Source organism: Arachis hypogaea, chromosome 7 (genome assembly GCF_003086295.3).
Source record: "Arachis hypogaea cultivar Tifrunner chromosome 7, arahy.Tifrunner.gnm2.J5K5, whole genome shotgun sequence".
Taxonomy (NCBI): Eukaryota; Viridiplantae; Streptophyta; class Magnoliopsida; order Fabales; family Fabaceae; genus Arachis; species Arachis hypogaea.
This window is the reverse complement of record NC_092042.1, coordinates 67,489,775-67,556,525: the sequence shown is the minus strand read 5'-3', so window position 1 is coordinate 67,556,525 and position 66,751 is coordinate 67,489,775. Positions and strand designations below refer to the sequence as shown.

Sequence of the window (66,751 nt, the reverse complement as noted above, 5' to 3'; positions counted from 1 at the left end):
CTCAAAAATCGAAAAACAGAGAAATAAGAACAAGGAATGAGTCCACCTTAGTGATGGTGGCATTTTCTTCTTGAAGAACCAATGATGTTCTTGAGCTCTTCTATGTCTCTTCCTTGCCTTTGTTGCTCCTCCCTCGTTGCTCTTTGATCTTCTCTAATTTCATGGAGAATGATGGAGTGTTCTTGATGTTCCACCCTTAATTGATCCATATTGTAACTCAAGTCTTCTAGAGAAGTGTTGAGTTGTTCCCAATAGTTGTTGGGAGGAAAGTGCATCCCTTGAGGCATCTTCGGAATTCCTTGGTGATGAGCTTCCTCATGCATCTCTTGGGATCTATGAGTGGGCTCTCTTGTTTTCTCCATCCTCTTCTTAGTGATGGGCTTGTCCTCTTCAATGAGGATGTCTCCTTCTATGATAACTCCAGCTGAGTAGCATAGATGGAAAATAAGATGAGGAAAAGCTAGCCTTGCCAAGGTAGAGGGCTTTTCGGCTATTTTGTAGAATTCAAGGGAGATGACTTCATGAACTTCTACTTCCTCTCCAATCATGATGCTATAGATCATGATGGCCCGATCCACAGTAACTTCGAATTGGTTGCTAGTGGAGATGATGGAACGTTGGATGAACTCCAACCATCCTCTAGCCATAGGCTTGAGGTCCAGTCTTCTTAATTGAACCGACTTGCCTTTAGAGTCTCTTTTCCATTGAGCTCCTTCAACACATATGTCCATAAGGACTCGGTCCAACCTTTGATCAAAGTTGACCCTTCTAGTGTAGGGGCGTGCATCTCCTTGCATCATGGGCAAGTTGAACGCCAACCTCACATTTTCCGGACTAAAATCTAAGTATTTCCCCCGAACCATTGTAAGATAATTCTTTGGATTCGGGTTCACACTTTGATCATGGTTCCTAGTGATCCATGCATTGGCATAGAACTCTTGAACCATTAAGATTCTGACTTGTTGAATGGGGTTGGTCAGAACTTTCCAACCTCTTCTTTGGATCTCATGTCGGATCTCTGGATACTCATTTTTCTTGAGCTTGAAAGGGACCTCGGGGATCACCTTCTTCTTGGCCACAACTTCATAGAAGTGGTCTTGATGGGCTTTAGAGATGAATCTCTCCATCTCCCATGACTCGGAGGTGGAAGCTTTTGTCTTCCCTTTCCCTTTTCTAGAGGTTTCTTCGGCCTTAGGTGCCATCAATGGTTATGGAAAAACAAAAAAGCTATGCTTTTACCACACCAAACTTAGAATATTGCTCGCCCTCGAGCAAGAGAAGAAAGAAGAAGAAGAAGAAGAAGAAAATATGGAGGAAAGGGAGAAGTGTGTGGTTTCGGCCAAGGTGAAGAAGAGAGGGTTGTGGTTTGTGAAAATAAAGAAGGATAGAGGGGTTTATATAGTGAAGGGAGAGGGAGTAGGTTCGGCTATTTAGGGTGGGTTTGGGTGGGAAAGAGAATTTGAATTTTGAAGGTAGGTGGGGTTTTGGGGGAAGAGTGGGTGGATGTGAGTGGTGAAGAGGTGATAGGGAAGAGAGATTGAGGTGATTGGTGAAGGGTTTTGGGGAAGAGTGTTTATTGGGTTATGTGAAGAGGAGAAAAGGTAAGTTGAGGTAGGTGGGGATCCTGTGAGGTCCACAGACCCTAAGATGATCCTGTGGGGTCCACAAATCCTGAGGTGTCAAGGATTTACATCCCTGTACCAATGAGGCGTGTAAAACGCCCTTTTCATGCAAACCTGGCATTTAACACCAAATTGGTGCTTGTTTCTGGCGTTGAACGCCAACTTCATGCTTGTTTTGGGCGTTCAACGCCCATTTGCAGCATGTTTCTAGCGTTGAACGCCAGTTCCATGCTTGTTTCTGGCGTTCAGTGCCAGCTTTCCTCAGGATGTATTCCTGGTATTTAAACGCCAGGATGTTGCTTGTTTCTGGCGTTCAACGCCAGATCCATGCTCTGTTCTGGCGTTGAACACCAGCCAGATGCTCCTTACTGGCGTTTAAACGCCAGTAAGACCTTCCTCTAGGGTGTGCTTTTTCTTCTGCTATTTTTTTATTCTATTTTTAATTTTAGTATTTATTTTGTGACTCCTCATGATCATGAACCTAATAAAACAAAAAAGAAAAATAAAAATAAAAATCGAATTAGATGAATAAAAATTGGGTTGCCTCCCAATAAGCGCTCCTTTAATGTCACTAGCTTGACAGTGGGCTCTCATGGAGCCTCAAAGGTGATCAGGTCAATGTTGTAGACTCTCAACACCAAACTTAGAGTTTGAATGTGGGGATTCAACACCAAACTTAGAGTTTGGCTATGGCCTCCCAACACCAAACTTAAAGTTTGATTGTAGGGACTCTATTTGACTCTGTACTGAGAGAAGCTTTTCATGCTTCCTCTCTATTATTAAAGAAGAACATCCTTGGGTCTTAAACACAAGGTAGTCCCCATTCAATTGAAGGACTAATTCTCCTCTGTTAACATCTATCACAGCTCCTGCTGTGGCTAGGAAAGGTCTTCCAAGGATGATGCATTTATCCTCCTCCTTCCTAGTGTCTAAGATTATGAAATTAACAGGGATGTAAAGGCCTTCAACCTTTACCAACACGTCCTCTACCAATCCATAAGCTTGTCTTACTGACTTGTCTGCCATTTGCAATGAGAATATGGCAGGTTGTATCTCAATGATCCCTAGCTCTCCATTACAGAGAGTGGCATAAGATTTATGCCTGACCCTAAGTCACACAGAGCCTTTTCAAAGGTCATGGTGCCTATGGTACAGGGTATTAAGAATTTACCAGGATCTTGTTTCTTTTGAGGTAAAGTTTGCTGAACCCATGTATCTAGTTCACCAATGAGCAAGGGAGGTTCACCTTCCCAAATCTCATTACCAAACAACTTGGCATTCAGCTTCATGATAGCTCCTAGTATTGAGCAACTTGCTCTCCAACATCTTCATCCTCTTCAGAGGAAGAATAGTTTTCAGAGCTCATGAATGGCAGAAGGAGGTTTAATGGGATCTCTATGGTCTCTATATGACCTTCAGATTCCTTTAAGTCCTCAACAAGGAACTCCTTCTTGCTTGAGAGACGTCCCCTGAGGTCTTCCTCATTGGAATTCACATCCTCTTCTTCCTCTCTAGGTTTGGCCATGTTGATTATGTCAATGGCCTTGCACTCTCTTTTTAGATTCTCTTCAGTATTGATTGGGAGAGTACTAGGAGGAGTTTCAGTGACTTTCTTACTCAGCTGGCCCACTTGTGCCTCCAAATTTCTGATGGAGGACCTTGTTTCACTCATGAAGCTTAAAGTGGCCTTAGATAGATCAGAGACTATATTTGCTAAGTTAGAGGTGCTCTGCTCAGAATTCTCTATCTGTTGTTGAGAAGATGATGGAAAAAGCTTGCTATTGCTAAACATGTTTCTTCCACCATTATTAAAGCCTTGTTGAGGCTTTTGTTGATCCTTCCATGAGAAATTTGGATGATTTCTCCATGAGGGGTTATAGGTGTTGCCAAAGGCTTCCCCCATGTAATTTACCTCTGCCATTGCAGGGTTTTCAGGATCATAAGCATCTTCTTCAGAAGATGCCTCTTTAGTGCTATTGGATGCATTTTGCCATCCATTCAGACTTTGAGAAATCATGTTGACTTGCTGAGTCAACATTTTGTTCTGAGCCAATATTGCATTCAGGGCATCAATTTCAAGAACTCCCTTCCTCTGAGGCGTCCCATTATTCACGGAATTCCTTTCAGAAGTGTACATGAATTGGTTATTTGCAACTATTTCAATAAGTTTCTAAGCTTCTGAAGGCGTTTTCTTTAGGTGAATGGATCCACCTGCAGAATGGTCCAGTGACATCTTAGAAAACTCGGACAGACCATAATAGAATATATCTATCATGGTCCACTCTGAAAACATGTCAGAAAGACACTTTTTGGCCATCTGCTTGTATCTTTCCCAAGCTTCATAGAGGGATTTACCATCTTTTTGCTTGAAGGTCTGAACATCCACTCTAAGCTTGCTCAGCTTTTGAGGAGGAAAGAATTTAACCAAGAAGGCCATGACCAGCTTATCCCAAGACTCCAGGCTATCCTTAGGTTGTGAGTCCAACCATGTTTTAGCTCTGTCTCTTACAACAAAAGGGAAAAGTATGAGCCTGTAGACTTTAAGATCTACTCCATTAGTCTTAAAAGTCTCACAGATCTGCAAGAACTTAGTTAAAAACTGGTAGGGATCTTCTGATGGAAGTCCATGAAACTTGCAGTTTCGTTGCATTAGAGCAACTAGTTGAGGTTTCAGCTCAAAATTGTTTGCTCCAATGGCAGGAATTGAGATGCTTCTTCCATCAAACTTGGAAGTAGGTGTAGTATAATCACCAAGCATCCTCCTTGCATTATTGTTGTTGGGTTCGGCTGCCATATCCTTTTCTTGTTTCGAAAATTTCAGTAAGGTTGTCTCTGGATTGTTGTAATTTAGTTTCTCTTAGTTTCCTCTTCAGAGTCCTTTCAGGTTCAGGATCAGTTTCAATAAAAATGCCTTTTTCATTGTTCTTGCTCATATGAGAAAGAAGAGAACAGAAAAAGAAGAGGAATCCTCTATGTCACAGTATAGAGATTCCTTTATGTTAGTAGAAGAAGAAAGGGAATAAGAGTGAAGAAGAATGAATAATCCAAACACAAGGGTGAGGATAGGAGCAGAGATTTGAGATGAAGAGAAGTGTTAGTAAATGAATAAATAAATAGAATAAGATGAGAGAGAGAAGTTTTCGAAAATAATTTTTGAAAAGGAGTTAATGATTTTCGAAAATTAAAGGGGAAATAAAATTAAAATTAAAATTTTAAAACAATTAATTAATTAAAAAGAATTTTTGAAAAAGAGGGAGGTATTTTCGAAAATTAGAGAGAGAAAAGTTGTTAGGTGGTTTTGAAAAAAATAAGAAACAAACAAAAAGTCAATTAGTTAGTTGAAAAAGATTTGAAAATCAATTTTAAAAAGATAAGAAGATAAGACGTTAGAAGGGATATTTTGAAATAAAATTTTTAAAAAAGATATGATTTAAAAAGATATGATTAAAAAGATATAGTTGAAAAAGATTTGAATTTTAAAATTTAAAATTAATTACTTGACTAACAAGAAACTAAAAGATATGATTCTAGAATTTAAAGATTGAACCTTTCTTAACAAGAAAGTAACAAACTTCAAATTTTTGAATTAATCACATTAATTGTTAGTAAAGTTTCGAAAATTTGAAATAAAATTAAGAAAAAGATTTTGAAAAAAAGTTTTAAATTTTCAAAAATCATAAGATAAAAGTAAAAGAGATTTGATTTTTGAGTTGACTTAGTCAAAAATTTTTAAAACCTAGCTATTTCTTATAAGTCAAGTCAAATTTTCAATTTTTAAATCCTATCTTTTTAAAACCTTTTCAAAAATCAAATCTTTTTAATTTTTCTTTTATGACTTTCAAAAATTTTTAAAAAAAATATTTTTCAAAATCTTTTTCTTATCTTTATTTCATAATTTTCGAAAAGTTTACTAACAATTAATGTGATTGATTCAAAAATTTGAAGTTTGTTACTTTCTTGTTAAGAAATGTTCAATCTTTAAATTCTAAAATCATATCTTTTAGTTTCTTGTTAGTCAAGTAATCAATTTTAATTTTAAAAATCAAATCTTTTTCAATCATATCTTTTTAAATCATAGCTTTTTCAAAATCAATTTCAAAATCTTTTCTAACTTCCTATCTTTTCAAAATTGATTTTCAAATCTTTTTCAATTAACTAATTGACTTTCTGTTTGTTTCTTATGTTTTTCAAAACCACCTAACTACTTTTCTCTTTATAATTTTTGAAAATGCCTCCCTCTTTTTCAAAATTCTTTTAATTAACTAATTGTTTCAAATTTTAATTTTAATTTTATTTATTCTCTTAATTTTCGAAAATCACTAACCTGTTTTCAAAAATAATTTTTGAAAACTCTTCTCTCTCATCTTCTTCTATTTATTTATTTATCTACTAACACCTCTCTTCTACTCAAGAATTCGAACCCACTCTTCCCCCTGTGTTTGGATTCTTACCTTTTTCTCCTTTTATTCTCTTATTCTTCTACTCACATAAAGGAATCTCTATACTGTGACATAGAGGATTCCTCTTCTTTCTCTGTTCTCTTCTTTTTCATATGAGCAGGAGCAGGGACAAGAACTTTCTTGTTGAAGCAGATCCAGAACCTGAAAGGACTCTGAAGAAGAAGCTAAGAGAAGCTAAAGCACAACAATCTAGAGAAAACCTTACAGAGAATCTCGAAAAAGAAAGAGACATGGCTGAACCCAATAATAATGGTAGAGGCACAAGGAGGATGCTTGGTGATTATACTACACCTACTTCCGAATTGGATGGAAGAAGCATCTCAATCCCTGCCATTGGAGCAAACCATTTTGAGCTGAAACCTCAACTAGTTGCTGTAATGCAACAAAACTGCAAGTTTCATGGACTTCCATCAGAAGATCCCTATCAATTTTTAACTGAGTTCATGCAAATCTGTGAGAATGTTAAGACTAATGAAGTAGATCCTGAAGTCTATAGGCTCATGCTTTTCCCTTTTGTTGTAAGAAACAGAGCTAGAACATGGTTGGACTCACAACCTAAAGATAGCCCGGACTCTTGGGATAAGCTGGCCACGGCCTTCTTGGCTAAGTTCTTTCCTCCTCAAAAGTTGAGCAAGCTTAGAGTGGATGTTCAGACCTTCAAACAGAAAGATGGTAAATCCCTCTATGAAGCCTGGGAAAGATACAAGCAGATGACCAAAAGGTGTCTTTCTGACATGCTTTCAGAGTGGACCATTTTAGATATATTCTATTATGGTCTATCTGAGTTCTCTAAGATATCACTGGACTATTCTGCAGGTGGATCCATTCACCTAAAGAAAACGCCTGCAGAAGCTCAGGAACTCATTGACATGGTTGCAAATAACCAATTCATGTACACCTCTGAGAGGAATCCTGTGAGTAATGGGATGCCTCAGAAGAGGGGAGTTCTTGAAATTGATGCTCTGAATGCCATATTGGCTTAGAACAAAATGTTGACTCAGCAAGTCAACATGATTTCTCAAAGTCTGAATAGATGGCAAAATGCATCCAACAGTACTAAAGAGGCATCTTCTGAAGAAGAAGCTTATGATCCTGAGAACCCTGCAATGGCAGAGATGAATTACATGGGTGAACCCTATGGGAACACCTATAATTCCTCATGGAGAAACCATCCAAATTTCTCATGGAAGGATCAGCAAAAGCCTCAACAAGGCTTTAATAATGGTGGAAGAAATAGGTTTAGTAATAGCAAGCCTTTTCCATCATCTTCTCAGCAACAGACAGAGAATTCTGAGCAGAGCCCCTCTAGCTTAGTAAATATATTCTCTAATCTATCTAAGGCCACTTTAAGTTCCATGAGTGAAACAAGGTCCTCCATTAGAAATTTAGAGGCACAAGTGGGCCAGCTAAGTAAGAAAATCACTAAAACTCCTCCTAGTACTCTCCCAAGTAATACTGAAGAGAATCCAAAAAGGGAGTGCAAGGCCATTGACATAATCAAAATGGCCGAACCTAGAGAGGAAGGGGAGGACGTGAATCCCAATGAGGAAGACCTCATGGGACGTCTCCCAGACAAGAAGGAGTTTCCTATTGAAGACCTAGAGGAATCTGAGGCTCACATAGAGACCATAGAGATTCCATTAAACCTCCTTCTGCCATTCATGAGCTCTGAAAACTATTCTTCCTCTGAAGATGATGAAGATGTAACTGGAGAGCAAGTTGCTCAATATCTAGGAGCTATCATGAAGCTGAATGCCAAGTTGTTTGGTAATGAGGCTTGGGAAGATGCACATCCCTTGCTCATTAGTGAACTAGATACATGGGTTCAGCAAACTTTACCTCAAAAGAAACAAGATCCTGGTAAATTCTTAATACCCTGTACCATGGGCACCATGACTTTTGAGAAGGCTCTGTGTGACCTGGGGTCAGGTATAAATCTTATGTCCACTCTCTGTAATGGAGAAGCTGGGGATCTTTGAGGTACAAGCTGCAAGAATCTCATTAGAGATGGCAGACAAGTCAATAAAACAATCTTATGGATTGGTAGAGGACGTGGTAGTGAAGGTTAAAGGCCTTTACATCTCTTCTGATTTCATAATCCTAGACACTGGGAAGGAGAAGGATGAATGCATCATCCTTGGAAGACCCTTCCTAGCCACAGCAGAAGCTGTGATTGATGTTGACAGAGGTGAACTAGTCCTTCAATTGAATGGGGACTACCTTGTGTTTAAAGCTCAAGGTTATCCTTCTGTAAACATGGAGAGGAAGCATGAAAAGCTTCTCTCAATACAGAGTCAAACAAATCCCCCACAATCAAACTCTAAGTTTGGTGTTGGAAGGCCACAACCAAACTCTAAGTTTGGTGTTGAACCCCCACATTCAAACTCTAAGTTTGGTGTTGGGAGGTCCCAACAATGCTCTGATGATCTGTGATCTCCATGAGAGCTTACTGTCAAGCTATTGACATTAAAGATGCGCTTATTGGGAGGCAACCCAATTTTTATTTATCTATATTTTTATTGTTCTTTTATGTTTTATTAGGTTCATGATCATGTGGAGTCACAAAACAAATACTAAAATTAAAAACAGAATCAAAAATAGCAAAGGAAACAGCACACCCTGGAGGAAGAGCTTACTGGCGTTTAAACGCCAGTAAGGATGAACGCCAGAAACAAACAGCAGTCTGGCGATTAAACGCCAGGATTACACCCTGAGGAGAGCTGGCGTTAAACACCAGAAACAAGCATGGAAATGGCGTTTAACGCCAGAAACATGTTGCAGATTGGCGTTGAACGCCCAAAACAAGCATTGAGCTGGCGTTTAATGCCAGAAACAAGCATCAACCTGGCGTTAAACGCCAGGATTGTATGCAGAGGGCGTTTTACACGCCTAATTGGTGCAGGAATGATAAATCCTTGACACCTCAGGATCTGTGGACCTCACAGGATCCCCACCAACCTCAACTCACCCTCTCTCTTCTTCACACAATCCAATAACACTCTTCCCCCAAAAAAAACCCTTCACCAATCACCTCAATCTCTCTTCCCCATCACCTCTTCACCACTAGCATCCATCCACTCTTCCCCATAAACCCCACCTACATTCAAATTCAAAATCTCTTTCCCACCCAAACCCACCCTAAATGGCCGAACCAAACCACCCCTATCCCTCCACTATATAAACCCTTCCATCCTTCTTCATTCTCACACAATACCACCCTCTCTTCTCCCCCTTGGCCGAAAACACATCTCTCTCCCTCTCCTCCATATCTTCTTCTTCTTCTTCTATTATTTCTTCTTTTGCTCGAGAGCGAGCAACATTCTAAGTTTGGTGTGGTAAAAGCATAGCTTTTTTGTGTTTTCATAACCACTTATGGCACCTAAGGCCGGAGAAACCTCTAGAAAGAAGAAAGGAAAGACAAAAGCTTCCACCTCCGAGTTATGGAAGATGGAGAGATTCATCTCAAAGGTCTATCAAGACCACTTCTATGAAGTTGTGGCCAAGAAGAAAGTGATCCCTGAGGTCCCTTTCATGCTCAATAAAAATGAGTATCTGGAGATCCGAAATGAGATTCAAAGAAGAGGTTGGGTAGTTCTAACCAACCCCATTCAACAAGTCAGAATCTTAATGGTTCAAGAGTTCTATGCTAATGCATGGATCACTAGGAACCATGATCAAAGTATGAACCCAAATCCAAAGAATTATCTTACAATGGTTCGCGGGAAATGCTTAGATTTCAGTCCGGAAAATGTAAGGTTGACATTCAACTTGCCTATGATGCAAGAAGATGCACGCCCCTACACTAGAAGGGTCAACTTTGATCAAAGGTTGGACCAAGTCCTTATGGACATATGTGTTAAAGGAGCTCAATAGAAAAGAGACTCTAAAGGCAAGCCGGTTCAATTGAGAAGACTGGACCTTAAGCCTGTGGCTAGAGGATGGTTGGAGTTCATCCAACGCTCCATCATCCCCACTAGCAACCGATCCGAAGTTACTATGGATCGGGCCATCATGATCCATAGCATTATGATTGGAGAGGAAGTAGAAGTTCATGAAGTCATCTCTCTAGAACTCTACAAAGTAGCCGAAAAGCCCTCCACCTTGGCAAGGCTAGCTTTTCCTCATCTCATTTTCCATCTATGCTACTCAGCTGGAGTTATCATAGAAGGAGACGTCCTCATTGAAGAGGACAAGCCCATCACTAAGAAGAGGATGGAGCAAACAAGTAAGCCCATTCATGGATCTCAAGAGACACATGAGGAAGCTCATCATCAAGGAATCCCTGAGATGCCTCAAGGGATGTATTTTCCTCCAAACAACTATTGGGAACAACTCAACACTTCTTTAGAAGACTTGAGTTATAACATGGACCAATTAAGGGTGGAGCACCAAGAGCACTCCATCATTCTCCATGAGATTAGAGAAGATCAAAGAGCTATGAGGGAGGAGCAACAAAGGCAAGGAAGAGACATAGAGGAGCTCAAGGACATCATTGGTCCTTCAAGAAGAAGACGCCACCATCACTAAGGTGGACTCATTCCTTAACTTCCTTGTTCCTATTTCTCTATTTTTCGGTTTTAAGCTTCATGTTTGTTTATGTTTTGAGTCTTTATTACATGATCATTAGTGTTTAGTAACTATGTCTTAAGGCTATGAATAATTCCATGAATCCTTCACCTCTCTTAAATGAAAAATATTTTTAATACAAAAGAACAAGAAGTACATGAGTTTCGAATCCATCCTTGAATTTAGTTTAATTATATTGATGTGGTGACAATACTTTTTGTTTCTGAATGAATGCTTGAACAATGCATATTTTTTATCTTGTTGTTTATTAATGTTAAAATTGTTGGCTCTTGAAAGAATGATGAAAAAGAGAAATGTTATTGATAATCTGAAAAATCATAAAACTGATTCTTGAAGCAAGAAAAAGCAGTGAAGAACAAAGCTTGCGAAAAAAGATAAAAAAAAAAGAGAAAGAAAAAGAAAAAACAAGCAGAAAAAGCCAATAGCCCTTAAAACCAAAAGGCAAGGGTAAAAAGGATCCAAGGCTTTGAGCATCAATGGATAGGAGGGCCCAAGAAATAAAATACAGGACTAAGCAGCTAAATCAAGCTGTCCCCTAACCATGTGCTTGTGGCATGCAGGTCCAAGTGAAAAGCTTGAGACTGAGTGGTTAAAGTCGTGATCCAAAGCAAAAAGAGTGTGCTTAAGAGCTCTGGACACCTCTAACTGGGGGCTTTAGCAAAGCTGAGTCATAATCTGAAAAGGTTCACCCAGTCATGTGTCTGTGGCATTTATGTATCCGGTGGTAATACTGGAAAACAAAGTGCTTAGGACCACGGCCAAGACTCATAAAAGTAGCTGTGTTCAAGAATCAACATACTTAACTAGGAAAATTAATAACACTATCTGAACTCTGAATTCCTATAGATGTCAATCATTCTAAACTTCAAAGGATAAAGTGAGATGACAAAACTGTTCAGAAACAAAAAGCTACAAGTCCCGCTCATCTAATTAGAACTAATATTCATTGATATTTTGGGATTTATAGTATATTCTCTTCTTTTTATCCTATTTGATTTTCAGTTGCTTGGGGACAAGCAACAATTTAAGTATGGTGTTGTGATGAGCAGATAATTCGGTTCTCGCGACCTTCGTACAAATATTAAAATATTAAAATTAGGAATAGAAACTGCGAACGAACGTTTGAAAGAAATATTTAGTAGTATATATTTATTTGTTTGCAATATACAAATACATAATGCATTTATTACATGAATTTACATCCTTGCAAATGCAACTTAAAAAGACAAGAAATGCAACGGATTGATCAACTAAAAATAAATTATGTAACATGCTTGCCAGGAAGAAACAACTCAACTCTCTGCACACCATTCTATATATATTCTAAGGCTTCACCATTCACCATTTAAGCTTTGCCGGAAAATACTGCAAAACATGTCATAATAAAAGAATAAGAACCCCAAATTGTTAAACTAAAACACAGAATATTAAATTAAGAAAAAAAAAACTATAAAATTTGGTCTCACCTTCTCAATGAGGGATTGATAGTATGGCTTAACTTTTTCAACGTCAACTAACACTTTACTCTTGCTATACAGATCATATTTGCTACACAAAATTACGAGTGATATATGAGAAATATTATAGCTCAATATTTTGGATCATATTTATGATTTATAATTTAGTATTTATAGTTTAATGTTGGCTAAATGTTAATAAAAAATAATAAATTTTGTTCCCCATATAATATTGCTCGTGATATAATTAACAAGAAGCATAAGAATATGTAAAAAAAAAGATACATTTAAGTTAAACACAAACTTACTTGAAAATATGGAGCCATTTTAGGTTCTCACGATCTTCGTCATTCATGAGATGAGAGTATGCACCTTCCTTATGTAAAGCTGCAATACAAGATTATACATCATTATGATAAATTTTTATAGATGGATATATAGCGCATGATGAAAAAACTTACGATAGAAAGAATGATATCTCATGATGAATAATCCTGCTGAAGGTAGAGTGCAACCATTTTCCTTAGCAACCTAAAGATACAAAAGTGTGCTATTTAGCAAATCCAAAGATCAAATAATACATAAAACAGCAAATATTTTTTATTTTTTGTTAAGATACGATTAGAAGCCTTCAGCAGGTAAATATTTCACAGACGTCTAGAAGAACAGAAGTACCTTCCTTTTTTCACTTGTCATTCTCCTAAGAATCTGCCAGAGTTTTAAACAAAATGTAACATTTCTAACAATTTGAAAAGTATGAAAATGTTGGCAGCATCTCTATGCAAATGCTATATTGCAAGACTTTGTTATCTGAAAACAAAAGGCATATCGAGAATGTTAGGAAAAACATTTGAATCGTTATAGGAAGAAACATCTATTTGTACAAAAAAAAACATCTGAAACCTATAAAAAAACATCCAATAACTCAAAAGAAACATCCCAAAACCTATGAAACAACATTCGATAACTCAAAAACGAAATATCCAAAACTATAAAAAAAATTATTTACAAAGAAATAAACATCCAGAAAGGCAATTAAATCTTTTAATTTTAAGAGCAACTAACATCAAAATCTCATAAAAGTAACAAAAAAGGAGGAAATTGGGGCATTAATTCTCGAGAGAATTTTTCACTCTCAAAAAAATTATATTTAGAAGTGAAAACAAACAAAGTATGGGCAAAGAGAAGAATGAAATACTTTCTTATTTAGTAGTTGATCCTTGAATTCTGACATTCTACGAACCATTTATTGATTAAGATCGGTAGTACTACTTACACTTGCTGAGGCAATAGCCCAATCTATCTTGAATCCACGTTCTTTAGGCTTTGGTTTCATTTGTTTTTGAGAAGCACTTCCCTGAATCATAAGTCAAAACTATAAGAACATCTACTCACATGGTGCAACGAAAGAAGAAAATAGAATGGACAATAGAGGAATAAAGCAAACCTTCATGGCATCTATCTACATTTTACTATAAAAAAAACATCCAAAACCTATGAAAGAAATATCCAGTAACACACAGAGAAACATCCTCAAGCCGATTAAACAACAAATCCGATAATGTGAAAAGAAACATCATCCGAAACCCTGTAAAAGAAACATCCAAAAAATCAATTCATGCTTCTAATTTTAAGAGAACCTAACATCAAAATCTAGTAAAAATAACCAAAACCCTCTATAATGATCATCCAGTTTTAAATGAAAGCAAGAACTGAATTTAAAAAAATGAAAACAACCAAATTCACAGAGGAATGGCGTAGATAATACATGTAGTCACAAGTAAATATATGTAACCCATGCCAATGTAACATCCAAAATTGAGGATAAGTCAATTTAATGTTCCCTCCAAAAAAATTAAAAAAAGAAACGGACACAAGCGGTGTTACCTTGTCTATAGATCCCTTGCAATCAGTGAGGAAGAAATTTTTGTGCACCTTTCAAAGCGTCCGAGGCATGGAGGTGGGGGCCAACGCTAGTGTGGATGGCTTGAGTGTGGATAGAACTGCAAAAGCAGAGGATGTGAGCAATGAATGGGAATGAGAGTTGCGAGTGGCAAGGATGCCACAGGCAAGCATCATGGGTGTGAATGGCACGGATCAAACGGCGGTGCGTCGGGAGAGTGGCAATGATGCGAGAGTGCTACACAAACAATGAGTGATGGGACGCAAGAGGGTATAGCAGAGGTGCGATACTAGCTGTCTTTCTTGCTTGAACGATGAATGAGGCGGCAGAGAAGGATGCAAGGACGACCGACAATGGCCCGCGAGGACGATGCAGCTGCGGCACTACGGCGGCACGATGAAACCACGACAGCGTGGGACATTGGGGAGAGGGAAGCACAACATTGATTATTGGGAGAGAGGGATTATGATTTGTGATTTTGTGTGGTGAATGAGAGTGAAATTGGAATTAGGGTCATTTTTGTGTAAATTTTTTTTGAAAAAATGAAAATTATAAGGGAGTTGGCTGAGTTGGCTTATAATATAGTTGATCCCCTATAGTTTTTCTATGATAAAAAGTCGAGATAATACTCAATTTGGTCCCTAAACTTGCATTGTATGCAAACTTCAATTTGGTTCTTAAAATTTCAATTGCCTCTATTTAGTCTCTAAACTTTGGAAACATGACTAATGTTAGCCCTTAAAATAATTTTTTATGCACAGACGTTAATAGAACGCTGATGTGGACAGTTGAATGGCACGTTGGATTCTATAAAACGATATCATTTTGATTTTAACACTCGAGCAGTTCAAAAATAACATCGTAAGTAGTGTTTATTGAAATTTGTCCTCACAAAGCAAGTGATACGTCATCGTTTTTTGACTATTTAAATGTCAAAATTAAAACTGCATCATTTTACAGGTTTTAACGTAGTATGTGACCGTCCATGTCAATACTTTATTAATATTTGTGTGTCAAAAATTATCCTAATGACTAATGACAATCAGTTTGTAAAGTTTAAGAAATAAATAAAAGCAACTCAAAACTCCAAAAACTAAATTAAAGTTCACGTGTTTTATTATTTTTGGAGATAAATGTTAAAATGATGTATTTCCAACATATCATTAACACAATCATTCAAGACTCATCGTCTTTCCTTACTAAAGTCTCTTACTTTATCCCATTCACCCACATAATGTGTTATCAAATATAATAAGTAGCAATAATAATAAAATAAAGTAGCAGAAGAGAAGAGATAGAAAGAACCAGAGAACTTGCATTATTGATAATTTTATTAATTTTATTGGTATGTTACTGAAAGCATCCAAAAGGCTTATTTATATAAGGATAAAGTACTAAATTAGTCTCCTATGTTTAGGCGTAATTCTGTTTTGATTCTTAATGTTTAAAGTGTCATATTTGAATCCAAAAAAGTTTCATTTAGCTTCAATGTAATCCCATCGTGAGGTCAAAGTTAAATAATTAACGGAATGTCCTACATGACAGTAGTACAAGAACAAGGTCGATAATTTGGAGAACAAGTATAAGTTCCAAAGGTACAAAATTAACCATGGATGTATCAATATATTTATTTATCATTCTCCTTAGTTCTAGAGAGAACATTTCATTTAGATTGTAAGAAAAATGATAAATAAATGTATTAATGCATTGACAGTTGATTTTGTGCCTTTGAAACTTGTACTTGTTCTCCAAATTATCGACTTTGTTCTTGTGTTGCTGTTCTGTAGGACATTTCGCTAATTATTTAACTTTGACCTCACGGTGGGACTACATTAAAGCTAAAATGAAACTTTTTTTTAATTCAAATAGGACACTTTGAACCTTAAAGACTAAAATAGGATTACGCCCAAATGTAAGGCGGTAAGGGATTAATTTAGTACTTTATCCTTTATATAAATATGAATCAAATCAAATAATTAATAGATTTATAAATTATTTTATTTAATAAAATCTTAACTAATTAGTAAATGATAATGACATTCATATTTAAATATTTACAAAAACTATTTTTTCTATAGTAAGCAAATTAAAAATAAAATCAAAACAAAAGAAGAAATAGAAACCTCTTCTTTCCAAAATTGTCCATAGAAAACAATGTAAAAATTTTCAATTTTTTTTAATTTTACTTTATGAAAATGATTTTTGTTTTCATTTACTTTTAATATTGATTCGTTCCTTTCTAAAATGCCATAACGCATAAATACATTGTACAAATCTATGTTTTGAATATTGGACCAGATCGACCGATTCGATCAGGTTAATCAGAAATTGGTCTTCTGGCCGATTCAGTTGATGCCTAAAATTGTCCTAAAAAAATGATAAACAAATTGGACAAACTAACAGTTAACTGGTGAACTGACGGAATTGGTTAGGCTTTTTAGGTTAGCGGTTCTCTCTCTGACTCTCTGAGGACCCAACCCTAACCCCCTTTCTCACTAGTCGTCTTCTCCATCACCAAACTCATGTCCACCACTATCTCACCACTGCTGTTGCATCTGCTCCAGTCGTCATCCCACTTATTGCCGTTCATCTCCTCCATCGGAACATGTCTCGCATTACTGCTCGTCTCCTCTATCTCGGCCTTCAGCTTCTCCTCGACGGTGCTAGAAGTCGTGCTCGAAGTTGTTGGCATCGCAGTCTCCGTCTCGTCAAGCCAGTATTTGTCGTCGTCGTTGTCGCCCCTAAAATCACTATCTCTGTCCTCACGTCAAGCCTCTATCTTCAAACCCCTTCTCTTTCTGTCCGAGGTCACATCCTTCCTCCCTCGCCGTCACTTCCCTTCCTCTCTCGCTGTCGGTAAGCACTACTGCTTCAATTTGTGTTGTTGCTGATTTTCTGAGTGTTGCAATTTTGTTAATTTTGTATTCTGGGGTAGGATTGTTGCTGATATGATTTTGAATTTAGTTTTGATTTTTTTTGTTTATTTTTTGTTTTTGGATTTTCTGGGCTTTGGATACTAAGTTTTTTGTTTTTGGATTCTAAGTTTTTGCTGTTGAATACTTAATTAAAAGTTGTCGTTAAAATTTGTTGTGATCCTAAATTTTGTTGTTGATGATTTGAGTTTTTATATAAGTTTGTATTTGTCATTGTTTTTGATTATTTGATTATTAGAAATTATTATTGAAATTTTTTTATTCTAAATTTTTGTTGCTGATGTGATGTGTATTATTGATTAGTTCATTACTGATTACTTTATTAGAACTTAAAGTTATTTAGAATTTTTTATTTTGTAAATTTTTAATGATAAAATATGAACAAGTTATTAGGTAAAATTATAAAATTTTAAATTTTATTAGTTAACAAATTATTAAATTTAAATATTTAAAATTTGTATATTAAATTTTTAATAAATTTATTTTAAATTAAACCAGTTAAATCCGAGTTAAACTTTTAAATCATTGAACCAGTCACTCTACCAATTTATTGACCGATTCGATTCTCACAACCTTGGTACAAATATTAAATTCCAATTTGCATTGTTTTCATAGTATGAGACAGTAAATTCCCTCTCTTATCCGTAGTGCAAAATATTAAAATTAGAAATAGAAACTGCAAACGAACGCTTGAAAGAAATATTTAGTAGTATATATTTATTTGTTTGCAATATACAAATACATAATGCATTTATTACATGAATTTACATCCTTACAAATGCAACTTAAAAAGACAAGAAATGCAATGGATTGATCAACTAAAAATAAATTATGTAACATGCTTGCCAGGGAGAAACAACTCAACTCTCTGCACACCATTCTATATATATTCTGAGGCTTCACCATTCACCATTTAAGCTTTGCCGGAAAATACTGCAGAACATGTCATAATAAAAGAATAAGAACCCCAAATTGTTAAACTAAAACACAGAATATTAAATTAAGAAAAAAAACTATAAAATTTGGTCTCACCTTCTCAATGAGGGATTGATAATATGGCTTAACTTTTTCAACGTCAACTAACACTTTACTCTTGCTATACAGATCATATTTGCTACACAAAATTACGAGTGATATATGAGAAATATTAGAGCTCAATATTTTGGATCATATTTATGATTTATAATTTAGTATTTATAGTTTAATGTTAGCTAAATGTTAATAAAAATTAATAAATTTTGTTACTCATATGATATTGTTCGTGATATAATTAACAAGAAGCATAAGAATATGTGAAAAAAAAAGATACATTTAAGTTAAACACGAACTTACTTAAAAATATGGAGCCATTTTAGGTTCTCACGATCTTCGTCATTCATGAGATGAGAGTATGCACCTTCCTTATGTAAAGCTGCAATACAAGATTATACATCATTATGCAAAATTTTTATAAATGGATATATAGCGCATGATGAAAAAGCTTACGATAGAAAGAATGATATCTGATGATGAATAATCCTGCTGAAGGTAGAGTGCAACCATTTTCCTTAGCAACCTAAAGATACAAAAGTGTGCTATTTAGCAAATCCAAAGTTCAAATAATACATAAAAGAGCAAATTAAATTATTATCAAAATGACATATAATAATGTTTGGAATTTTTTCAATTTTTTAATTATTTTATTTATTTTAAATTCTAAACCTAAATCATAGATCCTAAAATATAAATCTTAAATCATAAATATTCCGAAAAAGAAGAATTTTTAAAATAAAACTAATATTTTTTTCAATTGAAAATAAATATATATAATCATTGAAAATCATTGTGTTTATGTAAAGAACTGAATATAGACTTACCAAATACATATAGTCATCATGTCCCCATGACATCATTACATTTTCAAGTCCACATCCATTGGTGTAGATTCCATCCTTAGTGTTATAAGCAGGGTTTTTTATATCCGGGTTCTCCTTAAAAAACTACAACGTGAAAGAAACTTTAATTAGTTGCTAATTTAAGATAAGAAACTCATCAAACCATTAAAAGTTATGTATAATAAACAACTTGTTTACCTTGTGGTGAATGTTTGCTTCGTCAAAAGCACAACCAACAGGAAATGTATCTCCTTCAAATATGTATTTGTTATAATCGTTTAGTTGAATGTTGAATTTAAAGTTACACTAATTAATAGGAATGAAAAAATTAATTATATAAATATGGTTGAGTGAAAGTTCTCACCAACAACCGCCCATTGAGGAAGCTCTCCGAATTGAGGAAGAAGAAGAATCTTTCCAAGATCTAAAATAAGTCAACACATACAATCATTTGTTAACTCCTCATCATAATCTAAGATATGTTGTGTCTCTCAATAAATAAAAGACGTTTAGGTTTCATCATATTAAATAAAATAAGAATATTATGATTATGATAAAGTCTTTCTTGTTTTATTTTCCATAGTTTTCACAATTTGGTAGGTCAAGGATTAATTTACTATAGATTAAAGCTTTATTTAAGAGTATGTCACTAGCCAATAAATTATTACATATATAAGATGGAATTTGAACTTCTACTACATTTTTAGGCAGACAAAAAAGTTGATCATTTTACTAATTTAAGTTGGTTTATAATCTATTAAGTAGTTTATTTTCTCTTTTAGACAAGCTTTATGTATACTAAAGGAATATGCATATACCATGAATGAGTGCGGTCAAATGCAACCAATCTTCATTAGGATAGTCTTTTCTAATGGCTTCAGCAGATTGCAACAAATGTTGAATTTGAGGTTCATCCAAATCAGGATCACTATCGTCCACTACTTGATTTAGCAGCTCACAACATTCCCATATGCTCATTTCTGCTCTATTCAATTTTTCATAGTTCTCCCTCATTTTCTTCACCTGTTATAGCATTATATATTCATGAGTCCGATGACATTGCTTAGAAAGCATAGATAGATAAATGATTTTGAATAAAAAAAAGTTTGCTTACAAAGTCATATGTTTGGTTTATGTGCTGCAATCTATAGAATTCTTCTACACCTTTTTGTCTTTCACTTTCAGCATCATAAGCCCTGCCAAACCCCATAAAACATAAGCTCTAAAACATAAACCTTCATTCATGATCATTACACCAAATCTTACATATAAAGGCAGTTTTTTTATGACAATTTTTTAAAACTGTCACTAAATTTTATTCAATGAAGGTTGATGCGACGGATATCTGTGAAAACATTTCAAAACTACCGCAATATTTCAGGTTTGGTGTAGTGGATCAATAATTAAAGATAAATGAGAAAATCTAAAATGAAGTTGATACCGAAAAGAGTGGCCAAATGAATTAATTTCTGGTGCTGTAAATCCATTATGTGACACGCCGTTCAACGTAATCTCATTTGTATCCTTAGTGACATGATTGTGCACATTCTTCTCATCAAATTGTGACCCTAAAAACATGTCACAATGTTACAAACGCTACTTCTGAATGAATAGAAACCGAATAGAAATAATAAAATAAAGGCTATGTTAAGAAGAAAATTTAATCATACCAAGGGCAGATTGGTCAACTAGGGTAGTAGCCATTTTGTTGTAATTAAAGACAAAATGTACTGGAGAAAATTATTAAAAAGCAATAGGTAAAGAAAAAGAAATTTCGAATGAAACTGCTATGCCAAAATCCTTAGACGACAAGGGTTTATATACTTCAACAAAAAGTCCTTGATGGAAAATTTGGAATCTTTAAGTCCTCAACGAAAAAAAAAAAAGATATGGATAACAAATTTAGAATCATACTATTCTAAGTAACTTGTAATCTTGATCCGACTTAAGATTGTTAATGTCAACGTCAGCATTTAGTGTCTATCATCTTAAAATTTATTTATTACCAATTATAAGTTGTACTATATGCTAAAAAGAGTTGAATTTTCAAATTTTTAACAATCTGTATACCGAAATCTTTATCAACACGAGTGACAACTCACATATTAGCCGTAAAATTAACCACACGCACTCAAATCAATATTAAAATATAAAAATACATTAAAATAAATTTATATATATATATATAAATATAATTAATGTATTTTATAAAAATATGAGAATGTATTATATTAACCGAAATTATTAAAATGTGTTTAATAAATAGTATATAAATAATATATTTATTTATTATATTTATATTCATTGTCTTCAATTTAAAATATACCAAATAAATAAATAAATAATTAAATTTCACATAACTATAAACAAATATAACATAACTTAAAAAATCGTATACAAGAAATACCATTTTAAAAATGGAATCATATAATTATTGCATGCCAATTGAGAAACTTAAGATTAAAAGCTAATTATTTTAACATTACTATATTATTATTATTATTTTGTAATATTAAAATTGAGTTTCTTCGATTAACAGCATAATTGATATGGTATATTTTTTTAAGATATTTTTTAATTTATTTAATTTGATTCATTTAAATACGTTAATTAATTATTTATTTATTTAATTTGATTGAGATAAAATATTTAATATTTTGTTTGACCACATTAATTATAACTAATAAATTATATTAATTATTTGATCTAACTGGATTAAATAAATTGATTTTGTTTTAATTTACATTCATTTTTTATATATATATTTCTATTAATGGTTTTTAAGAGTGTCATAATTAATCATTTATTTGATTTGATTGAGATAGATATTAAATTATTTAATATTTTATTTGATTATATTACTATAACTAATCAATTATATTAATTATTTGATTTGACTTAAATAAATAAATAAATTTTATTTTAATTTGTATTAATTTTTTCATCTTATGTATTTTGATTATTAGTTTTTTAAAATATTATAATTTTTACATGGCATATTTGTAAGATGTGTTTTATTTATTTAACTTATTTTATTGAGCCAAAGATTCATACTTAATTTATTATATCAATTATTTAATTTAGTTAATTCAATTTATTGTCACGTTAATCTTTTGTTATTTATAAAAGTTATTCTTTATTTCTTTCCTTGATCCTAAATGTTTTTATTTCAATTTTTAGATTTTTATTCATTTTTTATATTTCTCTTTTATTTTAACATCAAATCTAATATTTTTATTAATATTTTCTTGTAATTTATTGTCTAATAGTTATATGTCCACCATCAATTATATGGTCGCGAATATTTCTTCAATTTATTAAAAAAACACAATTTTATTTCTTTTTTTCTTTACCTATTTCTGTATTTCATAACTTATTCACATAAAAGGTCATATATGCTAGAAGAAAATCTCATTCTTTTACCAATAGTTATTTTATTCGGTAATACTTTTTTTTCCTTCTATGATGCAATATTTCTACCTTTTTTATAAACTATAAAATATTATTATTTGTTATTGTGCTCTATTTTTTTGTTCCTATTTATTTATGTTTTTATAAATTTTTATTGTGAATTTTATCATTTTTATCTCATACAAATTACTTTATCATAACTCTTTATATATGTTGAGTCTTTTCAATATTTAAATTATATTTTTTACGTGTTTAATTTTATTTCTAATTTGGGAGATTTAGTGATAAAATAATATTAATATACTGTTTTGTATTTTCTTCTTTGTCTTTTTTACTTACCTCCCTTTTTATAGAAATTATGAATAATTATATATAATGATATTTATGTATAAAAGATAAATATAAATTATATCTTATATTCTCTTAGTAAAATTTTTATTGTATACTTTGAAATAGAAAAAATATTATAAATTACTTTGGACCAACATCTCTGTCATCATTATTATAAGATATTCAATAATAAAGAAAGAAAGAAAGAAAATAGAATGAGAAAGAAGAGTAGTTGTATTAGGAATCAATGAGAAACTGTATTGAATGATAATAGTGTTTTACACATTATAGTTGCTGCTATATATAGATATGTTAGTTAGCATTCTAACTGCCTTGTTGTACCATACTTCTATATATAGGACTAGCAATGGGTATGGTAGGATCCTAACTTTATTCGCAAATTGAAAACTTTTTTAAAATTTTACCCTACTTTACTTGTGGGTTAAGAATTTATCAACCTTAATCCTATCCGCACCCTAAAATTCTGAACCCTACCTTACCCGCAGAAAAATAAAAAGTTTTTAAACAAATATAAAATTTAATCATTCTAAATTTCATACATATTAATAAAATAGAAAATAAAAAACTAAGTTCAAATTAAAATTAGAAACAATAAAATCTTTAAAGAAATTCAACATAAAATTACAAATAATATAATCATCAACTAGTTTAGTAGTTATTTAAAATTCTTATAAGAAGAAGATTGTGAGTTCAACACTCACTTTCTTCACTACATACATAACTTTTACATATATATTATATAATATATTAGGGGTGTGGATAGGGTAGGATAGGGTATACATGAACCCGTACTCTACCCTACTCACAGGCAAACTCGCACCACACCCTATCCTACCCGCAACGGGGCGGGTAGACCACCCTACCCGAACTGTTCAGGTTAGGTATCCATGGGTAGAATATATATTGCCAGCCCTATATATATAGCCTAAGACCCCCCCTCAAATTCAGGGAGGTTGTATAGACAACTTGCATTTGTCCCTGAACTTGTTAAACAGAAATGCAATCAATGGTTTTGTTAGAATATCTGGAACATACTTAGTGCCTGAAACATGTGCTACAGCAACAATAACTTGCATTACTTGATCCCCTAAAAAAATAAGTTTAGCTCAAAAGTGTTTGGTCCTATCATGAAGAATTAAATTGTAATCTATAAGGATAGTAGACATATTATCACAAAAAATAATAGGGAAAGTGGTGCTTGATTGATGAAATTCTGACAGTAACATTTAAATCCAAATAATTATGAGAACACTATTGTTAGAACTCTAAATTCAGCCTCTGTGGAGCTCCTAGTTACAATGGATTTCTTTGTGCATTTCCATGAAATTAAGTTTGATCCATAGTAAACACATACCCAATGATTGCACGACAATCATCTACATCTGTTGTCCAATCTGATTCTGAAAAGGAAGTTAAACGAAGTTTATTAGTCTTATGAAATTGAAGAGTTAAATTATAAGTATCTGCCAAATATCTAAGAACTCATTTTGTTGTTATTCAGTGATCTTGACTTGGATTTGCCATGAATTTACTCAACTTATTTACTGAGAAGGAGATGTCTGGTCTAGTAATTATTATATACTACAATCCCCCAATGATTGATCTGCAAAGAGAGGGGTCTTCAAATGGAGTTCCTGTATTTGTAGTCAATTTAGATTTACTGACCATATGAGTTATTACTGGTTTTGCTTCTTGCATTCTAGCTCTTGTGAGAAGTTCTTTAATGTATTTATTTTGATTCAATGGGATTAAATAATCAAAGTGAACTATAGCTTCAATACCTAAAAAAAATTAACTCTCTTATATATTTAAGAAAAAAGGTGGAATGCAATCTATTTAAGACGGTAGAAATCTTAGATTCATTACTAACATATCATCTACATAAATTAAAATATACATTACTAAATTTAGAGTGAACCAAGGATCTGACTTGGTGCCATGTATATTATTATGAACAAAAATAGGTGGTTGGATCATGTATATTATTTCGTATAAAGTGCCATTTAAGAAGGCATTATGAAAATCATACTGTTTTACCTTTCATCCATTAGACAAAGCTAGTTAGTATGATCCTAATTGTTACAAGTTTTATAACTGGTGAGAAGACTTGATCAAAGTCTACCCCAGCCATTTGAGTATAACCTCTAGAATGCCTGACTTTTTGACTTGCAACTTTTTCTTGAGCATTCTTTTTTAAAGTAAAATCCATTTTGCAGCTGATGACTTTTTCATTCGGGGAAGTTTCAGTAAGGCCCATGTCTTGTGATGCAAGAAAGCTTGATATTCAACCATCATAGCCTCTTTCTATTTTGGTAGTTTTAAAGAAATTTAAACAGACTTGGAAATTTGATGGGAACGGCCTAAATCTGCATCAGATGAAGTAACATGTAGTGCCTTTAGTTGCAAGGCTCCAGTTTTAGACCTTGTCTTCATTGAATGTAAATTTTGATTTGTGGTAGGATTTAAATTACAAGGTGATGACGTAAAAGGTAAGTTGATCTCAATATTTTGAGATATGTATTAGATTATCAGCATGTGTAGGACAAATTTGTTGTTGCTGTTGAGGTAAAGTATTTCTAAAAGATGTACTGTTATCTAAAGATGAGGAAGCTGGTAGATAATTAGAATTATATGATTCTTTGAATGGTGATTGTTAGAGTAAACAAATGCGTTAATATGATTATGAGGATCTATATGAGAAGGGGAGAACTGGGATAGTAGGTAAGAGTTCAGAAACAATATATATGCTAGAAAAAAAAAGTGATTGTCAGATTTTTTAAATAGTGTCATAAATGAAAATTTATTCTCATGAAATATAACATCCCTAGAAATTATGAGTTTGCCATTTGCACATAAGCATTTGTAACCTTTTTTATTTGTAGAGTAACGAAGAAACAAATAAGGTTGAGATCTTAACTCAAGTTTGTGTTGATTGCAAGGTCTCGTGTTAAGATAGCATAAACAACCAAACACCTTAATAAAACCATAGTTTAAAACATGATGAAATAAGAATTCGTAAGGTGATTTGTTATTTATAACAACAGAAAGCATACGATTGTAATAACAATAGAGAAAGCTTCATCTAAATAGTATAAGGGAAGAAAAGTAGTAGCTGGTAGAGTTAGACCAGTCTCCACTATGTGCCTATACTTCCTTTCAGCAAGGCCATTTATTTTCTTGTGGAGTATACGGACATGTAAGTCTATATATGAGCTATGCCTTCATCCCTTAAGTACTGATAAAATTCATTTGAAAAGTGTTGAGTTTAGAGAACTAAACTATGATTAAGATGATAACTAAATATTATTTGACTAATATCAAATTGTTTGTGTAATGTTTTTTGTTTAGTGTGCAGAATTTGAATTAATCACACTGGCCCAAAAAGCATAAAAATGAGCCTAAACTAAGTCAAGCCCATATACATACACAAGGTTTAGACTTTCTGGATTCTCATGAATGCCGCCATCAATCTATCTTATACCACGAAGATTCTGGTCAAGGAATCCAAGAGATATGCGCCCGGTCTAAGGTAGAATGGAAGTGGTTGTCAGTCACGCGTTCATAGGTGAGAATGATGATGAGTGTCACGGATCATCACATTCATCATGTTGAAGTGCAACGAATATCTTAGAACAGGAATAAACTGAATTGTATAGAAAATAGTAGTAATTGCATTAAAACTCGAGGTACAGCAAAGCTCCACACCCTTAATCTATGGTGTGTAGAAACTCCACCGTTGAAAATACATAAGTGATGAAGGTTCAGGCATGGCCAAATGGCCAGCCCCCCAAAACGTGATAAATAGTCTCCTAAGATGAATAATAAAATAAAACTGAGACCAAAGATGCAACGTGGTCAAAAGACACTGAATACAATAGTAAAAAGTCCTATTTATGCTAGACTAGCTACTGGGGTTTACAGAAGTAAGTGATTGATGCAGAAATCCACTTCCAGGGCCCACTTGGTGTGTGCTTGGGCTGAGCTTGAACTTTACACGAGCTGAGGCTTCTTTTGGAGTTGAACGCCAAGTTGTAACGTGTTTTTGGTGTTCAACTCTGGTTCGTGACGTGTTTCTGGCGTTTGACTCCAGAATACAGCATGGAACTGGCGTTGAGTGCCAGTTTACGTCGTCTAATCACGAATAAAGTATGGACTATTATATATTGCTGGAAAGCTCTGGATGACTACTTTCCAATGCCGTTGAGAACGTGCCAATTGGAGTTCTATAGCTCCAGAAAATTTATTTCGAGTGCAGGGAGGTCAGATTCCAACAGCATCAGCAGTCCTTTGTCAGCCTCCTTATCAGAGTTTTGCTCAGGTCCCTCAATTTCAGCCAGAAATTACCTGAAATCACAGAAAAATACACACACTCATATTAAAGTCCAGAAATGTGAATTTAGCATAAAAAATAATGAAAACATCCCTAAAAGTAGCTAGATTATACTAAAAACTATCTAAAAACAATGCAAAAAAGCGTATAAATTATCCGCTCATCACTACACTTGAGAAATTCCAACAAAGATAGAACTTCCAATTAATCTACCCCCGGTCAAGGCTTTTTATTTAATTATACAAATTCTCAACCACTTATCTCTCTGTTCTTCAACTCTTAAAAATCCTTGGAAAACCCCTTATCAATAAAATAGCACTCTCTTGTCAACTCGTTGGGAGACGACTTGGGATTCATACTCCCAGTATTTTATTTCTAAATTTTGTGACAACCCTTTTAAATTGATACGCGGTATCTTCATTGGTTAAGAGCTATACTTGCAACGCTGTTTTCTCTATAAACTCTTGATCAGTGATTTTCCGTACGTCAATATTGTATCAAGAAATAGAGAGATTAGATAGAAATCAGATAGAATAGAATAGAAATCTCTAGAATTAGGGCCAAAGAGAAATTAGAGTTTCCAATTATATTATACTTACCTACACTATTACATCGTACTACTATTTATAGTACATTTCTCTAATTGGGCTATATGTCCAATACTAATCCTAACATAACCTAGAGAATATAGGGTAGTGCAAAAAAAAAATTCTTAACAAAAAAATATCCAAAAAAAATTCTTAACACAAAAATATCCAAAAAAATAATATACCACATACATATCCAAAATTATGCATGTATTAGAAATATAGAATCTTTTATTAACCAGAAAAAAAAAGAATCGATAAGAGACAAAGAACTATATTAATGCAGAAAATTTGAAGGAGGCAACACCTTTATGAGATGAGGAATGGCGATGAGACAATGAAGAGAAAGAGCGCGTTGTTGAGATTCGTTTTCGGCGCAACAGAAAAGAGAAAGACCACACTAATGAGAAGCTGACGAATAATGCAGTGAAGACGAGAAGCTCGCTGATGGAAACGAGCGGCGCGGAAGAAGAACCCAGTGATGACAACTCCTTTTAGAGATGTCACTACTGGGTTTATGACTGAAACGTTTTTGAAAAATTTAGAGGGTTTTCTTTTTAGATATGTAATATTTATGAAGTTTAGAACTAAATCGAAGGTGTTAAAATTAAATTTGTATTTTAAATTAAAAATATTAAATCTATTTAAATGTATTTATTTTATTTTTTTAAATTAATATAATAAAACAACAATAAACAATAACAATAACAAAACCTTGTCTCATTAGGTGGGGTCAGTTACATGAATCAAACGACGTCATTGAGTTCTGTCATGTATTATGTCTATAAAGAGACTATTTATATGTAGATCTGATTTGACCACTTTATGGATATTCTTCTTAGATCTTTCTCTACCTTTCACCCCTTATCCATCTTTCATCTCATCCACCCTCCTGACTAGGTCTGTTGGTCTTTTTCTAACATGTCTGAACCACCTGAGAAGCAATTCTATTATCTTTTTCACAATAGATACTATTCCAACCCTCTCTCTTATATCTTCATTCCTTATTCTATCTAATCGCGAGCACTCATCTATCTCAATATTTTCATCTCTACAACTTTTAGTTTATATTTGTACTCCCCTTTAATCATATAATACTCTATACTATAAAATATTGTCGATCTAATAATAACAGTACAATAGAATTAATATAATAAAAATTTGATTAAAAATATTTTAAAAGATACTTAATTAAACCGTTAAAAAATATCCAGTAATAAATTTTTCAAGTTTTAGTCCAAAGTCCAAACATGAATCACGAGGCAATCATTTGTCAAACATCGTGGAGAGACGACATAGTACCTACGGTTTCAACGGAACATACACGAACCCGATACGATATCACAGTACAAGGAATGCCAAATCTATTAATCTAAAGCATCACTGACCACAATCTAGTAGACAAATGAATAATTACTAAATCAGTTAATATACATTAAAATATAAAATATATATTAAAAATAAATTAAATAATATATAATAAATAATATTATATAATCAGTAAATATTATTATTTTTTGTTAATATTTAATCATCAATAATTTACACTCATATTTATAAAAAATTCACACACAAAAAATATATAATTTATATATATATATTTATTAAAATTTTATTTACACAAATTAATACAATTTATAATCATATTTTTTAAAATTTATATACATAAAATTTATTTATTAAAAATAATTTAATATTTAAACTGATCAAATAATGACCAAAATTATTAAAAATTATTAGTTCTAAGAATTTTTTATATAAATTATTTATAAATATATAATAATTAATTTTAAAATTTTATATGTATACATAATATTTTTAAATATATTATTAGCCTTCCAAGGTTACATAGTTCCTTACATAGCCGACCCAGCCACCCATGCCAACTGAACCAAGAACAAGAAGCCCACCCGTTTTCTTTTTTTCTTCCCTTTTTGACAAACCTTATCTGACACACTACCTACTTAGCTGTCCTCATTTTAGCTTATAATAAAATACATCTAACCAAACACGTTCACATCTAATTCTTCTTGTCGTTTTATTCATAATCCTTGGCCAATTTCAATTCCAACTTGTCCTCCACTTCACCCGTCCCCACAACTACCTTCAGACATCATTATTCCAGATATATTAATGTCTGTTAATAATACTTAATATCTATGTGACTGACATAGTGACATAACATCTTTTATTTAATTTTAAAATCTATTATATATAAAAAGTTATTTATTAAATTTGATATGAATTTAATTTTAACATATTAATAATTTAAATAATTTTATATAATTATTTATTTAAATTTATATGATTATATTATTTTTAAATAATAAATTTATATGATTATATTATTAAATTTTATTAAATCCCTCTGTTTTAAGGACAACTAAGAAATGTATATAGAGTATTTATCAAAGATTATACGAAATACAAATTTTAAAAGTTATTTTAATAAATATATTAAAATTTTAAAAATTTTACTAAAAAGCTTTTATTTTAAATACTTTAAATAGTATTTTTTGTGTTTTTCTCTATAAATAAAATTTTTCATATTTTAATAAACTGATTATTGTTCAATTTATCTAAATTTTTCAAAAAATGATGTCATTGTAATAACCTAAAGTAAAAAAAAAATTATAAAAAACAAAAATTTAAGTGATTCTTTTCACATTTGTTTAGGGACTATCTAATTTAGAACAGAAAAAAGAAAAATTTTAAAAATTACTTGATTTTTTAAGTGAACCACATGTATATTTTTGGAATTGAACTAATAATCGAATCTGTTAGATAATTAGTTATTGTGTTATTGATTTAACCAATAAATTACAAGTTGAATCAATTCATTCAGTCATAATTAAATAATTATATAAAATTTAATTTTATTTTCATATTTTTATAATAAATATTTTTTTGTTTTATTTTATATTAATTAATTATTATTTTTAAATTTTAATAACTCATCAATTAGTTTATATTTATTATACTCTTTAAGTATTTATATAAAACTAAAAATAATAATCATAAAAATAGAAAATATATTGTAAATTAATAAAATATTATGTTTTTTTAAATTTATAAATATAATTTAATGTTATTTATGTAATACATTTAATAAAAAATATCATGTATAAAAATAAATATTTTTTTAGTTTAATAAGATTTTATATCGAATTTGATCATATCAATTTTAATTGGATTTGACCGATTTTTATTGAAATTGATTAAATTTAATTGGGTTAATTATTTGACCGATTTTAATAATAATCTAATTTAAATTGACGACCAGATAATGAGACAATCGAATTGATGGAATCGAACTGAATTTGATAACTATAATCTCATGTTTTAAATTCTTTTGGACATTTGATGAAAAACTTAATCCAACAATAACTTATTTAAGTTACATTACTTATAAAAGTAGTGTATCAATAAATTTATTGATGTATTCTTTTATTTATTAAATATGTATAGAAATAAGAAAAATAAAATTTAACTAAGATGATAAACTATTTACAACTTAATAGTTAGAAAATTTTAGACTTATATCTTAAATAATTTTTTATGGATTATATATGCTATAAATATTTTAAAAAAAGAATTATACACCAACCTTTCTCTTATTCTGATATGGATATACGGAAAATCTGATATAATTCAATTTAGTTTTCAGTTTATTAAAATGTTCCGTTTAAAAATATCTATTCCTCTGTATCAATCCAGAATCCAGAACACTTAAACAAAGAAGGAAATTACCACTTAGCGTTAGAATGAAAAACTGAAAATAAATGTGTAAGCCACGTTTTAAGTCATGTCTAATCATCTAGTCCAGTATAGCTGTATGGAATTACCAAAGACGAAGAGATCACACTACTCACGTTGCCATAGATACGAGGGCAGTTTCGTAAATAAATCCGGAACCTGGTCAATTCACTTTCCTACTCAACGGAATCACACTCTCCTCGCCACCACCACCTTTGCATCTTCTCCCAAACGGCCAGAAAAACAGCCACACAGCCACACACACTTTCTCTGCCTCTCGATTCTCGCTGCCCCCGCCTATTTAGTTTTTAGTTTTTCGAGACAAAAACGGTTTCAGACACAACAGACTGTAACAAACTAGAGGGAGAGAATCTAGAGAGAGAAGGGAGCACCGGGAATCGTGCTTACTGCTTACATCACAGTGATGCCGAATCCCGAGGCTCACCGTCACAACCAAAACCGCTCCAGCAAGTCACGCCCCTCCACGTCATCGGAAAGGCCCGTGGCGCCGCGCCCGCCGGCTCGGCCGAGAGTCCGGCTCCGGCAGCTGCTGCGTGTAGCTTCTGTGGCCAGCGGAATCCAGTTCGGATGGGCGCTTCAGCTCTCTCTCCTCACTCCCTATGTTCAGCAGCTCGGGATCCCTCACCAGTGGGCCAGCATCATCTGGCTCTGCGGCCCCGTCTCCGGCCTCTTCGTTCAGCCACTCGTCGGACACCTCAGCGACCGCTGCACCAGCCGCTTTGGTCGCCGGCGTCCTTTCATCCTCGCCGGTGCCGCCGCGATCATCGTTGCTGTCATCATAATTGGATACGCTGCTGACATCGGCTGGCTCCTCGGCGACACCGATACTTTCCGGCCGGCGGCGATAACCGTCTTCGTGATCGGGTTCTGGATCCTCGACGTAGCGAATAACGTGACTCAGGGTCCTTGTAGAGCTCTCCTGGCTGATCTCACTAGTAAGAATCTCCCAGTCCCTAATTTGAACATTTTACTCTTCTTCTTTGATGAAGTCCAAATTCGAATTGCGCAATCAAGAAACCTTGCTATTTTTATTTTAAATTTGTGCTGTTGACTTGGTGCAATCTTGATTCATCTGACTGCAATATCATGATTTTCATCTATTTAATGTGTGTTAGATTTGACCTGTTTACTGAATTCTTGACTTAGTCAGCATGATTTTGGTGCTCAATTTTGGATTAGGAATGTGTTTGTGTGGTCGGTACAGCTTAGCAAACTCGAAAAGTTTTTGTCATGACAAGTAGAAACAGAATACAATCAATGATTGATATAGCATGCCATGTGAAGGTTACCATTTAAGTCTGGGACCAAGTTAATAATACTGTTGGTCAAAATTGGAACAAAGAAGTTCGCATTAAGTTTTCTCGGACATAACACTGCATTCTAACTGAGAGGTTGCTATCGCTTTCACTATCTGTGCTTTTGTTCAGTCATGTATGCAGTAAGCTGGTGTTTGTTGTTTGCAGTTGAATGCTTGATTTACAACTGCTGGTTGTGGAATGGGTATGCTTCTTTTTTTTCTTTCATTTTTTGAATAAAATAAGAATTGTATTAGAGAAAAATAACACTAAGAAAAGGAGGATAAATGATCCCCCACACAAGAGCCAAAAAAACACAAGAATAGCTTTCTATATAGATTGTAGCTTTTCAATCTCTCAACATGTCTGGCAAGCGGCAAGGAAAGACATTTAAAATGTTCATGAGCTTTAGAACAAATAGAGAGCCCAAATACATACACCAAATAGGGTTATGCCTTTATTAACCATAGTAGCATCCTTGCATTTGCTATGTATGTTTTCTTGGATGGAGAAACTAATTTCTATCAAAGCTAAAGTTAATCATTTGATATATAGATATATGAATGGAATAGGAATTTTAGAGATTTTATATGGCTAGTGTGCATGCATATGAACTAAGAACTGGAGTAAGGAACCTGTTATGTGTTCATGTCGTTACAAGCTCTTATCTTGTTGCCTCTTCCAATATAGCTGAGAGTTTGCAGCCAGGATTAGTCCATGTGCTTATGATAGCCATGAAGTTATTCAAGCCAACTCGCAAAATGAATGCAAAATTGATGGATGTTACTTTAAGCGGGAAGCAAGTACATGCTTAATAATTATATGGCAATGGCTCCGGTACCTTCCTGAAACTAGATAGTAAATTATCCCATCATCTGTTGTCGCATAATAGGTCTATTATGTATATTTTTAACACATAAAGTAATGATACCTCTAACCAATACTACCTATAGTTAAAATTTATACAAAAGTAAGCTTCTGAAACATACATTAAATGCACTTTAAGTTTGATACTCGTATAAGTGTAGAAATGATGCGATAAGTTAACAAATAAGAGTTTAATTCAGATACGATACTCCAAATTCAAATAAAATATGGAACGAGATCCCTTTCTCTGTGTTATATGTATGTGTAATTAGACATTTATACCTATCATGCAATAATACATGGTAGAGAGAAATTTACCCTCCAGTTTCTAGAGGATTATATTATCAAATCATGTAGCTAACATGAGTTCCCCTCGTTGCTCGTATGTTTGTATTATAATCAGAAATAAAATGTTAAGCGGGGCTACTTCTATTATTTGAAATGGGGGATGAGGGAGTAGTTTGAACCTCCCTAGTGTCCAAGGACACCGAATATCAGAAATCTGTACTTTCTTGGGGTGGGGTTCTGGGTACTTCCAACTGCTAAATGTTAAAAGAAGGAAATTGCTCATGTTAAAAGGTCTGAGATCTATGTGTAAACAGTCTGTCTCCTATAGACATGATACATGATATAGAGCAATGACGTCGTTTGATTTATGTAGCCGACCCCACCTAGTGAGAATCATGGAGGCTGTTGTGTTGTTCACAATTCATTTTTTCCCTGCACTTTCGCACCTCCATTGTAATGATTTTACCCCCTCTTCTGCACTTATCCTTGACCTTTTCACCTGAAAGTCCAAAACAGAGTATGTTCCACGAATTCTAAAAGAAGAATCTAGCATTAGATATTGGAGTATTGGAGGAAAACATATTGCTTGTACTGGTTATTTGTCTGAAAATTGTCTAATGTCGGCTAGTTTGTAGGGTGGTATCACACAAATCTGGATATAAACCCATTCAAAAAGTAGGGGAGAAAAGCAGATTAGTGGAAAATAAATTAGTTGTATATGTTTTTCCTTGAAGGTACTCTGGCTAGATGATCATCTTAATATTCAAACATGAATTCAGTTCTCTAAGAAATTAAAAGGCGTGATAATTATCTTCTTTATTTATCATCATATATTAGCTAAATGCTTAGTATATGTGCCTCATTGTCTGAATAAATTTTAACTTGCTTTGTATGCCTTGAATAATTTGATCACTTGTGTAGAGTGTAGACCGTTAAATGGTTATATGTAAGAGAAAGGAAGAGAAAACCGCCATTAAAATGGCACCACTACTATGGAAAGCACATTATGAATTTAATAGTGATGTTTTTTGTTGGTTATGATCAATTTGGATTTTGGATAGCAAAAAAAGTCACTGATGTCATTATTCATGTTTCCTTTGTATTTTTCTTCTTTGGAATGTCAGCCAATGATCCTCGAAGAACGCGCGTTGCAAATGCTTATTTTTCTCTTTTTATGGCTGTTGGTAACATTCTTGGCTATGCAACTGGATCGTACAGTGGTTGGTACAAGATTTTTGCTTTCACACTTTCACCTGCATGCACTATTAGTTGTGCAAATCTCAAGTCCGCTTTCTTTCTTGATATTATTTTCATTGCGATCACCACATATCTCAGCCTCATGGCAGCTAAAGAAGTGCCTATAAGTTCAAGTGCGGCAGCCCATGCTGAGGGAGGAGCAGCGGGTTCAGGTAGTACAGAAGAGGCTTTCATGTGGGAGCTATTTGGGACATTCAAATATTTTACGACTCCTGTATGGATTATCCTGTCTGTTACTGCTCTAACATGGATCGGATGGTTCCCTTTTATTCTATTTGACACTGATTGGATGGGTCGAGAGATTTATGGTGGTGATCCAAATGGAGGCCCTAATTATGATGCTGGGGTCAGAATGGGAGCACTTGGGTTAATGCTTAATTCAGTTGTTCTTGGAATAACATCATTACTCATGGAGAGGTTATGCAGGAAACGCGGTGCTGGGTTTGTTTGGGGTGTCTCAAATATTATAATGGCCATCTGCTTTCTTGCAATGCTTGTAGTAACATATGTTGCAAGCAACGCTAGCTATTTAGGCAAAGATGCACCACCAACTGGCATCGTGATAGCTGCAGTGATACTCTTCACCATTCTTGGGTTTCCATTATCAGTAAGTTACTCTAATTTACTACTGAAATTGTCCTCTTCCTTTGGTGTGGATATTGAAGGTAGCCGCTGTGTCCTATGTCCACTGAAATAAATGCTCAAATTTGTTGTCCATGCGTTCTTTGAATCTTTTTGAAATCTTAGGGGCTCTCATACATATCAGTTGCATATTGTATTGAGTGACTAGCTCTTGGAAGCATAATCATGTTAGCTGAAACTGGCCTTTTTTTCTTTATTACGTAACTGACTCATCAGATTATTTATTGCAGATCACTTACAGTGTTCCATATGCCTTGGTTTCCACACATATTGAGTCATTGGGACTTGGCCAAGGTAGAATTCTATTCATGGCTTTGTTTATTTTTGCTCGGAGATGTGACTGTAGTTGCTTAATGAGTTGTGGGTGTTTACAGGGTTATCAATGGGTGTCCTAAATCTGGCAATAGTGATCCCACAGGTATTTCTTCTTTTCTATAACTTTGGTTGCAATTCTTTTGATACCACTAGTGGCAAAAAGTGGAAGATGTGATAATTTGTGATCTCTTATTCTGCATTTGGCTTGATTTAAAAAAAAAAAAGGTTTTCCCTAAGGAAGTTTGCTGGATAATATTGTCAATATTTATCATATTCTGGAAAATGTTGCTATTTGGTTTGGCATATCTTCTTCTAGTGCAGCAAGATTGAAAAACAAGGTTTTGTTTTTTCACTATTTCTTTTACAAAATACTGAAAATGAGAAACATAAATAAAAATAATCAACATTTTTGTAATTATTAAACTGAAAAACAGGACATGAAAACAGAACTAAAATAAACCCCAAGATTGACCAGAATTACCAGATGACCACTAGAAACTTTTAATTGCAATTTACAATTTACAATTTACAATTGACCTTTGTCTTTGCATGCACTTCTGCACAGTGTCTTTGGGCTCTTAGATCTTATTAACTTTATGCTGTTTGCATTATTTAACATATAGTATTTTATCAAAAAGATATTGAATATATAGTAAATACACACACTCTGGGTGATCGATTTTGTTTCCACTTAAGCTTAGATCTAGGTTGATAGACCATGAACGGCACATACACTTTGAAAGTGAAAATGCTTCAGATTACTGAATTACATTTAACTAATTCATTCAAGTTCACAGTCAATGACTATCAAAGTCTGATGATAGCAATTAGTCGAGACAAAGTACAGAGTTGGGATTTCAGCATGTGTATTTGTGTGATTTAGAAACTGTCGTACTGAGTTGATGATGAAGTGCACTTATGAGATCACTTGCATACAATATCCTTCTTCTGCTGGAAACTGTTAAAATTGTGTTTGGGAAATCATTGAAATATGAAACAGATTGACTTTAGATAATTTGATTTCATTGAAAATGAATTTGATTGAATAAATCATCTCCTTGCCTGGAATCCAGTACAAAAGAGTTTAAATTTGTTTTGGATAATGAGTTCCAACCTGTGGAACACCTTAAAACAACCATGCTACATGTAGATAAAAAATCAACCACGAAAAGTTTTCAATTTGAATGAAGTAAACCAAATAAAGTCTTACCTAAACAGGGTTTCAAAATCAAAAATCAATTCATATATATAACTCAAACCATTTCCGAAAATTTGTTGTTTGAAACTGAAAACATACTCTTTCTAGTGCAAATGTAATGATGACCTGTCACCTGTGTCAACCAGGACCAATTTCAGGTGACTTAACAAAATATCCAACAGTGTGACCTACAGATAATGGGCTTGGGTTGGTTAGGTCGGAATATATTAGATGCCCTCCTCTTTCATTACTGGGTTCTCTTACATTCTATAAATAGAAGTTTTTCTTTTTTATTCTTTAATTTTCAGAAGTTGTCATAGTCGTGAACAGGATTTGTGTTTTTGGAGTTACTGATTTAATCATTTGCCATGTTATAAACAGATAGTGGTGTCATTGGGAAGTGGACCATGGGATCAGCTGTTTGGTGGAGGAAATGCCCCGGCCTTTGCCGTGGCAGCTCTTGCAGCCCTTGTCAGTGGACTCATAGCTATCCTGGCTATTCCCCGATCTGGTGGTCAAAAGCCCCGAACTCGTGTATGAGGTATCGTGTTCCTTCTGCTATTGGCATTTTATATTCAATGAGGGGTGGTGAAAATGAGCAGGTAGCAAGAATTTGTAAATAGTTTATTATTCTTTTTTCCATCTCTTTTTTGTGCCTTTTTTCTTGAGCCTCTCTCTTTTCAAGATTCTTCACACTCCCAATCTATTCCTAATATGAATAAATGAATGCCTGCTTGTGCTTTAATTTTGTTTGTCATTATTTAAAGCCAATGATCTGAATTTTGAATGTTATTATTTCCTGAAGAATAGATTTCTTTGGAACCCATTTTTTCCTTTGTTGTTTGGTGTGTGATCCTAACAAGTGAGTGGTCTGTTTAAAACAGTGAGAATGATTGGCTATGTAAACCATGAGGGACACATCTCAAGCTCTAGGAAAAGGTGAATACTCTTTGATATCTTAAGGAACAGTGTGAAACAAGCAATTCATATGCCATTACTTTCCCAAACATGCTTCAATCTCAAAAATGTAATCACAAAAGTTGTTAGCAGCAAATACTGGTTGACACTATGTCCAATCAGTGGAGATTTTTCGCCAGTGTAAATGAGTCCCGTCTATATAAGATTTTTCTTTTAAGGCTAAATGCCATGGGAAAGTAGTTTGGGGATTCTTCCATAGGTTCCAAAAGTTAATCTTGGGCAGCATCCTTCCTTACCACCCAAGATGAGTAGCTGTTTGGGAATTATTCCAAATTACAAATTCTTTTCTATTTTGAGGCAATGCTGATCGTGCATTAGTGCTTCAATAATGTTGTATTGAGAATCATATACAATTGTGATTTATTTGTGCTTGGATGAATGAATGTGTTTAGTGGCCAACAGTGAATATTGTGAAGTGTGCCGATGGAAACCTTGATGGCGACCAGGGGTAAAATGCTTCCTTTTTTGGTATTGTATTTTATTATTTTTTTTCTTTGCAGAAAATATTGTTGAATAATAGTTGATTTTTAAAGTTCCTGTAGTATTCACATTTGCTCTTTTCTTGGTGATCTGTTGATTGATTGCTCACTCAGCACTCACAATCACAAAAAGTATATAGGAAAATTTTCAAATGTTTATGAAATACTGGTGCTGTAGTGAAAGCCTAACATGACCACCATCAGTATGTTGCTGTCTTGAACTAGAATTTGATTTTCTCGTTTTTCTCTCATTACCTGATTGTCTTCAGAAAAATAAGATCCAGTTACAATTTTGGTTATTTCAATTTGTGGATCATCCTATGCAAAAGCCCATGAGCATTGTTTAAGAAGTACTGATAATAGTAATCATCTTCATTACCTAAAGTAGAATGGTGCTATCATATTTGCTCGAATTTTATTGACCGAATGAAATGAAGATATTGAATGAATAAAATAAAAATTGGGAAATATATAAATGTTTGAGTAATGCTACATCAACAATTCGATGCTCGTTGACGGGAGTTATTCATGTAACATTTTTCTGATGCCAGAAGATATTTCTGTTCTATTTTATTTAATTGTTTCTATTTTAATTTTTAGGACTCCTTCGAGTAATTTATTTGTCATATTGTCCTACATATAATGTATTTTTTTAGCAGAGTATTAAAATAAAAAATAGATGTGGCTAATCAAATTAATAAAACATTAGTCACCAAAAATTAATAAAACATTAAGTGCTTTCTTCTTTTTAGAGAATTGCTTCGGAGGCTTAATAATTATTTATTTATTTTTACTTTCCTTCTTCCAAGTGATGGAATAAGATTCTGGCTTAATGTATTTTTGATTGTCGGTTATCCATGAAAGTTTAATAACTTTTTTAGCCTTCAATTGTTTCGTTAAATGGAAGCTAGGTTTTCTAAAATGAAAAAGTAAGAGTTTATTCATTTTTTAATCAAGATAGTGAGATTTACGCGTGATAAAAATTACAAATTCAATAATGATTTTTGCTCCATACATTTTACACATATGCACTATACCATTTTAAAGGGGTATATATATATATATATATATAAGTTGTAAAAAATTTAATATTTAATTTGTATCAATTTTATTCACAACAATTGAAAACGTTATTATGTTTTTTAATATGATTTAAAATTGTCGTCGACTTGAAAACCTGTAATCATGTTTGAATTATGTTTCAAAATTATTCTTGACTAAACTTCATTAATAGTCATAGTTAATGCAGAGATAAAATTTAAATGTATTTCAAACATTTCAATTAAAATTGATACAAATTAAACTGTTTAAATACTTCATTAGGGATATTAGCCAGTAGTAGCAGGTCTTTAATGGAGTTCAAATTTACGATGGATTAATCTTTAATTTGTCAAACTGAAAAATACCATGGGACGTGGACAACCCAAAAATACTTCTTTAGGGATAATATATATATATATATATATATATATATATATATATATATATATATATATATATATATATATATTTTACTTAGTTTAGAAGTATCGGCCTTTGTAAATATTAAATAATGCTATAAGTCCATAGCACATTTTCACAGACCGACAGACGAGCATGCTATACGTAGGTTAGTGGTTATGCTATAGCATGGACATATCCTAATCACCTACTTTCACAAGTATGTTCCGTTACCTTCACCATTTACTATCAAATTTTGTTTTCTTAATTTTAAATATGATAAAAAGAGAGAGAAAAGTGTTGGACATACTAGCTACCAAAACAATTTCTTTCTTCAATATTTGAAAGACTGAAATGATGTGAAGGAAGCATGTGGTCCATGAAGCTAGCTATTTAACATGTAGCATCTTCCGTAGATTCATATGGTAGAATTCAATAATGTTGTATATTTTTGTCGTGGAGACGAAGGAAGAGTATTGGTGTGTGGTTTGATAGAAGAATTGTTAGAGTGACACGAGTTACTCTACCATTTTATGAAAGTGGTAAAAACCCTTTGGTTACAATGGTGTACAAGATTGGAATCTTTTGAGCTTCTGGCGAGAAGCTTAATTAAATTAGTCTTTACTAGTTCCAAAATTAAGCTATAATTTGTCCTGTCGCTCCTTTTCCAGAAACTTGTTGCATTGTTATTCAATTTATTCTGTGGAAAAGGATTCTGTCTGATCTCCACTATAATCGCCAACTTGTGTTAAGAATTCTGTGTAGTGACAGTACATTTGTATGCCATAACCACGTGATCCTAAACTCTTGTCTCTTTCAATTAACAAATGCGTTGTGTTTTTTAAGACCAAAACAGAAGGTATTTTATCTATGGACATTCATTATTACACTCAATTGAATTAAGATGTTAAAATAGAATTGTCTGGTGGGTTGGATTTAGAGCCTTCTAGTTAATGCCCATTCCCAAATGGGATGCCAAATTCGAAGTGGGTTTCCACTTTCTAGTTCATGTATGATTAATTTATTATGTTCATTCTTTCTATGTTGATCACTGTTTTAATTAATATTATCTTGCTTTCCCATTTCCCGTAATGGTTTTCTGTTGCTTTTTAATTAATTCTCTGAGCATCGGTTCTTTTGCATGATCCATGCCTTTCTCTCAAATCAACTGGTTTTCAGAGAATCTGATACGGAATATCATGGGTTTCAGTGTTCAAACATGTGTTACAATTTTCTATGGAACAAATTAAAATGAATTTTGTCTGTTAATTAAAAGACTAATCATTGGTTTTAGTACACTATCTAAGGATATAAAAATTCAATATATATACTTCAGAACTAGTTTTAAATTAAATCTCTTAGTAAAAGATGAATGCTAAGTTTATTTCTACTATTTGAACGTATGTATTTTAATTTTCGGATTTTAAAATTCTGGACTATTGTTTTCATATAAAAATAAAAAATAAATTTTACCAAATTCTCTTTAAAATAATACGTAACTTATCCTCTATAATTTATTAATTTTGGATTGATTGATATTTTAATCTAATTACTAATTATATTATAACTAGAGTTATTTAAATTTAATTAGAGTTAATATTTTAACTATAATAAATTTAATTTATAACTAACTCATTATTTAAAATGAATCATCATATAATATAATTTTTAAGAATATTAGCAGACAACTCCCTCTTCCAAATCTTCTTCCTCAGCTCGTTCAACAAAAAAAGAGAAGAAAACTCATAATGTATTCTTCACTCTCTCCCTCTCAAGATAACGGTCATCGTTCTGCTTAGATTAGATTTCTCATTCTCATTGGCATAGACCATCACTCACCCCAACATGCATATGTCTTTTACCCACTAAACCTTCTACCATTTCCATGTTCGTTACTCTCTTAATATCAAAATCTTTGGCCTTTCATCCGTTTTTAATTCTTTTTGCATTAATTTTTTTTATCGATTTCTTGTTGCAATCAGTCTATTTCATTTTTGAAAGAAAAAAGTCTACACAAAAAATATTATAATATAAACTATGAAAGAGTCAGTTATTTATTTTTTTCATCACTTTCTTTTTATTGAGGTTTATGTTTGAACCCTGTTCTGGATTCAATCTTTTTCACGGTTACAATTAATTGAATATCTATTATGGCTTCTTTTTTTTTTCTTTTGTTCAACAAGAAGATTTAGGGGAGAGGAGTTTGTTTATTGATACTATTAAAAATTATACAATGACCAATTACAATAAGTTAACTAGAACTAGAGTAAAAGATAAATCGATCCCGATTTTTCGATCTGCGAATATTTAAGTTTTTGAGGATTTAAAAATATATTTAAATTCCTGACCTTTTCAAAATCTGGACATATCGATTCCTAAGTCTAATTTATCCAATTTTAAAAATTCTCTCACTTGTGCATCCGTATCAATCATGTCAGTACAACGGGAGTCACGTTTGATTTTTCGTTGAGTCTGACAGATCCAAGTGAACATGAGAAATCAATGTCTAGATTTTGAAAAATGTCAGTGACTAAAATATATTTTCAAATTCTCAAAAACTTAAATGTCTGCGAATTAAAAGATCAATAACAAATTTATCCTTTTCTCTTAGAACTAATTCTATTATAGTTAAATTATTAATAATTCTAGTTAAATTTAAGCAACTTAAGTTACTAATATAATTAATAATTAGATTAAAATATCAATCAATCAAAAATGGATATATTACAAAAAATAAATTACCTATTACTTTACAAAAGATTGAATAAAATTCACCAAAATAAATATGTACTTAATTTCAACCAAGAATCAGTTATTTATATCAAAACATGCAAGATGCTTCGTATTTTTACTCTAAATTGATGGGACTGTGAGGCCAATTCATATTCCAATAAGTGACTCACAATGGCTATATTATATGAGTTGTGTTACGTACATAATTGTTTATGGTACATCTTTGTGACTTTGTATACACCTCTCAGTTTTAGTTATAAAAGTGAATATGATAAAAAACAATCAAAAGCAATAACTATGCACTATTTCATGTTGTTCATATTGTTCAAGATAATTATTATTTATCTAGTATTTTCTTTTCTAAAAATAGAGAAGTGTGTAAAACTTAAAGGTATTAGAAGGTGGTACAAGTATGATTTTTCTCTCAAAAATATTTAATAACAAAAAAAATTAATTAAAAATATTTAAAATTTATCTTATTTAATATTTTTTTATTATTATAATAATTAATTAATATTAAATAAAATAAAATTTGACTATTTTTTTATCTTCTTAATATTACTATTCTCGTATTATATATATTGACTCAATTTGGTTTTTGAGTTTTTATCCAAGAATCACTTTTGTTTTTGAAGTGTTAAAAATAATCATTTTAGTTTTGAGATTTTAACCGTAAATTAAGTTAGTCTCTCATATATTTTCGTTTCGATATCATCATTAATAAGGTATTGATACATATGGACCATCACAAAATAATTTATGACACATGACAATCACAATGTTAGCATGCCACTTATATTTAAAAGTTTGTCCTACCATTTTATTAGGCTAAGTTTGTTTATAGATACGAAACATTAAGATAGAAATATAAAATTATATTTGATAGATAAGATATAATTAAAAATATTATGTCTAAAAATATTGTATTAGTATATTTTATGTTTATTCTGACAGAAAAAATATAAAAATATTAATAAGAGATACAATTTTTTTTATTATTTTTATTAATTTTTTATAATTATATTTTTCTTTTTAAATCTTTTGAATGAAAACAAATGAAAATACATTAGACTTTCATAATTTGTTCTAGTTAATTACAAAATAAAATACAATAATACTAATTTTTGTGTCTCTATCATTTGTGTCTTATTCTTAGTGTCTTGTGTTATTTTATTCTTAAAACCAAATGCAACCTTAGCAATGTCAAAATAGAATCTATTCAAAAAAAAGCAAATTTAGCTAACATGTGCCCATATGCTATATTTGGTTGATGTCTCAAAATAATAAAAATATAAATACAAATATATAAAAATACATAAATACAAGAAGACAATTTTTTGTCTTGTTTGATAAGTTAGACAGAGTAGAATATATAACTCAAACTTTCACCAAAATATCAATTTTATCCTCACCGTTCTCCCACCACCATTATTTTTACCATTCTCCCTCACTCAGAATTATCATCAACCGTCAATGGCACGACCATCTTCAACCAAATACAAAACAACAATATTCTAATCTAAATTAAATTTAATACATATAAAATCAATAAAAAATTTCAATTTGATGCATCCCAAACAAATTCAAATTTTTAACAAAAAAATAATTTAATGATAGGAGAATAGAGGAGAAAGGATGAGCAGATTAGAAGAGACGTTCTCCTTGCAGAAGATGAACGGCATCGCCAGAGAAAAAATGGAGGGAGACGCCGTCAAAACCCAAAGCCAACGACAAATCTAGATGACGGCCCGAATCCTGAGCCCATCGAGAAAGAAGAAGAATGAGCTAACGCGGTGGCTCTTGACAGAAGAGCAGTAGCGATCGACGGAGAATATGAACTCATATCTGACTTTCTGAGAAAGAGGGTGATACAGAGAAAGAAGGCAAAATAGGTGAAGAGAAAGAATGAGAGAAATGCAGTGGTTGGTGCTGCGAAGAGGAAGAGGAAAAGTGACGGTGATGGGCAGCGAAGAGTAAGAAGGGAAGATAGAGGATAGGGATGGCAACAGGTCCCCATGGGGGGCGGGGACATGTTCCTCATAAATCCATCCCCGTTCCCGTGACGGATAACGGGAACCCCGTATCCGCTGGGGATCAGAGTCACTGCGGATATCTACAGATTTAAAAAAAAAACTCAAAAATATTTAAAAAACAAAAAAATTAAAAAATAAAAGATAATTAACATTTAATATAGTCTAAACCCTAAACTCAGTATTATAATCCATTTTTCTATTTTTCCAGTAAGAAAACAAACTCCAAACCCTAAATCCAATTTCACAGCAACAAAATTCTCCAAACCCTAAATCCAATTTCACAGCAATAAAATTTATTTCTAAATCCAAATTTATCAATTAACAGAATTCAAACTGTAATCCTAAATCTAATTTCACATTAATAGAATTCAAACCATAGCAATTTCATCAATTAAAAATCAAAATATACATTAAAATGGCAGAGCAGAGGCAGACCAGAGGCGGAGGCGGAGAAGCTTTGAGCAGAAACCAGAAAGCAGTGAGCGACGCAGTGAGAGGATGAAGGTGAGCGGCAGCAGCTCTCCTCTGACGGCGACGAAGGCGAATCTCTCGTGAACGGCGTCGACGAAGACAACTCTCCTCTGGACGGTGACGAAAACTACGACAGTTCCCCTCAGGCGCGCGGCGTGAAGATGGCTCTCCTGTCCTCTGAACGACGATAAAGTAGTGACGGTTCTCTTCTCCTCAGACGCTCGGCGTGAAGACGGCTCTCCTCTCCTCTGGACACAGAGGCATGGCTGGTGATGACATATCTGAAGAAGCTGGTGATGGTAGAGGCATGGCTGGAGCAGCTTCGTTTTTGCAGAGTAGATGCGACAATGTGGGTGCAGCGGCAACACGGGTGTAGGCGGCGCCAACACTGTGAGAAGCAAACACAGAGCGACACTGGCAACTCAATGATAGGAAGAAGGTGAGCGGCGGAAAGGAAAGAAGGAAGAGGAAGAAAGACAGAGAGGGCACTGACGGACCCAGAAAATTTTAGGAGTGGGGGCAAATATATATATATATATATATATATATATATATATATATATACATATTAAAATAAATATTGTTAAATATTATTAATTATATAGAGATATAAAAATTAAAAAGAGTTAGTGAACACTTTTATTCTTAAAATACTATTTATTATATATAATTTATAAAAAATATTTTTTATTTCTAAAACTTAAACTTAAAATATTTTAACTAAATTATAGATAACTTATTATCCTAACTAATTTTTTATACATATTTAATAATAAAAGATTGAATTAATTGGCACATTAACGCCTAACGATACACTAATATTTATAACTTAAAACTAGAATTATATATAAATACTAGAAAAATTAAATCTATATATGAAAAGTATGTTTATATAAAATAATAGAAACATAATTTATAATTTTTTCTTTCTTTCTTTTTAAAATAATTAAATTTGTTATATATTTTTTAATTTAATTTTGATATAATGTTAGATGAAAGATTTTATGCATCTGTTTAATTATGTATTGTAATTAAAATATTTTTCTATTATTATTTCTAAAAATAAAAAATATATTTTAAATTAGTAAATTAATCAATTCATTTTAAATTTTTATATGCAACATAGGTACATATAATAGAACAAAATATAAAAAATAAGTAATAAAAATTAATAAATCTAGAATAAAATATAATATATAAAGTCACAAAAAAATAAAACATTAAATTAATACCTAAATTATAAGTATTTGAATTAAAATTTGTAATTAAAAATATGAAAAAGAGAAACAATGAAATTGGAAGATATATAGAGTCACGGAGAGTTATATAAAAAATAGAGAATTTAAAATTTATTTTTTGACGAAGAAAAATGATCATTAGATAAGAAATAAAAAATATAAAATATAAAAATAAAGAAGAGTGTTTAAGGGAATAAAAGAATGACGGCACAAGAATTAAATTTGATTAGATTAAATAATAGTCAAAATGATATAGAAATAAAAAAATAAATTTAAAACTTTAGCTAATTGAATTTAATTTATTTGTAGTGGAGTCATTTAAAATTTAAAATAGAAACACATTATATATAACTATTATTTTTAAATAAAATAAATAAAAATACCGTGGGGCAAGTGCCCCCTCATTCTTGCTCCTGGGTCCGTCCCTGCGGAGAGGGTGAGACCTGAGAGAGTGAGAGATTGAGAGTGATCTAATGAGAGAGTAAGGGAGTGAGGCAAATACATGAATTAGGTTTTTGTTTCCATCATAATACATATATATATATATATATATATATATATATATATATATATAAAGAATATTTATGTAATTTTATCTATACAGGTATTATACAGGTATCGAGGAGTGGGTACTTCTCTCTCTTTTCTCGTTCCCGTCTCGTTTATTAAACGGATATCTGTCTTCTATTTTTGTAGAGAGAAAATGACCTTTAAATTTGTCCCCCGCAGATAAATTTTTGCAGATACTTGTCTCGCTAGAGAAAATTACTATCCCTAATAGAAGAGAAAGAATGAAAAATGGTGAATTACTAAAAAAGAGGAGTTGCAGAAAGGGAAGATGGAAAATGCATAAGAGAGGAGGAATGTGACAGGTTTGGAAGGATGCATATTTAGAATTTTAAAAATTAAATAAGAGTAAAAGAGTAAAAATTTAGTGTCTTATAAGTTATGTCTTAGTGTCTTAATTATTTAGAAATACACAAATTTAATATTATTGTGTCCATCTATATTTTTTTGTGTCTATCTAAATAAATATTGTATCTCACTTAATTAAATGAGAGACGTATATTACTGTTGAAAAGACATGAACAACAATTAAAATTGCTATTTTAGGACACGAAATAACTTATGATTAATAAATATTTTAAATTATTTTATTTAATATATACAAAATAAATATATTAAAAATTTAAATTTTTATATTTTCAATAAAAAAAATTTCACTTTATAATCTTAATATATATACTTTTAGGGTATAAAATAGATAAATTCTATTTTATTATTATTATTATTATTATTATTATTATTATTATTATTTCTCTCTCCTATATAAAGATGTCTCCCATTTTCCATCTGTCTCCTCCGTATATCAACCCTCCATCAATCCCATATGTAACTCCTTTCCCATCTGTGGTCCCATTTCATCCCTAACCTAGCCAACTACTTCCACCGCCATTTTATATTATAGATAACAACATATCATTTCAGATAACCTTTCACATTTACAAACAACAAATTGGTAGAAGTAATGCCTAAATAGCTTCTCAAACTACTACACATATGCATTTCAGACTAAAATACAATGCAACCGAACTTTATTATCTTATTTTGTACATATATAATAATCTATTAATCAGTAGTAGCAGACTTTTAAATAGAATTTAAATTCAAAATGAATTAATCTTTGACTTGACGAATTAAAAAATACTATGAACAACTAGAAAATAAATCTTAGTTAATCACTAAATCTAATTCTAATTTGATACTATTAAAGATAAAAATTATTGGTATGTCTATTTCTATGATTTAAAATTTTGAAAAAAATAGTTTTATGATATAGTATTAAAATCATAACTAAAAATTTAGAGATCGATCTTTGTTTTTTTAAAAAAAAAACAGTATAAAATAAAAAAATAATACAAAATCTATATAAATTTAAAAGAGACTCTTATGTAAAAATATATTAAAAATATATCTATTTATATATTTTTTTATGAGGTTAAATTTTTGCCGGATATAATTCTCCTACTAAACTGGTTGCATTCTTGTTTAACATATGAACAAGTTTCTCAAAATTATTGCGGTACATATTTAGCTTATTGTCACTATCATCACCTACATTTAACCCAAATTGCAAATCTTTTATTTATACATATATATAGCTTGGTTACATGCACATGCTACGACCTAAATTTCCATGCCTATATTATATAGGACGATAAGTCTAGTAGTCCCAATATTTATATAATATACAAATTGTAATATGGAATTTCTGGTTTGATAACACATTCTTTGGTGTCCCATGCATTCATCCGCTTCATCTAACAAATATACAATGTGGTGACCCCATTTATGAAATTAATTGTTTGTTCCAACCTTTTTTGGCTGCATGCCCGTGATACAGGAACACGGAACGAGCAATAATAGAAGAGCATCGGAGCAAGATAATAATAATAATAATAATAATTCTATAAAATATATAATTATTTATGCGACTCCTTCTATTAATTTAAATTTTTTGAAGAAGTAATTTTATAGCATGAAATCAGAATTTCTATGAACAAAAATATAGAGTTTGATTCTTGTTAGATCCAAAATTAAAGTATTTAGCATATGATGATAAATTAAAAAAGAAAGAAAATTTATATAAAAATTTTAAACAAAATTTAAAAGAGACTCTTATTTGAGAAGATGTGTTAAAGATATAACTACTCACGTGACTTTTTTTTATTAACTTAAATTTTTTAGAGAAGTTGTTTTATGACAATGAGGAGTGTTAGGGACAACAAATTTTGTGATTTGTAGCCATTAATTAATTATTATTAGTGTTTTTAATAGTGTGAGATTTTATTAAATAGTGTGGAATTACTCATTTTTTTCTTTTGTTGGTTAAGTGCGGATCAAATTTTAATAAAAATGATGGCTCCTAAGCTTTCTCTTATGACAATTTTTATTGCACTGATAGTGTAATTATTTTACACAGTCGTCAAATTATATGTGTAACAAACATTATATAATTAATATAAAAAACAATTTTTTTTGCTGATACGGTGTAATGTAATTGATAGATTAAGATATGAATCAAAATTAAATTGATAATAATATAGTGTAGGGCGCATGTAATTAATTAGCTTAAAGGGAGAAAGAAAATAAAGTTTCCATGTATAGAAATGGAATGATAATAGAGGAGATGAAGTATATGGGTAGGCAATAAGGAATGTTTTCATACTTAGCTTGTCAATAGAGACAAAAGAGTGCTCAGATGAGACCCAAATAAAGAGAGAAAAGTAGGGGGATAGAAAAGACATTAGGGGTTGTGGTGTGTTCCGAATAGAACGGGTTGGGAAGTTTGAAACATTATGCATGCATGGCGTGATCATACCACAAGCAGTGCAAACAATTCATGCCTTCCCAAAAGGAAAGGAAATAAAATAATATTCTCTCAATGCTTCGAGTTTAGAAATGTTCGGCATCACTCTAGATAGGATTTCTCTCTATACTAAAACCACCATATCAATTTTTTTTTAAATTATTTTATTAATTTTAAATTTTAGATTTTAAATTTTAAATTTTTAATTCTAAATTATAAATTATAAATCCTAAAATAAAATTGACTAATATTAATTAACTAAAAATTAATCACTTATATTTTCTCTTTACTAAAAGTTTGTCACTAGTATCATATATATGTATATGTGTGTGTTAGGGTTTTTACATAAAGATTGGAATTCATGCATACATCTATAGTAAATAAATCAAATGAGCGCGGCTCAGCTTTTACCTAACAAATCTAAATATGGATTATTATTGGAGGATACTTCCGTAAAGATGTGTAAAATATTTTTTTATAAAGATATTTATGTATTGTATTATTATTGGACGTATTAATGAATTAATTATTTTTTAATTTCTTAATAAATTAGAATAAAACTGATATTTTTTATAATAATAACAATAAACTCAATTTTTTTAGAGATTTAATTGTATTTTTAAATTTTTAAGGATTTAAATATCCAAAAAATAAAAAATCAGGAATATAATTATTTTTTTATCAAAAAAATTAAAGATATTCGGTTTAGATGGTATAATTCGATCGGATCAAATTGGGTCTAATAATTATAATGTAGATAATTTGGTTTATTATTATTATTACTATAATAAATTGATTTTATTCTGGTTTATAATAAAAAAATAAATTATTAATCAATTTAATAAAAATGTCTAATAATAATATAACATGTATAAATATTTAAAAAAAAGATATTTTTAGCGTTTTTATTAAAATAGCCCCTTTATTATAAAAATCCATCGAAAAACAGTTAGCTTTCTAGATAGGGTATGATTTTTTTTGTTTAAAAAAAATTCTAACTTAAACTATATACATTTTGTTTATAGTAAATATTTAGTATAGCGATTAAATATACACTGTACGTTGATTATTCATTACATTAATGATTTGAAAGTTTGTTACAATCCTATTCACTGACAATATTGTTACATAAAATTAATAGGTAGATATTATAATAAAAATTTTATGATTATCTTTGTATAAAAATATATCTTTTTTATTATTAGATAATAAATTATAAAATTTGATTTTATATGTTATAAAAATATTATTTTTTTTAAATATATTCAAATAAATAAAATATATTTTTATTATAAAATTTTTTATAAAAAAATATTTTTAACATCTTTATTTGTATAAGTGCCAAATTAATATGCTCATTCCATTTCAAAACCCAGTAGTATTCCATGTCACATCAAGCAACGAGGATAAGAATAATCAAAATAGTTTTTATTTAAAATAAAACAAAACTTGTTATATTAAACCATCATATTTTTTAAAAATTAAATTATGACGAGTGTTGCTAACGACAATTATTAACGCTCAAAATTAAAATAGCAACAAGCCTATAATTCATTATAGTTTATTTCTTTTCTCAAACAGTTGGTATCATTGACAATCCACGTCACCACAAAAAAGAAGAAGAAAAAGTAATTATTAAACTCAATCCTTCATCATAACGAAAACAATAAAATTCTATTTTTTTTATTTTTTATAATATCTCAAAAATAAAAAATAAAAAACACAAGCTCCCAAGATTGTCTTCTATATATCCACTTGTCAATTTAAGAATTAAAGTTGCATTAAACAGAAACTTACAAAAGATAGTAACAATTAAAATAACATATATACTACACATTTAAATAATATTGTCTTTTAAGTCCAATTAAATATATTTAATACTAATAAAAACTACTTTTATTAAAAAGAGCGAAATTACACATGTATATATCTTTTTTTAACTAAGTCATCTTTTCTTTTTTCTGTTCCTTCTTTTTCTCCTTTTTCGCATATTTTCTCCTCATCGTTATTCTTTTGTTGCTATTATTATTATTGTTATTGCAGTAGAAGGTGAGGAGAAAGAATTTTAAATTATGCAGAACAATAAGTCTAAATACACCTTACACTTCTGAACCGAAATTATATAATGATTGCGAGACAATTAACTCAGAAATGAACCAAAATTACATAATTGATTGCGACACAATTAACCCGAAAAGAAAGAGAAGCAAAGAACAACAGTATAAAATTTGGAGGTGTGAGAAGCAATGGATGTTAATAACAATTATTTTTAACATGAACTTAGAGATTTTTGCATGTGAAGTTCAAGTTCAACTGAAAAAAATTTAACTATAACAGAGGAAAAGATTTTAAAAAAAAGGCCTTTTAGAAAAAAGGAGTATATTCATGATATCTTATATTAAATTCATCATTCATATCAGAACTGTTTGAGAGATTTCATTTTCTAGGGTTGTGAAGGTTGATGAAATGCTTTTTTTTCTGTTTTTATAGAATACTTGAAAAATATTCATTATATTTATTATTTCTTGTTATGTTTTTTTCTATTTAATTTTACTGATTTTCTAAGACTTTGTCCAAGAGGTAAACTCAAATTTAACACATAAACTCATAAATTGTGTTAAATTTGAGTAAATCAAGAAGAATTTTGAAAAAATGAAATAAGAAGGAGAAGATGAAGAAGAAACAGATGAAAAAGAAGAAGTAGTAGAAGATGATGAGAAAGAGGAGAAAGAGTTTTGAATTATGCAGGACAACGAGTCCAAATGCACCTTAATTCACTCAGAAATAAACCAAAATTATATGATGATTGTGATACAATTAACTCCGAAATTAACTAAAATTACATAACAATTGCGACACAATTAACTCGGAAATGAACAGAAAATTTACCATAACGATTGCGACACATAAACTCAGTTAAAAAACAAGCACACAAACAAGACTGAATCATGAACAAAAACACATCCAAAAAATCAATTTTGGATCAGACAACATCATTAACATGTTTCTTCTTCTTTTTTGTTTGATATTTTCTTCTCTTTTTCTTGGTTTTATTCCTCTCAAGAGAGTAAATCAAAAAATATTTTGAGAGAATGAAATAAGAAGGAGAAGATGAAGAAGAAAAAGATGAAAAAGAAGAAGAAGAAGCACAGTAAAAGATGAGGAGAAAGAGTTTCAAATTGTGCAAGACAATGAGTCTAAATGTACCTTAATTTACTTAGAAATGAACCGAAATTATATAATGATTGCGAAACAATCAACTCAGAAATGAACCGAAATTACATAACAATTGCGACACAATTAACTTAGTTCGAAAATAATCACACAAACAAGACTGAACCATGAACAAAAGCGCATCAAAAATCAATTTTGGATCATACAACATTATCAACATGGCAAAAATTTAACAATAACAATAACAATAACAATAACACCGATAACGATAACAATAACAACGATATGTATAAGAAGAAGATGATAACGATAACGATAATGATGATGATGGTGATGATGATAACGAAGGAGGAGAAGGAAAAGGAAGGAGATGAAAAAATTCAAATAAAAAAAAAGGAGAATAAGGTGGTGGTAGTGTTAGTGATAACAATAATGAAAGAGAAAGATAAAGAAGAAGTAACGACAGACGCTCATAAATTTAAAATACTTGGTTAGATTTAGTTATTAGGGTTATGATTTGGATGTAAAATTTTATTATTAAAATAATAACATTAGAAAGACAAAAAATAATTAATTTCATAAATAGTTTAAATTTATTTTATTTAATATTTATTTATTATATAATATATTAAATAAAATCAAAAATAATAAATTTTAAGAATTTTTAATTAATATTTTTAGTTATTAAATATTTTTATAATTAAAAATATTATCCACTTCCCATTAATAAGCAAGCTAGTTAAAGCCCACTATTTAGTGGCATCATTATCATTAATGAAGACTTGTCATCGTTTTAATTTGACGGCTGAATCAAACCATTAAAGAGAATAAATGCACTATGTCTTTCTCCTTTTTTTTTTGGGTATATTTCTCCTTTTTTAATTACACCGCCTAAAGATAAGATTGGACCTTGCCTCATGCTTCCCATCCACACCCAAAGGTTCAGAAAAAGCTTCATTAACTCATAAATCATAATACTCTTCGGATGCTATACATACCCAAATTGTTTTTCCCTTTCTATTAAACATAATTAAATTAATACATATTCTTTCGTAAAAGCCCGTCAAGGTTGTGTTTTGATAGATAAAAATAGTTAAATAATTTGATATTTGGTTAAATTATTATTAAATAATTTTTAATTATTAATTTTATATAAAAATAATTGTAATTTTTGTCTTATTAAAATTTTTGAAATAGATTATTAGAGATATAATTATTTAGGTGTCTTTTTTATTTATTTAAATTTGTGGAAGAAATAGTTTTATGAAATGATATTAGAATTTTTATAATCAAAATATTTAGAATTTGATCATTGTTATCTCTTAAAAGAGAAAAAAATAGTATAAAATAAATAAAAAGAAAAAAACCTATAAAACAAATTAAACAAAATTAAAAGAAACTCCTACTTAAAAGACGTGTTAAAAATATAACTATTGATATATTTTTTTATCCATTTAAATTTTTGGGAGAAACAATATATTTCTTGTTGGAAGTATTCCTGATTCCATTGATAATGAGTGAGACCAAATAATTTAATCGGAGTTGTTGCTGAACCATACCACATAGTTCCAACAACAACAAAAACTACAAAAAATACAGCAACAATACTACTAGAAAGGACGGTTTCAATGTTTTTCATACGCAATCCTTTGTATAGACGTTGGGGTGGACGTACATTAAGATGGAAAAGACCGGCCAATATACTCAATGTCCCTGCTGCAATATGACGAGAGACTATTCTCCCGAAAACAAAAGAAACAAAACCTTCTATATTTCATATGAGATTTACGGATTGAACTCTTTCGGTTAGTCCATAAAAATCGGACACCCATATCCCAAAATCATATAATCCTGTTACATAAAATGCGCCAAAACCAAAACAAGCCACCTCTACAAGAAATAAATGAATTCCAAAGATTTTTAACAAATTCAAAGAGAATTTGTCTGTACGTTCATAACTGTGTTATGACGTAAACAAAAAATTTGATTTATTTATATATCGAGCATAATTTTTTTGTTTTTTTTCTTTTAAATGAATTTTTCATCCTATGTTTATATTTCAATCTTTAAAATAAAATTTAACATTAGCACAAAGACTAATAAACATTTAGTTTAATAATAAGAACAAGAAGTTTTATTGATTCGAAAAAGATTTATTATTTGTTTGTCTAATGAGGGAGTTAATCTTTTTTGGTCAGTAATTATTCAACAAAAAGTTGAAACCCAATTTTTTTTAAAACCAAAACAAAAAAGAAAAAAGAAATAAAAAAGAATGATAAAATTTACTAAATATTATTGAAAAAAAGTTAACTCTTAAAACTTTTTTTATCGTTGTCATTGTATAATATAATCCTGTTCGATTTATGTAAGACTATTATAGTTTGTCTGGTAAAATTTTTAATAAATCAAAATGATTATGTATTTACATTGTCATAGTTTAAAAGTTAAAGTACATTTTTAAATTAAAGTATTATTATTAAAATTAAAAAGTTTAATATAATTTTATATATTAATAAATATCTAATTATATTTATGTTTATCATAGTCTAATTAAATTTTAAAAATTATTTTATCAAATATAATTAATATTATTTATATTTATTAAAAATTATTTTTATTTTAATTTACCAAATATAAATATTACTAATTTTAGAACGTTATCCTTCAAAAACCAATTTTGATAAATTATTTTAAAAAAACAATAGTTTTACTAAACTCACCCTATATTATCTGATAAGAGAATATTTGGGATTTTGAAAAAACAAAAACTATAATTTGACAAGAGAAAAAATTAACAAGGTCGGTTAACCCAGCACTCCATACAGGCATTTGTTTCGTTTAAGTTTGATCTTTCTTTTACATTTATTTTTTTGAAAACTTTAGCCTTTCCTTATTATTTTATACTCTAAAATTGTATAGCAATGTCGTTCAACACATTTTATGAGTGACACATTCCAAATTCAACAGTAGGGGCCCAAACTTTTCATGCATAAATACCCACTAACTCTTCACCCTCTTCCCCCCAAAATTATACAACACAATTCCTTTGTTATTATTGTTTCTCCCCAACACAAACATTATATAGACTTATTAATAGTTAATACATACATATATAACATAAATCACCTTTTTGATTCTCCTTATAATCATGTGTAATCCCAAGCCATCTTCAGCATCCACATTTCTTTGTCCCACAAAAACAACCATCCTCATCACTCCCCATTCCAAAGTTGTCGATCATCTTCCAAGCAATGATCTTCATAGATGGCCAACTCCTAACGAGGTAAATTAAATTGAACACAAAGTTAAGAAAAACAGTAATAATGTAATGAACTGTAATAAGCATTTATATATTTTTGTGTGCATCAGGCTTTAGAAGAAATCAAAGAGATAGGAAAAATATGTGGACCAACAGCAATGACAGGATTACTCTTATATTCAAGAGCTATGATCTCCATGGTTTTCCTTGGATACCTTGGAGAAATGGAGCTTGCAGGAGGTTCTCTGTCCATAGGCTTCGCCAACATCACCGGCTACTCTGTCATCTCCGGCTTAGCCATGGGCATGGAACCCATTTGCGGCCAAGCCTACGGCGCTAAACAATGGAAGATTCTCGGCTTAACGCTTCAGCGCACGGTGCTCCTCCTCCTCTCAACTTCGCTTCCAATTTCATTCATGTGGATAAACATGAACAGGATCCTCTTGTGGTTTGGTCAAGATCATGAGATTTCTTCAATGGCGCAAAGATTCATTCTTTTTTGCATACCGGATCTCTTCTTGCTCTCACTTCTTCATCCATTGAGAATCTACCTCAGGACTCAGAGCATTACAATGCCCGTTACTTATTGCTCCGCCATCAGTGTTCTCCTCCATCTTCCTCTCAACTTCCTCCTTGTCGTTCACCTCAACATGGGTATTGCAGGTGCGCTCCTTACAAAACATCACAATTTATTGTTTTTGATTAACATTTTTAATTATTAATTCAAATTTTTTATCCATATTTTTAAATATTGTTGACTAACTATTGACCAGAAATAATAAATTTTACTGATAAAATATAACCTTGAAGTCATATCAATACTAATAAAAAGTTTTAATATATATTTTGTATTTTGATAGTACATTTTATAAGAATAAATAATTTAGTGGGTAATGGCAGAAAGATCAAACATTGAATACTAACCAAAATTTGACAGGGGTGGCGACGGCGATGGTCTTAACGAATCTGAACCTCATTCTGTTCCTTTCATCCTTCATCTACTTCTCTGGCGTGCATAGAGAGTCATGGGTGCGGCCAAGCATGGAGAGCCTAAAAGGCTGGTCTTCGCTGCTGGCGATGGCGATCCCAAGCTGCGCCTCTGTTTGCCTGGAATGGTGGTGGTACGAATTCATGATTATGCTGTGCGGCCACTTGGCTAACCCAAAAGCCACCATCGCCTCCATGGGAATCCTCATCCAAACAACGTCACTCGTATATGTGTTCCCATCTTCTCTCAGCCTCGCCGTCTCCACCAGAGTTGGCAACGAGTTAGGCGCAAACCGGCCCCACAAGGCTCGCATTTGCATGTTGGTGTCCCTCTTCTGCGCCGCCGCCCTCGGCCTCGCCGCCATGGTTTTCAACTCCCTCATGAGACACCAGTGGGGAAGATTCTTCACTAATGACCCTCAGATTTTAGAGCTCACTTCCATAGTGCTACCAATAGCGGGGCTTTGCGAACTTGGGAACTGTCCGCAGACCACTGGCTGCGGAGTTCTCAGGGGAAGCGCAAGGCCCTCGATTGGCGCAAACATTAACTTAGGATCGTTTTATTTGGTCGGTATGCCTGTGGCTATTTTTTTCGGATTTGTTGCTAAAATGGGATTTCCCGGCTTGTGGCTTGGGTTACTTGCTGCGCAAGGCTCATGTGTGGTTCTCATGATGCTTGTTCTGTATAGAACAGATTGGAATGTTGAAGTGCAAAGAGCCAAAGAACTCACAACAAAATCAGATTCAGAGTCTATTAATAATAATAACACCATCAACAACAACAACAACAAGAGTTGTTGTAGTGGTCATGGTGATGCTTGTCTTGAGGAGATTGTTATAACTAAAATTGATGATGATGGTGCTGATGATTTTCCAAAGATTTATTCACTTGAAACAGATCCACTCCTCAGAACCACTACAAAACATACTGTAAATTAGTAAACTAGCTTTTTTTTCTTTTTTTTTTTTAATTTTATTTGACCCACATTTTTTCTGTCTTCATTTAATGAAATGTACTGTGGCGTAGAAAAAATAATTCCCTATTTTTCCTTTGTTCTTTTCTCCTTTATTATTTCTCTTTTCTTTTCCACATTGTCCTAATAATAATAATAATAATAATAATAATAATAATAATAATAATAATAATAATAATAATACAATTGAGAGTGAAGGAGAGGACAAAAATGATTTGCTACCTAACTATGGTGATGTTCTTCTATAAGAGGGGAGAAAAAGGATTTTAAAAATTTCCAACCTTAAAGTGGAAAATTAATCTCTTGTACCATGAGTTGTTTGTTTGCCTATAAAATTTAAGGGTTTATGTTTAAAGTTTTCAGTCATATTAAATTATAAATAATAGACTAAACCACCAAAAATATTTATGATAGATTGATTTGCGGACAAGAATAATTATAGATGATCATAACAACTAAAATGTCTATAATTGTTGAGTGTCCTTTGTCAAATGTGATCAAATGGGGAGTGGATCCTTTTTAGTGGGAAAAAAATTAGATAGTATCCAATGTATAATTTCACCATTCATTGTTCTCTCTCTTATATTAATTTCTAGTCCCACTTATAGAATTAAAGGTGAGAGATCACACTTTATTCTCTCCAGTAGAAAAATAAAAAGAGATGATCCATTTCCGACCAAATGTTAGAAAAGTTTGTTAAACTATGTGATGTGTTTATGACCATTCTAATGTGGCAAAAAAAATTTTTTTAGGTGGATTTTTTTTTGGTGAAAATTGTATTTATTTAATTAATTAAAAGAAAATTACTTACTCTTTCAAATTGCAATTAAATGTAGAATAAGAAGTGCTCCTCTTTTTGAGTGCGAAATTTAACCATGTTTTAATAGAACAGTTTTCGACATTTTTTTTTTCTAATGTATTCTATTTTTTTATTTCTGCGACAACATTGATCTCGAGTATCGTCTTCAAAATGACATTGAAGAGGGAGGTCGTAACTTTTTCAACAGACTGTGTTCAGAGGCAAGCTCTGCCATATTTGAAGGCTTTTGAGAGGTAATACTTTTATAAACAAAGTGATTCAATGACTATAAGTCTATAACCTTTAAGTTAGAAGAGTTCTTCGTTCAATATGAAAAAATTAGGTTAGTTGTTGTTAATAAATTTACGATAGGATTTGGTTTTGCAATAACTTCATGCTAAGTTTATTTAGAATTATGTCTAATTTAATTGTAGGTCAAATCACATATAAAATCTAAATTTGTTAATTGCTCAAACATATTGGAGTTAAGTTTACTTAAAATTATGTCTAATTTAATTTTAAGTCACTACCACATTGGATCCATCTTCAAATGTGCCAGTTACACTACAAGTACCACCACTAGTTAGGATACTAACCACCATAAAAAAGACAACGAAGAGATCCACCAAAAAGCCTCTTCCATTACAACCCACCAACATTAGGCCACCATCGAGCACTCAGACCCTTTTGTCTCGGACTCCAACTTTGAACTTCTCAGCCATCCGATGCATCTATCAGATCATTCATTGTTTCCCCACATACAATGCAAGGAGTTAGTGCAGGCATAATTTTCATGTTCGCATAGTTTATGCCAATATCAAGATCACAACTTATACCAAGGTGGCCAGTTTCTGGATGGATTAAGTACGATTTTGGTCTCTAAGGTAGGGGCTGAAAATTTTTTTCGTCCCCGACCTTTTTTTGTCTACAAAATGGTCTCTAAAGTTTAACTTAGTTTCAAAATCGTCATTCGGACAAAAATACCCTCTCTTTCTTTCCCAAAATCAACAGAAGCATAACCAGAAGCTGAAGCAAACCCAGAAGTTGAAGCAGAAGCAGAAATAGAAGAAACACCAATGAAATAACAACAATGAATAATGGAATCAGAAAAACAACAACAACAACAACAAAAGCAACTAGAAGCAAAAGAACAACAACAATAATGAATAATGGAAATATTAAGAAGAAACATCAGAAAATCATCATCATCATCGTCAAGAACCTAGAAAAATAAGAACCCAGAACTCAGAACTCAGATTTCACAAACGACCACTACCACCTCCTCTTCGATGACGACGAACATGAGGACACGGGCCAGACGAGGGCGCGGCGCTGTGGTGCGGCAAGACGAGGGCGACGGTGAGGCGACGATGACGGCGAGAACGAGGAGGAGGAGCAAAAATGGCAAATGACAAAGAGCATAAGCAACGGCGGCGAGGAGCAGTGGGGGCGAGGAGCAGCGGCGATGGCTCTTCTCTTTCCCTCTTCCCTCTTCCCCCTTCCCCTTCCCCTTCCCCTTCCTCTTCCTCTTCCCCTTCCCCTTCCCCTTCCCCTTCTCCCTTCCCTTCCCTTCCCTTCCCTTCCCTTCCCTTCCATTTCCCCTTTTCTTCCCCAAATCAAACACCCCCGTGATACCCTTTCCCCTTCCCCGTTTAACCCATTTTTTTTAATTAGAGGTATTTTTGGAATAAAAATTAAAAATTTGGTGAAAATGATGATTTTAAAATTAAGTTAAATCTTAGGAACCATTTTGTAGGCAAAAAAAGGCCGAGGACAAAAAAATATTCATCCCCTATCTTAAGGATCAGAATCGTACTTAACCCTTTCTGAATTCAAACCACTCAAAACATTTACTACTGTGCAAGGCACAGCCAATAGGTTATCTAGTGGGAGCAGCAACTCAACATCAAACTAAAATGAGCATTAACAGTCATTATCATGTTTTTTTATTCTATATTTATATAATTTACCTTAATACTTTACTAATTAGGATTAGGTATGTTTAACTATTTTTCTTTTAGATAATCATGTATTTTGGTATGCTATATATACTATTTAAACTCCTATTGATGTAGCTTCTAAAAACTTTATGAATGCTTATGGTTGTTTTCATTATTTGGTAAAATTTTATGAATGATTATGTAGATTTTCTAGTATATATTATATTATAACATTGATGTTGTTATGATTAACTAATTACTTAACTCAGAATGCTTAATGAATGTTATAAAAAAATAACGGTTGCTGAGAATCGGGTGGAATACAAATGCAATAAAAAGCAAATAATTCATTCCATTTAAACATAAATTACATTATTTTTCACTAGCACAAAATGCTTAGATCCTACACCCAAACTATTTGCTATGCATAAACCTTGCACTCAAACTTTTCAATTACTTGTATATCACCATTATAAACAAGAAAAGTGTAAATTGCAACAACAATCCTAAAGATACTGACACAAATTATACTCTCATAACTTTAATTTCACTTTTAATCTTCTTCTCAATCTTCATGGCTGTGTTAATACTTCTTTTACTGTGGTCTATTAGAGCATTCGTCACATCTTGATTAGCAACACCATATTTATGCTCACTGATTCTTCTAATCAAAGACTTTGTTAACCCTTGCCATCCCCATCAATTTCATCAACCCAAACAAAGTAATTGCAATCTCGACTCCACAAAAATAAAAAAATCAGAGATACAGAGAACTTTACACTTGTCTAATTGTCATAAATAACGTTTCATACCTTTTCGAATAAACCATCTTCCAAAATTAGCAATCGTCACAAATTTTAACAAGACAACATACTCATCACACTAACATCTTTCAATCAGAATTTTTTTCTTCTTTATCTTTTCATGTGAAGCTCCTGAAAAGCTACTACTTTCGTTTGTAATTACTTTTTTTCTTTGACATTGCTCAATTTCTTCTTGCAAAAATTGAGTTTCAACAAAGAACAAAAAATTAGGGTTCATATTGTCTCCAAATAATACTTAGCAACACATGCTATTGTGAAAGAAAATTGACCATATAAACCACTCTGTTAAGACTACATCATGTTTAGTTAATTTTGTACACGAGATTAAACTTTTACAGATATGTCATGAGTTATGATTTTCTATGATTATTCTTGTTAACAAATCAATTTTTTTTATAGATATTAGTTTAGTCTAAATATTATATTTTTGTTTTAGTTTCGTATTCTTAATCAATAAAAAAGTTAATAATTTAAATTTTAAAACACTAAAATAACTTGAAATTTACTAACAAAAATTTGTCCGACAAACATTTATTGACGCTTTGATCTTCAATAAAATTAATTACCGACGCTTTTACTATCAGTAAAACCATCGGCAATATCGAATTTTAGTGCTTGTAAATAAATTGTGTGTTTATGAGCATCTTATTCTTCTTATTCTCCATTCATTCCATCTTGTTACAGAAAAGCCAATGAAACTATATAATATTTATTATTTAAGTCATGCATGGAAACTGGAAAGGGAAAAAGAAGGAAAGAAAACTGCTCCTCATTCCTAAATCCTAACTTCACATAATCATTGGATGGAAAACGTTATACATTATCTAATTATAGTTTTTCCTTGTTTCACATAGCGCTCGCACATGCACATGCACATGCACATGCACATGCATATGCAGTAGCAGAGTGGAGAAGAGTGTAATAATGGCAATGGCATTGCGTACAAAGCCAAAGTTGATTGGTACAACGGGCAATAGACGACTTTGATATTTTATAAAAAAAAAAAGGTAAACTACTTATCTTTTATAATAAAAGAATTAAATATAATAAATATTTTCAATAAATAGAAATAAAATTCATCCACCAAATTTACCAGTCACATATTTTTGTAAATTTATTCATATTATTTTATATATTTTTATTAAAACAATCAGCTATCAGAATATTCAAACATTTTACAATAAAAGAAAAACTAATTTTTTATAGCAATATCTTCAAATTTTTTCATAAATACCACATAGATATTCATGTATATTGACTCATTGTTATGTGACCTTTTGTATTCATACAGTATAGTTATCTCTATAAATACTTAAAGAATAAATACATTTTCTAATCTAGTAAGATCACAATATATTTTTTACGAAAATAAAACTGCATTTAGATTTTTTTTATAAGAAATTTTTAGTTTTTTTTGAAATAGAAAAATTTAGGTTTAAAAAGAGAAATTGAATAAACCCAAAAATGTCTGTACGGTAAGAAAAAAAAAATGAAAGTGCTTGGAAATAGAGAGACAGAGACAAATGCACACAAAAACAGAGGCATGATGAAAACAGAGAAAAAGGGGCAGAGAATAGTCACAATAATTGGTTATTAAGAGAAGTATCTAATAAAAGGAAAAGGTGTGTTATGGGAAAGGGGGGCCTGGTTTAAAACTGTTGGAGCAAACAAATCCTTCTATTATTGCATATGTGTACTTCTCATAAAACAACAAAAATAAATTGTTTCAGTTCAGTGCCCTCTCTGCAATTTTGCATTATCAACTCAATTGGCCCTCCACCTCAGGCTACCCTCCAATTCTTTTTTTCTTCATATCACTATTACCAAACACCACTTCAAATGACTTTTCTGACCATTATATTCAAAACAAAAAAACTCTTCAAAGCTTCTTATGTACAAAATTCATTAAATATTTTTACAACTTTTTATAATGAAGTACATTTAATGCGCTTAATGGAATATTTATTTTAATGAATTTAATCTCTGACTAAAATTTACCTTTGAACATATTAGTCTTTTAGCATATGATAATGTATTACATATTTTCAAATAAAAAATGGAGAATCAATTTTTAAGTAGTCAAATTTGGCTAATTCTTTTTATTGTAAATTTAATTTTTTTTACTTTTATTTTTAGAGAATTTAAAATTTAGAATATAAAATTTAATATTTAAAATTAAAAAAATTGACTGATATTAACTACAAAAAATAACTCTTTAATTAAATTCTTTTATCATTTGAAAAATTTGTCCTACATGGTTTTGGTCAAAGGCAAAACTAGGGTTACACTTTTATCATTTTTTATATATAAAAATGTAAATAATTTTGACATAAATTTTAAAAAAAAATCTTTTCAATTTTTTTAATTAATACTATAAAATATAATCTCTCACCGTACTATCCTTAAGTAAAATAAAAAATATAAAAATATTAAATAATAAAAAATTACACTTAACATCATTAATTGGAAAAAGAAATTTGAGAGATCCATTCCCACCAATCATATCCTACTAAAGTTAACTCCTTTACAAATATAATTACATCGTCACAAACGAAAATAACCTTCATATCAACTAGGAAAATCACACCGAGGTCTTCATAGATTTCACATCCAAACCTAATTGTGTCAGCTATGTTTTGTCCTTTTATTTTATTTTTTGTTTGGTTTTAATTTCTCTACACATCTTCTACAACATATATGAGAAGGTAGAGGGCCCATCTTAGCGGTTTAGACTTTAGACTTTGCAAGTTTTGTCCTCTTCTTTTGCTCTCTACATAACATAGTGCTTCAATTCAAACCACTTTTCATCTCTCACCTTATCTTCTATTTTTCAACTTGTATAAAATAATATCTCCATCTTTGTCTTAGCCATCCATCCCATATATTACTTCATATCTTTGCAATTGTGGCTAAAGTATTGTCTTTATAATGGGTGGTACGGCATTAGCATTTCCTATATACATATATAATAATATTTCTTAGCTAGTGGCTGTCACATACAGTTTTGGCTTCAATAACCAACACCAATTGTGTGTATATGTGGATATAGGGATCTTATCATTCCTTGCCTTCTTTTCTTACTATATCCCACGTATACAAATCTCATATACTACCCTTTCAACTGTTGTTAATTAATTCTAGGCTTAAGTACGATTTTGGTCACAACCTATATATCAAAAAAAAAATTTTGTTTTTGATATTTTTTTATATACAAAATTATTTCTAAAGTTTAATTTAATTTTAAAATCATCCTTATTTTAGAGAATAAAATCTTACGAAAATAATGACAAAAGCGGAGACAAAGATAGCTTATAGACAGTTTTTTTTTCTTCTTTTTTTTCTCTTTCTTCTTCTTTCTTTTTTCTTTGCAAGAGTAGAAACACTCTCTTTCTCTTATTTTTTTATTTTATAATTTTTTATTATAGATAATTTAGTCCAAAATTTTAATATTTAAATAAAAAAGACGATTTTAAAATTTGATTTTAAACCTTAAAGACAATTTTATATATATAAAAAATTAGAAACAAAAAAATATTAACCTACATTTTAGAGATCAAAATCGTACTTACTCCTTAATTCTACTTGATAACTATTTTTTTAATCATATCTTTTAATCTGACAAATCAATAATAATTAATCTGTCATAATTTAAATTTTAATTTATTGCTAATTAATAAATTATTATATATATAAAATAAAATTTAAATTTTTCAATATTTGTTTAAACAATCAAATGATGAATTAATAATTTGACCAATCCAAATTAGTGATAGTTTGACTATATGCGTGCTTTCTCTATATATAGACACATAAACTTACATCATGGTGGCATGGTGCTATTAAAAGGCAACATGCATTAACACTGGCTATTTAATAGTAATACCATGTTCATTTCTCAGTTTATTAATCATGTTGGACGAAGCACTTATGATGAGCCATATATATATATATATATATATATATATATATATATATGATGATAACTAGTGTCCCTATGGTTGGATATAAAAAGGGAAATTTTTTTATTGAAAATAAAAATACAAGAGTCGTCAAAGCATTTAATGTCATGGAAAATTTGAAACTTTTATTTTTTATTTTTTATTTTTTAATAAAAACTTATCTTTCTATATCCTTCATTCAAAAGTTTCGTTAGAGTATTCATTAGCAAAATTCTATAATTGAAGAAAACCTTTGATCTCTAGACTCTCTTTCAATTTTGTTTTTGATTTCGTAAAAAAAAATATTTAGAATCAAAATTAATGATATTTCATTCCTTCGAGAAACATTTTATCAAAAATTAAAATCTTTTGAAGTACCAAAATTTTAATTTACTCTTTGATGTTCCGCTACTTGCCACCGTAGGTCCGTATATATGATTAAACGGATAATGTTCACTGGAAAATTTTTTTAAGTCAATTAAAATAATTCTTTATTTTTCCAAAACGTATAAAAACATCTTTAATTATTTTTTAGCCGGAAAGCAAATTGGCACATGCTTAGGAGATCAGAGGATGAAACACGCAGATCAGCAAGGGCCCACCCAATCTGAGCGTGGTCTGCCTTTATCAAAGGCAATCTTTTATTCCTCTCTTATACCATATTTATTTTTATTCTTTTATTTTATATCATATTTAAATATTTTTTAATATAATTTAAATATTTTAGTTTATTATAATTTGATTTTATATTTATAATAATATCATCTAAATTAAAAATTTAAAATACTCTAAATACAAAATTAAATTATAATAACTTAAAATATTTAAATTATATTATACTGTACTAATAAATTACAACAATCCACTTATATACTAATTTATATATAAAATAAAATAACATAACGCTAAATAAATAAGGGAAGAAAAAATAACAAAACAATGAAGAAAAACTTATCTAGG

General features: G+C 31.2%; 3 protein-coding genes across 3 annotated transcripts; 2 read left to right on the top strand and 1 right to left on the bottom strand.

The window, feature by feature from the left end:
* Window positions 1-17,868: 17,868 nt before the first annotated feature.
* Window positions 17,869-19,850, bottom strand: LOC112704118 (inositol oxygenase 2-like). The gene is made up of 8 exons (XM_029288176.2): window positions 19,655-19,850; window positions 19,201-19,260; window positions 19,035-19,087; window positions 18,819-18,941; window positions 18,448-18,517; window positions 18,295-18,373; window positions 17,995-18,076; window positions 17,869-17,895 (listed from the first exon to the last, which is right to left on the bottom strand). The coding sequence occupies exons 1-8, from the start codon at window positions 19,848-19,850 to the stop codon at window positions 17,869-17,871; spliced, it is 690 nt and encodes a 229-aa protein (XP_029144009.2).
* An 11,039-nt stretch (window positions 19,851-30,889) lies between these two features.
* Window positions 30,890-38,664, top strand: LOC112703325 (sucrose transport protein SUC4). The gene is made up of 6 exons (XM_025754729.3): window positions 30,890-32,227; window positions 34,867-35,606; window positions 35,872-35,935; window positions 36,016-36,059; window positions 37,536-37,695; window positions 38,039-38,664. The coding sequence occupies exons 1-5, from the start codon at window positions 31,696-31,698 to the stop codon at window positions 37,692-37,694; spliced, it is 1,539 nt and encodes a 512-aa protein (XP_025610514.1). The 5' UTR covers window positions 30,890-31,695; the 3' UTR covers window position 37,695; window positions 38,039-38,664.
* A 17,554-nt stretch (window positions 38,665-56,218) lies between these two features.
* Window positions 56,219-58,368, top strand: LOC112703324 (protein DETOXIFICATION 48). Its single transcript, XM_025754727.3, has 3 exons — window positions 56,219-56,353; window positions 56,440-56,992; window positions 57,267-58,368. The coding sequence occupies exons 1-3, from the start codon at window positions 56,219-56,221 to the stop codon at window positions 58,253-58,255; spliced, it is 1,677 nt and encodes a 558-aa protein (XP_025610512.1). The 3' UTR covers window positions 58,256-58,368.
* The last annotated feature ends 8,383 nt before the right edge of the window (window positions 58,369-66,751 follow it).

Bases quoted from the DNA above. Each gene is read 5' to 3' on its own strand.
- LOC112704118 (XM_029288176.2), bottom strand. From the start codon at position 19,850: ATGAGGGAGAACTATGAAAAATTGAATAGAGCAGAAATGAGCATATGG. The intron at 19,261-19,654 runs GTATATGCATAT...GACTTATTTTAG, and splicing joins TTTGACCGCACTCATTCATG to ATCTTGGAAAGATTCTTCTT. The intron at 18,942-19,034 runs GTAAACAAGTTG...TTCACGTTGTAG, and splicing joins AAGCAAACATTCACCACAAG to TTTTTTAAGGAGAACCCGGA.
- LOC112703325 (XM_025754729.3), top strand. From the start codon at position 31,696: ATGCCGAATCCCGAGGCTCACCGTCACAACCAAAACCGCTCCAGCAAG. The intron at 32,228-34,866 runs GTAAGAATCTCC...TTGGAATGTCAG, and splicing joins TCTCCTGGCTGATCTCACTA to CCAATGATCCTCGAAGAACG. The intron at 36,060-37,535 runs GTATTTCTTCTT...TGTTATAAACAG, and splicing joins TGGCAATAGTGATCCCACAG to ATAGTGGTGTCATTGGGAAG.
- LOC112703324 (XM_025754727.3), top strand. From the start codon at position 56,219: ATGTGTAATCCCAAGCCATCTTCAGCATCCACATTTCTTTGTCCCACA. The intron at 56,354-56,439 runs GTAAATTAAATT...TGTGTGCATCAG, and splicing joins GATGGCCAACTCCTAACGAG to GCTTTAGAAGAAATCAAAGA. The intron at 56,993-57,266 runs GTGCGCTCCTTA...AAAATTTGACAG, and splicing joins CCTCAACATGGGTATTGCAG to GGGTGGCGACGGCGATGGTC.